Source organism: Euprymna scolopes, chromosome 24 (assembly GCF_053919585.1).
Source record: "Euprymna scolopes isolate OS-2025 chromosome 24, ASM5391958v1, whole genome shotgun sequence".
NCBI classification, from domain to species: domain Eukaryota; kingdom Metazoa; phylum Mollusca; class Cephalopoda; order Sepiida; family Sepiolidae; genus Euprymna; species Euprymna scolopes.
This window is the reverse complement of record NC_136505.1, coordinates 66,388,533-66,460,621: the sequence shown is the minus strand read 5'-3', so window position 1 is coordinate 66,460,621 and position 72,089 is coordinate 66,388,533. Positions and strand designations below refer to the sequence as shown.

Genomic DNA, 72,089 nt, shown 5'->3' with positions numbered 1-72,089 from the left:
TACTGCATGTGGGATTAGCCATGTTTGTATTTATGCTATCCCGGGGGGATAAGTGGCCCGGGCAGAATTGCACATCAACAGAGGGCTACGCTGTCAGCAAGAGCCGGGAAGAAAAAGAGAGAGAGTTTGTTGCCAGTTTCATGTTTTATATACTCAGTCACGTGACTGAGAGCTGACTTCTCATTGGACAAACCAGGAAGAAAGTTGATTCAAAATATCCAGCCACGAGAATTCACTCTTGTTTCTGTTTGTTGCAATTTTCATCTTCTACACAGTTTTCAATGACTGATCTCATCTCATTCTGACTAATCCTAAATATACTATGTCCATTACTTACAAATTTAGCATTTGGATTATCGGTGAATAAAATACGATATCCATTCGCTTTAAACGAATATCAGTGTCTGTCATTCTTCTTTGCTAATGCCGTTATCCTTTTTGTCCTTTGTGTCTACTTTGTAAACCTGTGTATCGCTTTATTGAAGATCGATATTTTTTTAATTCGGAATTTTCCATGAAATGCAGAGAAGTGAAATTTGGTATAACACTGGAAGAGCATAACAAGGTGCCTTATTTCGCTGATTTTTGTGGAATTTGAACAAATATTTTGAAAATTATGTCAATTTTTCTATTTTCTGGTAATTTTAAGTGTGTATCTCTTTATTGCAGATCTCCCAAAATGCATAGAAAGTGTCGATTGACAGCTAGTGAAATGGAACATGTTGTTGCAGGTTTATTTATCATAGATCTAGCCAAGGAGCTTGGAAGAAATCGAAGAACATTGTCTTCATTCGCTAAAAATCCAAACATCAAACCAAGGAAGGAGAAGAAATTCAGTTTTTGCTTGTAATGTTAGAAAAATTCGCTGTCAACTTATCAAGCAGCCGGGCAGCAACAGTACTGCTATATTTGACAAGGCTGGAATACCTTCCTTGTCCAGAAAGACACATTGGAGTGTCTTAAACGAAATTGCAACAAACAATACGCCCCTAGCAAGACCTGTTTTAAACCAAACTCATAAGGATTGGCTTGGGCTCAGAAATACATGAAAACCAGCTTGAAAAATGTTTTTTTCACCGATGAGGCAAGAGCAACGCTTGATGGACCAGATGGGTGGGCCAAAGTTAGGCGTCCTCTTGAATTCCCTACCTCTCATCGATTCCGTCGTCAACAGAGAAGTGGAGGTGTCATGTTTTGAGCTGGAATAATCTCCAATGAATTAATTGGACCATTTCGAATGTCAGAAGGTGTCAAACTGACAAGTTAGTCTTAGATTTTATTTTAAATGAGCATTTGTCACCATGGCCCGATGAGCTTCCATTGGCGCGTCACTGCAAATTGAATTTTTATGCACGAGAATGTGCCATCCCACTCAGCGAAGCTTACTACATCCTACCTTAAATCATTAGAAATTTGTAGAGAAAATTGGATCACATGGCAACCTTGTTCTTCAGATATAAACCCAATTGAACAGCTCTAGTCAATAATAAAGATGAAAGTTTATGAAAGAGGTGTCTACTTTTCGTTGAAGTATGAATTTTGGAGGAATATTTTGGAAGTTTCCTATAGCATCACATCATCTCAAATCCGCTGGTTGATGTCATCAGTTGACAAGAGGCTATTCAAACCGATTTTGAAGAACGGGAGTTATGTTGATAAATAAATATTTCTTTAAACAAAATAATGTGAAATTCGTTCTGGTTTTTGGTTAATATTGTTAATGGTTATGTTCTTTATTTCATATAAATAGAAAGATGAAGTTAGAATATTGTTTTATTAACGAAAATATACATTTTTAGACACTTGCAATATATTGATAGCAATTGATATTTTATAGCAATTTCAAAATTTAAAAAATTGACCGGCAATAAAGCGATACACAGGGTTTAGTTGTACTGTCGATTGGCACCTTCACACCATTCAACCCGTTACAGCATTCTCTTTAAGAACAGTAAAACAAAATATGAACCCTCGAACAACCAGTAATGCAATGCATTAATAGAAAATAACAAGTAATGAATTTAGTTTATTTACTTTCCCTGTCACATATCGAAAAGGTTTGTATGAACAACATGATTTGTGCTTAAGTGCTCGTTTCTCTATTGCCATTGTTACTGTAAAGCTCGAGAGTTAAATAGAATGGTTAGTGTTATTTAACACAGTGTTTCTTCAAAATATAGGCAGTTTCAATTACAAACGGAAATATATCGAATAATAAGGAGAAACGAATGAACGAGTAGGTAAGAATTAAAGGGGGATAACTATATAAAAGAAGTTATTTCCCTTGTATTTAAAATGTAACGCGTTTAATTTTATTTACTTTTCCATGAGGAAAAAGATGTTTGGTGCAGATAACGATTTTGTCAATTTTTACGTTTTAAGCTACATTAAATGAAGAACCTTTATTTACTTGAAGGTGACAAATTGTCATATAAAGAACTAACTTAACTTCACTTTTTTTTTTAAATCTTTTTCAACATTTGATTTTGATAAAGATTTTCCGTATTTCTTCTAACGTTTATTTTTCAACAAGTGATTTTATTTGTTAAAACAGAATATTTTTTGGATTTGCTGTAAGATCGAATTTTTTAATTTAATTATTTTTCTATGTTCCTGTTTTTAAATTTTAAAAATTTTGTTTAATTTTTCAAGATTATATAAAAAAAAAATGTTACGCTGAAGATTACATATTCATTAAGGCAAGGGAAATATTAAGATCTTGCATATAAAAATTATGCTAAAAATGTAATCTTACAAAAAAACAGGAATTTTTTTTTTTGCAATTATAATTTTTGTGTGTGTGAAAATATTAAATAAACAATGCTTAATTCAATGATTATATCCGTAGTTGAAGAAATTGATTTTTCTTTGAGTTATCTCGAATTCGTTAATACGGAGTTTAGAGGCTTTTTTAGTAATTTTCCTGAAAAAAAATAATTTTTCTTTTTTATTGTTACAATTTACGATGCTTTATTTTCATTTTAAAAAAATTTTTTAAAAGCAAAAATAAATTTATTCATTTTTTTTTTATTTTTACTATTGAAATCCTTAACTTTACGAAAGATTTTTTTTTTAACAAAATAATGCATTTCCACTAAGATTCATATACAAATAATGGATTCATTATATTCCATGATACTTATTTGATAAATACTCAAACTTTCACTAAAAATGGTTAATTCCCTGATTTTTGGTGAATTTTTAAGTAAAGGGGGCCAAAATGTCTAAACATTTTGAGCATCGGCATTCATTTTGCACGTACATATTTTAAAATCAGATTTCGTTAAATATATGACAGGAAATATTTTTGGTGGTGTCTCCACACCCACCTATATTTCATGCTACGAAAATGAAACAAAATAAATTTAGATTGATAAAAATTGCACAATTTCATAAAGCTAAAACGTTGAAACTTTTTAAACACACACATTATATATATATATATATATATATATATATATATATATATATATATATATATATATATATATATATATACACACACTAGTAAAAGTACCCGTCGTTGACTGGGTTCAAAAACAGCCTACAGAAAATGGACTCTGATTTATGAAAGTATCATAGGTTATGAAAAGGAAGGGTTGTAAATTTGGGTTAAATGTGGGGGTATCAAAACCAAAGCAAAATATGATGAAAGTAAAAATAAAATAGATAAACCCCGTAATTTATTATACCATACCTGTTCACACTGGTGAAACACTTATCACAATATTCTGTGGATCTATATTAAAAAAAAAAACCTTGTTAAACTTTGTGACATATTTCCATTTATTGAGGTCAGGTGCGAACGAACACCCCATAATTTTATTATACCATATTTCTTCAAACTGAAACATAATTATCCAAGTATACTTACGCAGATATGAAAAGTCTTTATTAAAGTTTGTGCCTATTTCCATTCTATGGAGGCCAGGCGCGAACGAAGACCCCACAATTTTATTATAACTAAAACATACTTATCAAAGTATTCTTATGTACATCTATATCAAAAACACTTGTAAACGTTTTTTTAAATTTTTAATGTTGCCTGGTCGTGACCAGGCACACACACACAGACATTCAGCTTTATATTTATATATATATATATATATATATATATATATATATATATATATATGAGAGAGAGAGAGAGAGAAATTTTAATTTTAATTTAAACTCTTCAGCTTTATAAAATGTTGCAATTTTTCTCAATGTAAATTTATTTTGTCTAGTTGTCATTTTAAGCAAAAGTAATAACACGTACTTAATTTTCATGCTGAAAATAGTAATATATCCAAAAATTACGAAAATTCATCGAGTTGAAAGTTTTTATAGTTAAAAGTATTTTTTACAGAAAATTGGGTAAGATCGCATTTTTCTTAGATGTTATAAAGTAGACAGTAACAATCTTAGACACAGGGAACATAACCCGGAACGAATATTTTAGATTACTTATTCATGGCTGCAATATTTGTTGTTCATAGTGATGGACATTTTTTTACTAAAAACACAATAGCATTTGTTCTACTTGATGAATTTTCGTAATTTTTGGATGTATTATCTTCGACATGGCAATTAAATACATATCAATACGTAGCACTAGCAGTGCGGCACTGCGGCGGTGCACATATTTAGCCTGGAGATCTCTTCAGATTTGAAATCAGCATGAAAAATACTCCTAGAAACACTTGAAATTTTCTCATATGAATAAAATGTCTACTAACTCAAAAACTAAGCCCTTTTTTAGCCTCTGGCCCATAGTCTAGCAATCTTGTTTTTGCTTAAAACGACATATTTTAAAAATCTATTTGTCGACTATCTTAACAAGCACCGTGTTTTCTTTATTTCTTCCAATGGAAGTTGTTTTTCTATAACTAGCCAATAAAAATGTTTTCTTCCTTTCAATTTCTACACAAAGTTATAAAAAAAAAAAAAAAAAAAAAAAAACCTTTGCTGTTTTTTGTAAATACAAAATTGTTTACAAATAGATTAAAAAATAAGTTGATATGAATTATCTCCCTTGAGATGACAAGTTATGACTAGTAGAGTTCACAAAAGAGGCCGAATAATGTATTCGATCGTACAGCAGTTTTAAAATTGTTTTTGCATGATTTTTATTTTTATTTTTTTTTATATGGGGAGGGTATGTCAACTCAAGGGACAAAAAGTATGTTTTCAATTTCAATTATGATTTTTAATCTGAAAGCATTTTTTTTTTCTCTTTCTCTCCCCAAACAAGACATATTGCCACATGGACGTTATGATAATATCTCTGGGGAATTTCCACACATAGGTGTTGCCCCTGGCAGATTGAAAGAAAATCAATCAGAATTAAAACAGGCTCACTTTTTAAACGTCATCGTCAATTTTATTAAAGCAAAAAGATCTAAGTTGTAAAAGATGCGTCATCTTCAGCTATTTGCCATAATGGGCGAATAATACCCTAAAGGGGTAATAGTTCATCTTCGTTAAAAGCTGGGTTCAAAATCCGCCAACGAAGAATGCTGCACGGGTTGAAGAGTTGAGTGATATCTTCCAAGATGATTACTGCAAGTTGGGTAGCCTCGAATTGATAACTGTCCAATAACGGACAAATGACAGGTCAAACTGTAAATCTTAATTATGTCTCTAACAGACATTACATTGTAATGATGAAAGGCAATTGAGTCACTGAGCACAACAGCATGCAATAATATAATAATTCGCCCAACATAAGGGCATTGGTGCTTGCAAAGGATAATAATATTTCGCCCCACATTAGAGCATTAAAACGTCTCAATGAGACAAAGTGATTTGGGGCCTCGAGTGAGAATTCGATCGTCCATTCCAACCATGTCTGCCTCGAATCTGATCTGAAAGGATAAATTTGGTGCCAAGCACATCCTTAGCAATTAGTAAATAACAAGCGATCTGAATGGTTCAAACAAAATCGTGGGCAGACAAACCAACCAATGAGGAGCCTGCTTATTTCTGCAGAATTTCTTACATATCTAACAGAACAGTGAGATGCCTGTTCACATTACATTTAAAATTCTGCATGTTAGTAGTCAGGGAACCAGGAAACAGGGAGAGAATTCCAAAATCTAGCAGTCCAAAGGAATAAACTATTAAAGTAGAAGGCTTTCCGAGATTTAGGAACCTCAATAGTGAAGAGGTGGGATTTTGCTATAGGTAGAGTTAGTCGAGAACATGCACATTGAGCATATTCCATTTATTGAAATGCGCAAAATTAGTTTAGGAAAAGTTTAGGAAATTAGTCAAATCCTGTTTTGGTTAATCTACGTATTTGTGACCTATTTGCGTTAAAACAAAAAGTGTAATATTTAATATAAAATAAAAGTATGTTCCTATTTACTTGCCTCCCCACGAGGGCAGAATTAGACACAAGGTCGGTTTTTAATGTGGGGAAAATCCAGTTTCTCAAAAAGAGGTACTCTGGACAGGAAAAAAAATGAAAATTGTCTCAGCCATGAAGGAATTCTCCTTAACTGACGAGGACAGAAAAGGTGAAGTGTAGTATTAGAACAGATACTACACTTTGTTCCTAGCTAAAAAGCCAGGTAGTCAGTGGCAGCCATCTTTCTTTTAAAAAATTAAGGTTCAAGACTGGACCAGAAATGAGGGCTGAAGACTACCTCAATTCAAGCTATTAAACAAAAGTGAATTCTTTTATATTAGGGAGAGGTGCTTTAAAATAATTTATGTTAATAATATATCAGTTATAAATTATTCCTTATCATAATTAAATAAGGAATATTTATTCATATGTTTAGGAATTTTTTAAGATGAGGATTGATAATTTGGATTATTTGCAACATTTAGTTTGTTATATTCACACTGTTTTGAACAATGTATCCGTCAAATTTTTGCAAGAACATCTTTTCAAATTTGGGAACCGAATAGTTTAACCTGGGAATCATTTTATTTGTTTGTTTGTTTTTTGTTCTTTTTAGAAGTCAAAACCATTTTATAGAAAGTATTTGAGGTCTTTTTATTGAAAAAGTTCCTAAAAGTTTTTCACAGATGATGGACAATCCTTTGAAGAGAGACGTTTACTGAGATTTGAAAATATTTTATCCCTTTTAAAAAAAAAATAAAAGGTTACAAAAAAAAAAAAAAAAAGAAAGAAAGAAACAATTGTTTTTAACCAAAGAAAATTAAGATTAAAAAAATCCCAGAAAAATGAAGAATTGTCTTCAAGAGATTTTTCAAAAAGAAATCCTTTTTAGAATAAAAACAATGTTTTTTATTATTGAAGTTTTGGGTGAGAAAATTAAAGAATTTCTAATCCTTGAAACGTTTTGTATAAAAAAAAAAAAAAAAAAAAATTCGATCCAAAGCAAGCTATTTTTAAGAAAAAACGATATTGGAGAGAGAAAAACTCAAAAGGATACATTTAAAGAATTGGACAATTTTTTATTGTATGTTTATTGCATGTTGCTTTTTTTTTATTAATAAGTCTGTCTTTTTATTTTGGTGGCAAAGTGAGACTAGTTCTCATTTTTTTTCTCCTTGTCGTTTTAGACGATTATATTTACTTGTATAACTATTGTTAAAACTTTTCGCTCAAAGTGAAAATCGTTTTAAAAAGAATAGTTTATGTAGTGACACATTTTTTTAATATATTCTTTTGTGCTCAAACTGCTTTAATATTTTATTGAGTTTTATGTTTTCTACTGTTACTTTTGGTTGATGCTTGAGGATAAAAAACGATACAAACAATCTTACCTCAAAAAAACAGAATGTGTACTCTCTCTGCTACCAGCACATGGAAACCAGAAGACGCAAAAAGTGTGACTTGTTTTATGGAGAGGAATGTGATAAGCCCACATGAAGTGGTAAGATTTAATGAGTAATACAAAAACCAAATTTGAAGGAGAAAAAAAATATTTGGCTTATGTTTGATTAGTGAACATGCATCAGTTCATTTGCATGTATGGAAACTTGACTGCCGTCTGATAGGTTGATTCCACTTCAATAAAAATTCTAAACCCTACTGAACAAGCTATCTCGGTTAACAAATAATCAAATGCAAGTGGCAGACAAAGTATTTGACTGATTCATGAATTTCACAGCATCTCACTCGATCACACAGTGTCCAAATGGTTGGAGTTGGTGTGCAAAATGTGTAGTGCTGACAACGTTGAGTGTGTTCTACTACTCGGGTTGAGAGGCAGGGCTCTGTCAGTATACTGACAGTTAACCCATGACCAGAAGGGGGATGTATAGCAGGTGAAACAAGTCCTCCTCTTGGCTTTTGTGCCAGACTTTTGTTGCATTTGAAAAGTTTGTTTCTGGTCGTTTGCACCCCACAGAAAACTGGACAAGACCGGACACGTCTAATCGAAGAAAACCTTTCTGACCGATGGCTCAGTTACACTTTCGTGATAGGACTTCGCAGTTTGATTAAACAGCAATTGCATGGGTCCTCAGGGATGAAACACATGACCCTAGAACAGATTCTTGTTCAGGCTCAAGCTTTCATAATAGAGGTAGAGGTGGATGAACTTGCTGCAGTGGCTAGGCGATGCAGAAATCTTTCTCTGAACCCATCTTCAATCCCCAACTAGCAGGACGCAGTCACAGTGCAACAAATGTGGTGGTTCCAATTACTTTGCCAGAGACTGCCAGCAGATCTGGGGCAAAGTAAGAACACTTCTGAAGACACACTGTGCCAGCAAAAAGACATGTTACATCAAAGTGTCCAGGAAATGGTGCAAGAGATGAGAGGCCAGCACTACTTTCTCCCCACATAAACAAGAAGTGCTCCTTGTAATAAAGATAAAAATCAATGGGCTCGATCGACCAGTGTTGGTGGATTCTGATTGCTCTTCATTCATTAAGGGTGGGTCGTTATATCAACCCAAAGTATGGAAAAATACTGCAATTCTGATGGCAGGTAGGAAATGCCTTCTAAGCCACAGTGTTGGCAGCATAACTTTAACAGTGGTCAAAAGGAATTCTGCTTGAAAATAAGTTTTTTTGATAAAAATAATAGGTGCCAGTGCAGCCACGCATGAAAAAAATGGTGCATCAGGAAATTGGACGTTCCAAGTTCAAGATGGATACTCCATTTACAACTTTTATTCTATCAACATCAAATGGTTGAACTGAAGCAGGTTCTTTACCATTACCAGGATCTCAATCACACCTGCATGTTCCTTTAGCAGTCAAAGGCTAACAAACTCAATTTCACATGCCTACATTTCCCCACTAACACTAACCTTGATGGCTTGCTATCGCCACATCCAGTAGACCTTTTGTATATTATGATGCAAGACCACCTAGAATCAATTAGTAAAGTGCATTCTCTCCACACTCACAGATAATCTTACAGTTGGCAGTGAAAAGTTAACATCTTGCCACCATCTAGTCCTAACACAGACAATCCAAAAGTGCGGCCTACTTCTTCCCATCAGAAGCAAAATGCACTACTTCACGTAGCTAAGGGTTCTGAGCTCTGTCACTCCAAGCAATTCATTCAGAACACCTTATCCGGTTCTTTCTTTGGGGTTTTCTTAGCCTGCACGGGCACTATGGCTGCCATAATTAACGCAGCTCCATAAGTTTTCTTTCAATATAGGTGTTGCTTGAGCAAGAAGCCAAGAAATGCTCGTTTCCTTCATTCAAGAAACTCATTGGACAAAGGCTGCTTTGAGATCTTAATCTATTATAATATCAACTGGCACAGAAAGGTCTATCAGAAAAACATCTATGGGTGTATGGAGTGTGCTACAAAATGCATGTACACTGCATAGAAGTTCAGAGTGAACACTAAACAAAGCTTTCTTTATAAAGGCATAAATCACACCTACTCCACACACACTCAATTGCTGGTCGATCAGAAAAGCAGCTTTGTCAGATGCTTGGAGATTATACATTCTATTTTCTTCACAGAGAACAACAAACACAAGCTCAGTTTTCTTATTGACATTAATAATGGATAAACTGGGGTTCAATATTAGCTTCATTTCAATCCATATGTATTTACACTCTTTGAAAGTAAATACACATGTATGAACTTTTAGATTGATTTCTTACATATAATTTTAATGCCAATGAGAGAGAGAGAAAATATGTATCAATTGGAATTTAATAAACCTAAAGGATTAATTAAATTCTCATAGGAAGTTGAATAAAAAAATAAATTTATATACAAATTTGTCATTTTTCAAGTCATTAATTTAATATTTTCCAGGCTATTTTTGATCAAGCTATTTCTTTGTTTTAGAATAATTTTGTTGGCATCTTGTCCAAATGTTGGATCAAATCAAGAATTGATTTGAAATGTTAAATAAAAATTCATATTTACGATATAATGTACATAACTGAACATTTTTTTATTCCAAATTTTTACTTTTAGTGAAGAAAAATGTTAAAATTACAAGGCATACAAAGAAAAGTGAATCACTTACAATTAAATCTGCTTTAAACTTTTGTATACAAAAAAGTAAATATTAAAGCACCTCCCAATTCTTATAATTTTACCAATCAAAAATATCAATGAGTATCAAATATAAAATCTGAGTGGAAGTAGTTATTTTTTGAAGAACACATTATGTTCATTATAGTGAAATGCGATCTACATGTGCAGTCAAACTGTGACACATATAGATGACATTGCACTGTATTAAATGGAGCTTCTGCTATCTGTGTGATATGTTGATGGTTGACTACTTGCTATCCCTTCAGGATTCGAGGCAACTCTAATAAAAAGCGTGTACAAAAGTATTATGATTGTTTGGAGCCGTTTCAAAGCAATATTTAGTTAAGTAAAATCTGGTTGACTCCTGAAATTCCAAGAGGTCCGAGTGATTTCTAAAGTCATGAATTCATAAACAAGTTTAGTTGAAATGTAAAATAATTAACAACAAGAGGTTTTTTGTTTTTAAGTTTTCACATTTTATTTTGTCATTACAATTAATTCACAAACATTTTTCTATGATAATGAAAGGAAAAGAAAGAAAATGTCAAAATGTAGACGTTAGAAATGATTAAAAAATATACATTTTTGAATGTGTTTCATATGAATAATGATTATGCTTATGGGACATGAGGGGGTGTAAGAGAGAAGAAACAACATACAGCACCCAGGGTGCAAAAAAAAAAAAAAAAATCTATGAATCAACAATTTTTTTCTGTAGATAAAATAAATAAATGAAACTATACCATGGCTAAGAGAAGAAAAGAAACAATTAAAAAGTAATTTATTAAGTTGTCTTTTTAAATCACATTTTACAGTTGCACATATATTCCTTTAGAAAAGAAAAAGAATATGCTTATAAAAAAAAAAAAACGTCGCCTTTTAATATTAAAATAAAATCAATGTTTAAGTTTAAAGAAATTACCATTTGCAATATGTGTAAAAAAAAAAAAAAAAAAAAAAAAGAAAACTATTCAATTCAGCTAACACCATTTTTACTAAACCTGTTCCCATCACACATACAAACTTCACATATCACAAAAATAAACAAAAAGTTTGATAGATTTTGCTTTTGTCTTTTTGAAGGAAGTTCTGCAATATTCTTTATAAACACACAACCACGGAAAAAAAAAGTTGGTGCTTGTGCAGAATTATTTCTATATTAAAAAACAAAAATAAAGAAAAATCTGTATGATGTATACAAAATAAAAATATCATACACCAAAAGTCACGTAAATTAATCAAGTAATTTTATTCTTAAGACAATATCACAATACCATCTTAAAAACAAGAGAAATAACTCCAAATACATCAAAATTGCAAGATTTTAGAAAGCTATTTTTAATATGGGAACATTGGAAAAACTCAAATTCACTTAAAAAATGATTTTTTTTATATAAAAATAAAACTACCTGATCAATTTAGATGATTTTTGAAATCCAATATTTTCTATGAGTCACAGGTAATTACATCATACAGATTTTTCTTTATTTTTGCTTTTTGATATACGTGGAATTCTGGACAAGCACCAAAGAATTATTTGGAATTGTGAACAGTCAAAGACATTGCAGAAAAGATTCCATTGTTTTTCTCCTCGTTTTCATCTTTGTTTTATTCCGGTTCAACTAAAGTTCAGTTGTTTAATGAGATTGGCTACAACGCAGCCAAATGTGCTCATGACAGTAGGTAGTTCCTCACCTTCCATCCAAACCTCTTGACCTTTCTCCTCCTGCAACCAACACAAACCCGCCATCCAACTTTTGTCATCCTCTCCACCAACAGTCAGTACTTTACCATCATAACTTACACAACCTGCATAGAAAAAAGTAAAAAAATTTTATCAAAAATATATTAAAAAAAAAAAAAATTTTTTTAAATGCATGAAAAGTTCTTGTCACTTGATCACTGATTTCTTTTTTTTTTTTTTTTTGATGACATTTACGTCTATTAAGGCATATCAGCACTTGGACGTAAGGGGCTAGTATTTGGGACCATGCCTAGGAAAGATTAACAAGATGTTAAATTATGTTACATTTAAACTTCTGCATATCAGTAGTCAGATAAGCAGGTAGCAGGAAGTGAATTCCAAAATCTAACTGTTCGAGGGAAGAAACTATTAGAGTAGAAAGCTTTCTGGCATTTAGGGACTTCAAAAGTGAAGGCTTGAGATTTTGTTGTTAAGCAAGTTTGTTAGGGATATGTATGTTAAGAGCGCACAAATGCAACAAGTTCATCAGAGCACATTCTATTAAAATACTTGTAAAACAGACAGAGATGCAACATTGTCAAGATTATGATTGAAATGACATGTTCAGTGGTGCATTATAATCCATTGAAAAAAAAAACTTGATTACTTACTAGACACCATCTATAGGTGTCTTCGGTCTCATTGTATTGGGCTATGTCAAAGGATACTTCTTATTTAAAGTAAACCCTGACCATATATATATATATATATATATATATATATATATATATATAAATAAAAATGGTGTGTTGGTCTCCTCAAGCCATCCAGCACATTTTCCGGAGTTAAGGGCATGGGCACCCCTCTATTAAAACAGGACAGCTTTTAATAAAAAAAAAAAAAAATACAAACCCATAGACAATGTGAAACTCATTAACATATGAATAAAAACAAAAAATACATAATGGCAGACCAGCTACCAACATAAAAAGGGCCCCTCAACCTGTTTATACACCAAACAGGATGAGGTAATAGTGGTGTAAATCTTCTTATCTCTGGAAGTGGCATTCCAGTCATGACAAAGACCAACTAGGTTTAGTCATCAGGTCTTCATGAAAAAAGTCCTGGCCTCCTATTTATACAATTTGTACCAAGAAAAAAAAAAAAAAAAAAAAAAAAAACAGAAAAATAAGAGGCTTAAAAATCTCAAAAATGAAGTGGCTTAGTCAGAATTTTCAAAATTTCATTGTTTTCCTTTGATTTCAGGTAATTTTGAGCTGTTCTTTAAATAATTATCCTAGTGGAAAACAAAAATTTTGTCCATTAATGCGGCAACCAAAAGGAATTGCACGCTTTATAGTTGGAAAAATGCAATTTTCATTCATTTATTCAGAAGTTTATCTGACAAACACTCTTCGTTTGCTTCCAAATAGTTCAAATTTTGATTCATCTGTCCATAACACTTTTTCCAATCATCTAAGGTTCATTCCTTGTGCTGTTCTTCCCAGTGTAATCGTTTCAACTTCTCCTTTAATAGTTGTTTCTAAACTGCTACACAACCTTTAAGTAGCAATACCACACCATTTTTTCTTTACATCGAATAAATTCAAATCAAGCATTATTGAAAAGAGCATAAAAAACAAAGAAATATTATCTTTAGTTTTTTTTAAATCAACCCATTAGAACTGGAGTTATGACCATTCAAAGTATTAAAAAATGCATGGTTCACTGGACATTTTGCCTTAAACCAGTGCTATCCAAATGCATATAAACTTGTGATAGAAAATTTGTGATGGTAGGAAATTTACACAATTTACAGACTAATCCATCTTTAAAAAGCTGTATGTTCAGATTTTTTTTACTATAATGAAATTTTGAATATATTATAATACCATGAAGGTTTGTTGGGTGTATTTACAACCATCTCACTCGGTAACTTCCGGACTAATTAGCATACTTAATTAACATATTTCAGTTTCATTTTAACGGCTTTAAGTAGAAACATCATAAAAACAGCTAAGAAAAATGGTAACTTTTTATCATCATAGGAAGTATTATTCTGACAGACATTATCGTTTGTCATTTATCACAGCATGAAAAATCCAAGATGGCAACTATGAAATCTATGATGGCCACTACAACAGAGAAATTAACAAAATATGGCTTGTAGCATTTCAAATTAAAGGAAATTTTGTACAAATTAGAATTATGTTTTCAAGTACATTAAACTAAATGGTATAATTAAGTTCCATTTTAATGGGTTTGAGTAGAAACATCACAAAAACAGTTAAATAAATGGGAGGTAATGCTTTATCATTATGCAAAATATTATTCTGATGGACATTATCATTTGTCATCGTTACATCGTGAAAAATCCAAGATGGTGACCAGGAAATTCAAGATGGCAACCAGGAAATCCAAAATGGCTACCACAGCATGATTTCAAAAAAATTAACAAAATATAGCTTGTAGCATATCAAATGGAAGGAAATTTTGTACAGATTACAATTATGTTTTTAAGCACATTAAACTAATTAGAATAATTAAGTGTCATTTTACTAGCAATACACACGGACGATAAAATGCTTTGAATAATTACGGATTTCAAGAGGGTTCTACTAAAATCATCAGATTTTAAAAACCAAAGCATCTTATGTCCTCAAAATACCACCATTTTGTTCGAAAATGAATATACTTTCAAATAAATTAATAAATAATAATGTACATTATATATTTTAAGAGTTTTAAGTAAATAAAGTGCTAAAAATGTTATCATAAAAAGGCATTTTCGGTAAGATTTTGTAATGACACCCCCTGATTTGTAAATAGTCGTACCGCGTACCTCTTAAGAATTTTGTCATGAAATTAGGAAATCAACTAGAAGAGATATCACTTTTAATAGATTCGGTTGTCCGAAATTCTTTTGATAGCTCATTTTTTTTTTGTTGCGTTACAAAAAAAGACTTTAACATGACGAGTTTGGAAAATTTTGAAAAAAAATTTCTTCGGACCCCACTGTTAAATAAATCAATCTTTTTACTACATTTATCCGTTAAAAATAAAAATTTAACCGGATTTCTCTTGTGGTACTGAGCAATTTAAAATGATGATATCTGAAAAAAATCGTTCTACTTTTAAAAAGTATCTAAAAACAATCTGTAGAAGCAGCAGCAGCTACTATCACTGATATTAATTACTTTACTGTAAAACTTTTTTTGTTTTGTTTTTTTTTTATTCCAGAACGAATTAAGAATTTTAAAAAAAATGAAGGTACTTCTACACTTTCTTGCCGAAACTGGAGACACCATTTTATTTCACGCACCTGTCGATAAAATCCAAGGGAGAAATCAGTATTTTAAACTATGGCTGAAGCTTGAAATAAATACCAACAATTTAAACTAGAGAATGACTGATTTTTTAATGACTTTTTCATTTTCTGTTTTTAATAAATAAACAAAAAAATTTAAAAAAAAAAAAAAAAGGAGAATCAGTATTTTAAGCTATGGCTGAAGTTAGAGATAAATAAAAAAAATTTAAACTAGATAAACTTTCGGAAAGAACTATGAAAAAAATTGAAGAAAGTGAAAGAGAATATATATATCTAGAATTGTTTAATTGTAAATGTTTTGATTTAATTAATGAAAATGGTCAAGTTTTTCATGAAACATTTTTTTTTTTAATTAAAAACAGAAAATGAAAAAGACATTAAAAATCAATCGTTCTCCAGTCTAATTTTTTTGTTATTTATTTCATGCTTTGGCCATAGTTTAAAATACTGATTTCCCCCTTGGATTTTATCGACAGGTGTGCAAAATAAAATGGCGTCTCCAGTTTCGGCGATAAAGTGTAGAAATACCTAAATGAAAATATGAATATAAAAAAAAAAATGTTCTTACATATTTAGTTGGAGCTCATATTATCAGAACATAATTAGCTTAACTAAAACTATTCGGTTATCAGAATATATAATTTTAAAGTAATCCAGCGTTATTTTTGATCAAATTTTAAAAATATAATTGAAAAACAAATATGTAACGTGTGCACTTCTATCCATTATATTAGTTTTTAACGGTGACTTAAACAGTGTTTTGTTAAAAAAAAAAAATTGAAAATGTGAAATATGATTTTTTTTGCGTGTGCAAGCAGTACACCACCACCACTTCCAATATATTTTTTCATCTTTTTTTTTTTTTTTTTACAATTTTTTTCAGTGGATTATAATCGAATGGACACTAATCTACCCAATTATATATATATATATATATATATATATATACAAAATCAATTTTTTAATATTTGTAGGAGGTGCTCAGTTTCTAGTTAAGTTCCTATTTACTTGCCTCCCCACGAGGACAGGGTTAGACACAAGGTCAGTTAATGTGAGGAAAATCCAGCTTCCCAAAAATGGTCAATCTGGATAGAAATAAACATAAAAATTGTCTCAGTCATGAAGGATTTCTCCTTCACTGACAGAGGACAAAAAAGGCGAAGAGTAGCATCAGAATACTACACTGTGATCTTTGCTCGATGTCCAGGTAGAGAAATAAAAAAAAACGTCTTAAACTGGAAAGTTTAACGAAATAATGTGTCACTTGGACAAGAAATGTAATTGAAAATAAAAACCAAATTTGTGAACAATTTGTTAGCTTTAGCAAAAAATGTTTTTTTGATATTTAAGTAAGTGGGTAAAAATACTTAAGTTTTCCAAACGTCACGTTTTCTGTTAGTGACGTCACTCGTTTTAAATGAAATTTATTTTTGTCTATTTGTCATAATTCTTGTTAAGTTTCACACCCCTTAAGAATTACGAATCATTCATATCTTGTCGCTCCATCTCTTCAACCAGCGGCGTGCGATTTCATTACCAACACTGAGGTCTTCGTCCGTGCAGTTGGGCCCCAGTGGGCAAGATGTTAAAATGTGCTCGATGGTCTGAACTTGGGCACCACAGGGGCATTCAGCAGTTATAGAGTAGCCCCACATGAGGAGGTTGTCGCCAGTTTTTGCAACTTTTGCCCTTGCCCTATTCAGAGTGACCCACTCCGAACGGGACAGGTGTGTGCCAGGTGGTAAGGTTTCACTGGGCTCTGGCAGTGCTATATTTGTAGACTGAGGGTCTACCTCTCTCCACATCTGCAGACGGTAAGAGGATGTAGGAGTGTCCAGTAGTTCCTCCACTGTGGCAAAGCTTCGCCGGGACACAAGTCGTCTAGCCACCTCCGAGTAGCCATAGAGAGGGTGTCTGGGGTCTTCGAGTTGTTTAGTATGCTCAACTCTCGTAATTATATCCCGGCGGACTTTAGGTGGTGGTATGCCGCTTAATCGGTATAGGGCTGGTAGAGGTGTGCTTTTTAAGTTTCCGGTTATGATTCGGCAAGCTTTGTGGAGATCTGCGTCAATGCGGTGAGCATGGGCTGAGCGAGACCATACTGCAGCGCCATATTCAGCCGTGGAGTAACATGGGGCTTATGATGTTGTCCTTAGCGTGTGTGGGTCTGCTCCCCAACTCGAGTTATCCAGTATGTTGACTAAGTTAATTCGAGGCGCGATCTTCTTTCGGAGCTTGTCTATGTGTGCCTTGAAGGAGAGAGTTCGGTCCAGTGTGATGCCAAGGTAGTCTGGATATGATTCATTTACTAGCTCCTTACCTTCCCATTGGATCTTCAGCTTCCTGTGGGCTATGTGGTTGTTAAGGTGGAAACTACAAACTTTTGTTTTCCCAGGATTGGGATTGAGGAACCATTTCTTATAGTAGGAAGCTAGGGTTTTTAAGGCACTGGAGATTCTTTTCTCAATTGCTTCAAAGCTCTTGTCTTGTGTCACAAGACACATGTCATCCGCATAGATGAATCTACGGATGTCTGTAAATTCTGGTAGGTCATTTGTATAGATGTTAAACAAGGTCGGCACCAAGATAGAACCCTGGGGCAGACCATTCTTCTGTGACCTCCACCGACTCTGCCTACCATCCATTTCGACAAAGAATCTTCGATTCCGGAGAAGAGATTCTATAATGGAAACCATTTTTCTGTTCTTCAAGGTCTGGCCAACTTTCAGCAGAAGTGCTCGGTGGTTGATGGTGTCATAGGCTGCCGTGAGGTCGATAAATACAGCCCGTGATTTTTTTTCTTTCATACCCATCCTCTATGTACCGAGTCAAGTTCAGAACCTGACCAACACATGAACGCCCCTCCCTGAACCCAGACTGGTCGTCCGTAAGCTGGTCTTCAACTATTGGTGATATCCTGGCCAGAATGAGACGTTCATACAACTTGTACAGTACACAAAACAAGGATGTAGAGCGATAGCTAGATGATAGTTGGGGGTCTTTCCCTGGTTTAAGAAGAGCTATAACTTTTGCCTGTCGCCAGATCTTGGGAATGTTGTATCCAGCAGAACAGGAGTTGAAAGAATTACGATAAACAAACAAAAATAAATTTCATATTTAAAAGTAATTTGATGTCCAAAATCTAAGGCATAACATTTTCAAAAGCCAATAATTATACCCACTAGCCGTAAATATGGGGGTCAAACACCTTAAAAAAAAAAATAAATAAATAAATTAAAAAAAAAGAATTTTAAAAAAAATCCCTTAATCCTACCTCTCACCCTAGGTATGAGTGGCAAGCCTCCTCTTCTTAAAACCTTTAGCCCTAACAATAACGCTAAGTCTAAGTGGCAAGCTCCTCACCAAACACAGTTTCTTGGTAAGCTACATATAAGTGTCTAAAAAAAAAAAAAAAAAAAAAAAATCCTTCCTTAAAGAAAAGTGCATCATTTATCACCCATAAAAAATAAATTAGTCAATTATCCTAAAATGCTAGAATGGTCTCAAAATGGTGAATTATTTTACATTAAATTTTTGTGAAACTAACCCCCACTCTAAATTCTAAAATTGTTTTTGTTTTGTTTCTATCAAGTCTTCAGGGTGTTCACACAATTTTCCTTAGCTTTATCATTAACCCAAAGTCAGAGTGGCAACCTCTCCACCCTCTCATAATTGCACAAAGACCCTCTTAGAACCACACATAAGCGTCTTTAGAAAAGAAAAAGATGCTCAGATTTTATCTCCGATAAAAAAAAAAAAAAAAAATGGTTAACTGCCCTAAAACGCTAGAATAGCTCAAAATGGGGAAACATTTTACATTAAATTCTAAAATAATACTTGTTTATCTTTCATTAAAGTTTTTTAAGGTATCCACATGTAATTGTCTACAAAGGTAAAATCGCATATTTTGGAGAGGTGGTCAGATGGGGTGGGGGTGGGAGGGGTGGGGGTTAACGGAAAGTATTAATCTACAATAATACCGAAGAAATATTGCAATATATTCATTTTTAAACAGTCCTAGATTTCGATTTAAGTTTTTTTACATATAATGCATTACAATAAGTTTTTTACATATAATGCATTACAATAAGTTTTTTACATATAATGCATTACAATTCAGCTTTGAGTTCTTTAATTTCTTTTCTTTTAATGGATACATGGCATTTTTAAGGAATATTTTACTTAACTGGATAAGTGGTTTGTGTGTTTTAACTTATTTAAAAGTGTCTTTTACTTAAATAAATCAAGTGGTGTCGAGTGAAGCCATTTAAATTAAAATTACACAAAAACAATTTTTAACGAAATGAAACAAAACAGTATTTTTGCAATATTATTTTCAAGCTTTACGGTATCATTTTTATTACATTGTTAGGTGAAAGTATAAAAAAAGTTACATACACCCTCCCTTTCCCATGTTAAGAATAGATTTCTAAATAATAAGAGTACAATATAATTATAATTTTTCATTAAATTGTTAGGTGAAAGTACAAAACAGTTACAAAACATCTTATTCCCATGCTAAGAATGATTTTCTAAATAAAGAGTTTGGGGATTCTGTATTAGAGTCGCGACCCCCCCCCCCCACACACACACACACCTACCCACCCCCACTCAAAAATTTACCAAAATTCAGGAAATCATTCAATTTTAATGAAATTTTCAGTATTTATTAATTAGCAGTTACAGGATATAATTTTTATACATATTTATATTATAACATTTTTGGACATCTTATTTGTTGTATTAAACATTCCTACCCCGTTTTAATGTGTTTTTCATTTATTTTTTATATAAAAAAAAAATTTCAGTACTTATGCAGTTATGCTACTGTGCTGAAATATTATTCAGAAATCCATTCATAAAATGAGAGGGAAGGGTGTTTTTTAATTATTCTGTATTTTCCCCTAACGAATTAATAATAATAAAAAAAGATATCGTAAAATTTGAATTTATCTACGGAAAGCATGGGATAAACTCAAAATAGTTAACAGTCAAGAATTTGTAAAACAAAATGTTTTTTAAATAACAAAAATAAAAAAATATTAATACTTTATGTTCGTAAGTCATTTGACAAATGCTTTGTTTACAGGATTTATTTGTGTGTTACAACACACAAAATTCTCATGTTATATGCGTTTGTCACTATTTCTATTGATGCATGCATAAAAAGTTTTTATCCAATTCTTTTCAAATTTTAGGACAAAAGAAATTCATATATTAGCTATTAAATTGCGTTTTAACACAGTTTCTATCTTTACTTAGCTTTGTACTACAAAGCATCAATTTTGAGATATTCTAACTTTTGACTGGAAAGATGCATATGTGTTCAAATTCCATAGCAAAGACAATTCTTTTCTCTGATTAGCTAAAATAACTAGAAACCTCGTTGACAGGTACAACTTCCGCTTCGAATATTTATGTGAACACACCCCAACCGCATATTTGCAAAAAGTGGTCTACCACTAGCAAGCATGCTATGCTGGCATGTTTTGCCGTTAATAGTCAGATTTAAATAGCGATTTCTTGGAATATACAAATCACAACAAAAATATTAAAATACCATTTGAAAGTAAATTTTATTGTGAATCCAGTTATATAAGTTTTATTTTGATGGAGGTAGGAGAAATGTACTTATTACTGATTTAAAGACTATGAGTGTCAAATTAAGTAGCAGTGTGCGCCTTGTCCAGCGCTGAACATTATGGTGTCTGATATTGCTACTTAAGCACAGCAGATGAAGTTGTCTCTTAACAGTAGTAACAGATACTGGATGTTGCCAAGTAGAATGCATTTGAGTTGTTAGTTACAGAGTGGTTTTTCAACTATTCCTCTTGTTAGATGTGAACAAGTGGTTATCCTCTACGATAAATGTTACTCTGAACCTATCAAATCTTTTTCTGTTAATATTTAACTCAGTTTAATGAAATCATTGAAGAATCATTGTGATGAATTAACTAAATAAACCAAGCTGTATTCGTTTAATAAAAATGTTTTCATTGTTGAAAAATAAAAAAATTTTATTTGAACAGTTTTTAAGATTCTTTGAACCATATCCCCCCCTTTTTTTTTTTTTAGTTTATTTCTGTTCACCTTTTAAGATCAATGAAATCAAAATATTCCTCAAAAAAAAAAAAAAAAAAAAAAAAAAAAAAGAGAAGACTGTTATTTGATGTTAATTGGTCATCTTATATCACATGACCTAAATTTTTCAATGCCATAAATTTAGGATCTCTTTCATACACTAGTACCAGCCACTTTAATAGTCCTGCATCCTCTAGCTTTTTTAAAAAAAATTTTTTTATATAATTCTCTTTTATAAATAATTGAAAATTTTTTAGCTCCAATTATTTTCCCTGCTTTCAAGTTTTTGATATAGTTTAATCGGGATGCTTTCTTTTTATAATTCTTATTTTGTTTTTTTCCAAACTTCACAATCTCCGGACTTTGCAGGAAGATAAGTTTTTGTTTTCAACTTGTTTTCTTTTGGCAATCTAAATATTTTGCATTGTTTGTACATCTTATGTATAGTAAAAAATCTATTTCATCTTAATTGTGTTTGAGTTTTTGGCAATTAAAATATTTAATTAGGTTTGATATGCATGTTTCGTGTTTTATTTTCATAAATCCTACTTCAATTTTATTTGAGGCTTTTGAAGAATTAAAATCTATCCAAGTATTTTTACTTATAGTTACTCCATCTTTTTTTTTTTTTAATTTATTCTTTTAATGTTTTTTACAGTTTGCTTTCTTTGTCTTTAGTTCATCTATTGTGCATAATTTGTTAATTTGGAACTCCATCTTTTGTGGCATTTGGAAATCAGTGGAGGTAAGCTTTCATTTTTATATCTTTGAAACTATCCCACTTGAATGTTTCCTCAACTTGAGGTTCATTTTTTTTTTACTTCATTATTGTTCCATTTGTAAGTATTTTTGATACTGCGCTGAAATAACATTATTTCGAAAGTCATTCTTAACATGGGGAGGGTGTTTTGTAAGTATTCTGTGCTTCCACCTGACAAATTAATTAAAAAAAGATATTGTGAAACTTGAATTTAACATGAAAAATCTGTGTAAAAATAGCACAGTACCAAAAATACATAAGCACCATATTTTTTTACTCTATCAAGTTTTTTTTTTTTTAAGAAATGTTCTATTCCAAAGGGTGATAGTTATTAGTTTATCTTCAAATAATTGCATTACAAAAGATGTTGGTGTATTTTGATAATTTCAGCTTTGCTATCTAAGCTTGCGCAAAGAGTTTACTCAGTGAACTTTCATGTGTATTGATTATACATTTTACTTCCATTTCACACTTCCTATTTTATACAATGCTAGAGACAAGCTGCATGGGAAATGCCAGGAGGGAAACACATTTGACTTCATATGTCAGGGCTACGATAGAGGTATACTCTCATCAAGAGGAAACTACAAATAACTGTATTCCATAGGCCTCAATGGTTAAGTCCAGGGACGCCTGGGTATAAGCAACCATGCTGTGGATTTCTTCCAAAATAACTAACTTCTAACATTCATACTTAGTATCTTATTTTATTTCATCTGTTTGGTAAAGCCATTTACCTAAAAATTATATTGACAGATTTTTTGGTTTTATTTCCAGACATGTGTACACAGTATGATGGAGGTCAAATCTGACCAGTGAGGGTTACGGACATGTGCTGCACAGACAGGAGATGACAATACAATGGATATATAATGTGAATCTTGAAGACAGACTGAGTTGCAATAACCTTAGAGATTAAAGCTGGACAGTATAGAAATATGTGTGTAAATGAAGAAACCTCAATTGTATGATCATGTTAAAAGAATTAAGGGTTCGTGGGTTAGTAGATGTAAAACAGTTAAGGCAGCAGATCATGTTCACAGGCAAAATAGGTGATAATGATGAACTTGAGAAAAAGAGGGATAAATAAAAACCTAATCAGAGATAAGTTAATTTGGAAGTTAATTTCTCACGGCCATTCAACATGTAAAATAGACATTAAATCAAATATGCAGATGATTAGGGCTTGTAATGACCCGTTGATTGATCAGATTGGGACTCTGATCCGGTAAGGGTTAAAGTGAAATATTGCAACGACTGGCCTTTCAGTTTCATAGCCATTGGCTGCTAAACCACCAGGTTTCCATTACCAGACATCACTAGTCAGTACCTATGGACAACAAATGGGTTCCATTTAGAGAGGCAGGTGAATGCTTCACGCAGGCAGGGGAACAGTTTGTGAATTCTATAGCCACAGTCAATCTATTAAGACTTACCTGCTCCACACAATGCATTCGGAAGCTCTGGACCAGCAGTCCACGTCTCTGTATCTGGATCAAAGATATCAACAGAACTGACACAATGTTCAGGAATGAATTCACAACGCCATTTCTCACTAACAGCAGCATTCCCACCTGCAACAAGATACATCAAGTGATATAGATATCAGGAAATTACACAAGAAAAAAAGAAAAGAAAACTTCTTTTATTTACAAATTTTTCGCTCTACAGCTTAATATGAACTTAGAATACTAAGATGTTTCTCTTTAAGACTAATATCAAAAGTTAATAAATAAATGTGTATTAACACAAAATAGAATTGCTAAATGTGATGTGTAGAGTTATTCCCCTTGTAAAATTGGTTATTTGGTCAAAACGAATGATCGGTTCTACAAGAGCAATACTGGATTATATTTGTATCATAATGTTGAATACTAGATATCCCTACAAGATGAAAGAATTATTCAAATTCTGTATTATGAAAATAATCACTTAACTATTAAATCTGTTATTTAGCTCATGTACTGTTTACATCCTGTTTACAGTTTAATCTTATTTTACTTTCATTTGCATCTGTACGGTTCTTAACAATCCCATCAGTACATAGACTATAGGCCAACAAAAGATATTCTTATCTAATGTGTAAAGTTCATCAGATTCTTGCCTTCAGACCTATATAGCATTATATTTGACAATTAACTATTTTCTTAGGAATATCACTTCAGACAAGGCATGTAGCCACTTGATGTAAAGAGCTAAATTTTTTTTTTTTATATATATATACTGCTATTCCAAAATTAAAAATCTAGCCATCGGTAAGTGTCGAATGGACAGATTATGATCTAAAAAACAACAATTCTTCCCCCTTTGTCAGAAACATTGCTCATGGAATGTGAGGACTAAAAGACAAAAGAAGATAAACAAGAGTTACGAGACTGCTACAAGTAAACCCAAAGTAATTTACTTTTCCTTTTAACATCTACACATATTAATTAGTGTATTTTTAAGGACACAAGCAACCCAACAGATCATTGTCACCATCTTGCATTCTTTTTTAACTAGTTAAAAATAATTTTTTATCTTCAGATTTCCATAGTATAGTTCCTTTAGTTATTGAAAGATATTCATACCATTTTGAGAATGTTATAGGATTCATACCATTTTGAGAATATTATAGGATTCATACCATTCTGTCCGGTCTTGATATTTGGGATAAGTTTACAACAGCCATATCTGTAGCGTCATACTACATATGAGTGAATGCTGTTCTTTTTAAGGATACAGAGGAACGAGACATAACTATGGTTTGATGGATTTGTGGCATACACCTGATGCCAGTTTCGCTGAAACTAAAGGTGTTCGAACAGGAATTAGGTCTACATTGCAACTGGCTACAGTAGTAAGGACATGTTCCTATTTACTTGCCTCTCCACGAAGGCAGAAGTGGACACAAGGTTAGTTTTTAATGTGGAGAAAATTCAGCTCCACTCAAAGAATCCCAGTTGAAGGTAAGTACGAAAAAAAAACAGACAGAGAAAGACTTAAATGACTGTTCAAAGATGACCTCAAGCAATGGCAACCATCATAAATTGTTATGGAGAAAATCATTTTGTGCCACTAAGACCAATGTGCAACCCACATTTAATGTGGAGGAGAACCGTTAAAGATATCTGACAATAACACTTTTTTATAAACAAATGGTTTCCTATGATAAATAATCTTTAATCTTTTTACAAAATCAGGGTCAACAAATAAATCGAAATGTTTTGGGGCTTTTAAATTCATTTCCCGTAAAATACATTACATTGTCATTTTAAAACTCTTCAGTTAATAAACTTGTTTTATTTTTAAACTTTCTGCATATACTTCTTTTGTTGAATTATGTAACAAAATATTTATTTTCTAAACTTATTTTGAATGTTAGAAATTAAAGGTAAAAAACTCAATTATACATTATTGATTCCCTGTAATTATCTTAAAAAAATCATTTGTTTTCTTAAATTAACTATCACTGGATACTAATACGATTTTAACACTTCATCTTGGTGGGTACTTCTTGCCTCCACATTACTTAGAAACTATTTCCTTGCAGCTATTAATCGATTACTTTTATCCACTGACAAATTTAATAGTGAACAGTATGTAAACAAACTTTTTTCTATCTTCAAATTGTCTTTATAAACAGGTCAGTCATTTTATGCTTATATTTCTCAAGCACCAGCAGATATGCCGAATAGGAATTATAGCACAATTTCTGTTTAAATATACAAACTACAGAACAAAGGAAGACGTCTTTTTCTTTTAGTGATGTGGGGAAGGGGTACTCACCAATAACATAGATTTTATTTTTATGAACAACGCTGCCACAGAGTGCTCTTGGAGTCGACATGGGAGGAAGCTCTGTCCACGTATCTGCTTTGGGACAATACCTGAAGAGCAAAGCATGACTAGTCAGAGAATGATCAAATAAATCTTGACACGTATATAACAATTCAGTTTACATATGATATAGAAGATTCTGTTTTCCCTGGTTAGTGAGACTGGAATTTTATTTATATTCTTTTCATGGCAGAAGATATTATACAAGATGTGGAAAATGAGATTTGAAGAGTCAGTGCTCTAGAGGAAGAGCACTTTGGTCGACAAAACTTTTAAAATGCCTCTGCATTCTTTGATAGGAGCACCTCAGGCAATTAGTCATAAACTTTTCAAAGAATTACAGCCTGAGAGTGTGGACCTCCTAAAACTACACAGGACCACACCTCAGTCTGAGAGAACAAACTACATTGATTCAGGCTTATTTTAAAACAAATTGTAATTTTTTTTATTATTTATATTTTAATTATATAATTAATATTTTAATTATTTAAAATAAATTGCAATTTGTGTTAAATTTTGGTTCTTGATCAGAATTCCTATTAAATTATTAAATTAGAACTATTAAAGAAAAAAAAAAAAAAGAAAAATTTCTATGATGTACATACCCATGATGAAATAAAAATATCATATTCTAAAAATTATATAACTTGATCAAGCAGTTTTTTTTTTAAATAAGAACATCATTTTAAAACAAAGAAATTTTATAGGCATTACAGCATAAATCTAAAAAGCATGACATTGTTTCTGGTAATTTTTTTCAAAATGGTAGGTGAGACAGCCACTTCTAGGATACTAATAAAATTTGATTTTATTTAAATATAAAACCATATGATCAAGTTACATGATTTTTGGAATATATTTGTTTTATCATGGATACATATATCATACAAATTTTTCTTTATTTTTGTTTTTTAACATGGGGGAATTCTAGACAAGAACCAGGTTTTTTAGCAGATATTGCTTAGTAACCTTTTTTATTCATCAAATATGTAAGCTAAAGTACAAAAATGCTTAACAAAATGCAGGTTAGAATTCACTGCAATACAATTACTTTTGTGGGTACAAATCTATCATATAATAGAGTAGAAGGGAGGGAGGGAGACTCACTTATAACATTTGTCACTGATCTGATTGACACTTTCCCCACCAAAGACGTAGAGATTTCCCCGGAAAGCAACTGAGGTCAAACAGCGGAGTGGCTGGGGAAGGCTAGCCACAGATGACCACTCATTGGCCTGAAAATTGTATTGTTCCACACTGCTGAGGACTTCAGTACCGTCATGACCACCAATAGCATACATGTAGCTGAAAACATAGAAAAAAAAACTTAAAATTAAAAATTATCATAAGATATATATTGACCAAGATTGGATTAAAAAATCAGACAGTTTATAAATACGATTATGAGCAATTTTTCTAAGGAAAAATATTTCATAGATCTCCAAGGTTGAAGATGTTAATAACTGTATTTAATTATCGTTAAAAAAAAAGATTAAAAGAATAACAGTGTATTGAAATTAAAATTTGCATTCTTACATTTTAGAAAAAGGTTTTATATCAAATATTTGTTCAAAATTGTTTAAGAAAAAAAAAATTCATAAAGTTATAATTGCATAAGATTAATCTAAATCACATAAAACATTGGTTGTTTAACAGTATATCTTACATATATATATATATATATATATATATATATATATATATATATATTAGTCTGGGTGCCCGGCGTCACCCGGGTGTATGTTGAGAAAAAAAACAAAAAAAAAAAACAAGTGGTAGTAAGCAGCCAGGCTCGAACCCATACCGCAAAGGAGGAAAAGAATGTGAAAAAAAAAAAAAAAGTGACATCTTTATCATCGCATCCATCGTCAAACCGGAAGTGGCGAAGGTTTAAATTAAGGCTAGTCAATCGAAAAGAGGGGGATGACTTTCGAAAATATCGACAAAATAAGCGACCCTACCTTGTAGAAAAGTGTCCGGTTGAAGGTGAAGGAATTAATGTTTTTTGCCAATTTTTCAATATTGGTCAACAGAAGGGTCGAGCTTCAAAACGATAGTGATCTCGTGAAAATCCGTCGCCTCTGTCAAAAGTTTTGAGCAGACATACAAACAGACAGGTGAAATTTATATTATAGAAGGCTTTTGACAAAGTCTGGCATGAATGCTAGTAAAACTAAACTGTTCTCTCTTAACAATTACAAGACGCTTCTCAAACCACTAATATCCATGACAAATAACACCATACTTGAGAATTCTTCCTTCAAACTCCTCAGCCTAACATTCACAATGCATAAATTATTGTTGCCACATATGGGCTGATGCATCTACCACTAGTCTTTCCCTCTTAGATAGGGTTCAAATAAGTTTCCAATCTAATAAGTCCCACTTTATCAACTAAGCTCCAATCCCTGTCCCATCACTACAATGTTGCATCTCTATGCTTGTTTTACAAATATTTTAATAGAATGTGCTCTGATGAACTCGTTGCACTTGTGCCCCCTCAACATACATGTCGTCAACAAACCCACTTAGCAACAAAAACTCACTCTTCACTGTTGAGGTCCCTAAATGCCAGAAAACTTTCTATTCTAATAGTTTCTTCCTTCGGGCAGTTAGATTTTGGAATTCCCTTCCTGCTTTCCTGGCTGTATTGATATGCAAAAGTTTAAATGTAATGTAAACCAACTATTTGGGACCATGCCTAGGAAAGATTAACAAGATGTTGGTTTTCATTACGTTTAAATTTCTTCATATCAGTACAGTCAGGGAAGCAAGTAAAGAATTTGAAAGTTTAGCCGTTCGAGAGAAGAAACTATTAGAATAGAAAGCTTTCTAGCATTTAGGGACCTCAAAAGTGAAGGGGTGTAATTTTGTTGCTAAGCGGGTTGGTCGGGGATATGTATGCCGAGGGGACACAAGTGCAATGAGTTCATTAGAGCACATTCCATTAAAATAATTCTAAAACAGACACAGATGTAACATTGCGGCAATGGGACGGGTTGAAGCTTAGTTGACAAAGTGAGACCTATTAGATTGAAGACTCTTTTTTGGACCCTATCCAAGAGGGAGAAAGATGCACCAGTCCAGATGTCACAACAATATTCCATGCCTGGGTAAATGGTGGCTTTGGAGAGGTACAGGATACTCTCAGGTGTGAGTAGTCTTCTAAGATGATAGAGAGAACCCAACTTCCTTGCAGCAGCCTTTGCAATGTACTCAATGTATTTGTTCCAGTTCATATTGTCTGTGAATGTTAGGCCAAGGAGCTTCAAGGAAGAATTCTCAGGAAGCGTGTTACCACAAAAAGGGGCTAGAAATTTGAAAATCGCCGAACCAAAAATTTTAATATTCCAGGAACCAATTTTTTTTAAGAGCTCAGTCATTCAATAATGTTGTAATTAGAGATGATGCAAAAAAACAATATGTGTTTGTAAACAATTGTTTATTTTAATTAACACAGAATTTTTTTAACTTTGCCAAGGTGAGAGAAAATGTACCCTGATGAACTCGTACCTCCACACTTGTACCTCTTCAACATTCATACCTCCAACAAACCATCTAACAACAAAATCCCACCCCCTCATTGTAGATGTCCCTAGATGCCGGAAAGTCTTCTATTCTATTAGCTTCTTCTCTTGGACTGCTAGAGTTTGGAATTCCCTTCCTGCTTCCCTGATTGTACTAACATGCAGAAGTTTAAATGTAATGTGAACAGACATGTCATTCACTTCCTCACATGGTCTCAAATAGTAGCCTCTTACGTTCAAGTGGCAAGGTGTCTTATTTGGGATGAACAAGACTTAAAAATAAAAAAAAAATTCAATTTAAAAAAAAAAGAAAAAAAAACAAAAACAAAAAAAAACAACAATAATATTAGTGAATAAGTGACCATAATAAATCTGACAGAACTTGAACATGCTGGTTAATTCTATTTACTGAAATGGTATCCAATCTTGCAAGTAGAGAATTTTTTTTCTAAACTTTTTTTTTTTTCTATGTTAGTTCTAGCAACTTACCCATCAACAACAGTTAGACAAAATTGAGAACGTGGGCTTTTCATTCTAGCTTTGACCACCCAGGTAGCACTAACTTGATCAAACATGACCAAATTGCTCGACAGGCCCTCAGGTTGGGAACCTCGGTAATTAACTTTACGTAATGTACCACCAGCTACGTAGATTTGATTATCGCCTGTCACAGCACATCCTGAGGGGGAAAAAAAAGGAAAATTTAGTCATTGAGAGGCAAACAAAAATGTTTTTTCTATTCATACAAAAGTGTATTTATATTGTCTCTTTGTCCATCTTGTCTTTTCATTAATAATCGATTTTACATTTATACCTACAAGCTCACAGAATATAAAATAGGGATATAATAGTGTTAAATGGAATTGGGAATCAGAATGTTTTGTGGTATGGGAAAAATTTGGGTTCTTCTTCATTATTGTAGTGAAATTTGAAAAATTGAATTTCAAGTGAAACCATTGGTATTTACTGAATTGTCATGTCACAGTAATTAACATATCCAAAAATTACAAAAAATGATAAGGTAGAAAATTAATTATTAATGAAAATAGTTTTCAAAGACAATTAGTAAAAATTGAATTTTGAGAAAAAAAAAAAAAAAAAAAAAAAAAACAGTTCTAATTGTAACAAAAGGGAGGTAAATCTTTTCTGAAAACTAAAAATCTTTAGACAATTTAGCAAAACTTAATTTTCGCTAATTGTCTTTAAAAATTGTTTTCATTAATAATTAATTTTCTTTCTTATTGTTTTTCATAATTTTTTAATATTTTCATTACTGCGAGATGACAATTCCGAAGATACAATTAGTATTGCTTGAAATGCAATATTTCAAATTTCACTACAATAATGAAGAACCAAAATTTTAGCCAAAATTCCAATTCCAAAAACAATTCATTTAATTATTTTGATGCCTGTGCAATAAAACTGAATTTCCAAAAAATGCGTTCCAAATAAAAAAAGAAACATTCCATGCAAATGTGTCATGTCGAAATTAGTATAAATTCCAAAAGCTTTGAAAAATGATCTAGATGTGCTAGATCTATTTTTCACCAAAAAAATAAAAATAAAAAATAAACAGATACTAGTGGTTGAAAATTTTCTAGTTTTTTTAAATGGCAGATTTCAAGGGAGATAAATCAGTTTGTCATACAGAATCGGTCGCACAACATTTCCACATTAAAATATACAATCAAACTTGATAATTTCTATTTTTACTTGTAATTATTTTTCTACTGGATCTTTTCAGAATTTTAGAAATTTATACTAATTTTGACATGATATGTAAGTACATAAGTGTTTGTACCTGTTGTACAAGTACCATTTTTTAAAACTGAATTTTAAATTGCTGATAAGGATTCAATAAATTATTGAACTAATAGTAAAAACTAAAATCTATAGTTAATAACATTAAAATACAATGTAGAATACTTTTACTTGTATAAAATATAAAACAATGAAAGTTTGCATAAATTCACTAAGTAATCTTTAAATGTATTCAATTCTGAAAAATGTTTAAAAATTGAATTAAAATTTTTGTCCAGAAAAAATACTGACAATTACCATTGATAATTAAAATAAAATAAAATATGAAAAATGTTTTTTTATTTTTTATATGATGAGATTTTGTCAAGTATCTCAAGATAGGTTATCAAAAAGTATGAAAAAAAATACTTTTAACATTTTCAAAGGCTTGATGCAAATTTTCATGATTGGAAAATAATGCAACAGGCAAGTACATGTAGAAATTTAAACAACTTATGTAGATTAGTCCTAAACAAGAAATTAGAGATTCTAAAATTCAAAAACCTTCAAAATTTTTAAACTGTTTAAATGAAATAGCAAAAAGCTGTATACACAAAATAAATTTTAACTAAGGAAAAATAAAAAAATAATAATGTATTCTAGATACATAAGTTCAAATAGAATCAACTATTAATTTGATAGATAAAAAAAGGCATATCACCTATGCAAAACAGAATAATAGAATCAACTATTAAGCATATCACCTATGCAAAACAGAATAATAGAATCAACTATTAAGCATATCACCTATGCAAAACAGAATAATAGAATCAACTATTAAGCATATCACCTATGCAAAACAGAATAATAGAATCAACTATTAAGCATATCACCTATGCAAAACAGAATAATAGAATCAACTATTAAGCATATCACCTATGCAAAACAGAATAATAGAACAGGAAATAGAAGTAACTGAACCTTGTGCAAATAAATCCCGATGATTGGCTCAATACAAAAGTCTACAGGTAGAGGTAACAATAGATTCAAATGATTGGGTAGTTGAATCCAGTTCCATCCTAAGCTTAAATTTTAGACATTTTTTAGAGTCAAAATCAGAATGAATTTTGATCAAAATTGTAATAAAGATTCTAAACAAAGTTTCATATCAGTATATCTTAATTTTCATTAAAGTGATGCAAAACTCTTCTGTCCATCGAACAGTGTACTGATACTCGATGACTGACTGAGATGGTTTCTGAACAGTTGTATCGAAACTATCCCTATGCTCTATGTTTAAAAAGAACGCATCTGATATAACGTCTGACTTAACTGATTGGTTAATTATTGGCATAGACAGTTACATACCCTCCAAAAACTTTCAACAGAAACTGAACAGCCATCCTTGGTACACTCCTAAATATGCTGCTGCCATTGCATACAGAAACCACTGCTTCCATTGCTTTCAACATAATAGATGTTTTAAAACTAAAATTGCCTATAGAACTGCCAGCAATCACTTCAAAAGAGTGTTGGGTGCTTAGTCTATCAAGTCATAAGTAGAACAGAAGTTTGGTTCTCACAAGTTTTGGTGAATAACAAAGGTTTTAAATAGATGTGCGTCCTCTATCCTGACTATTATCAATGAGCCTGAGGTGATTTCAATAGCATCTGACAAAGCCAAAAACTTTGCAGCAAATTAAACCCTATGCAATTATGGTCTCCTACCTCCCAAATTTCCTCCCAAGATTGAAAATAATCTGAGTGATATCCACATATCTGTTCATGAAATTGCCATGTTCATCAAGAACCTTGATGCCAGCAAAGCTACTGGCCCTGAAAATATTTCAGTTATAGTACTCAAAAAGCTGCAACCGGAACTAGCACCCATTCTTGCAAAGTTGTTCAATTGATGCATAAATGAGAACTGCTTCCCAATACTTTGGAAAACCTCATTAGTTTTCCCAATATTTAAAAATAGTGGTGGAGATCTGTCTTTTGCATCTCAGTACAGACCAATTAGTCTTCTGCATCTCAGTACAGACCAACTAGTCTTCTGTGTGTCAGGAGCAAGTTGCTCAAATAGAGAAATTGTCAACCACCTCAGCAAAAACAACCTACTCAGCAACAAGCAATATGGTTTCTGTCCAGTGAAATCTACAGCTGATCTACTGACTAACTTCACATAGAATTAGTCAATCTATTGACAGGGGTTTCATCTCAAGAGCAATAGATCTTGACATATCAAAGGCATTTGATAGGGTTTGGCATAAAGGTCTATTTCATAAGATTTCCAGCTATGGAATATCTGGAAATATCTTCTCTCCGATAGGTTCATACAAGTAGTCGCCAATAGGCAAAAGTCTGAAACTCAAAGCATCAATACTGGCATGCCTCAGCGATCGATCCTGGGCCAAACTCTCTTCCTTATCAGTGATCTCCCAAATCACATTTTAATTTCATTTATCAACATATATTAAGATGACACTACGATCTATGGCAAAATTTCAAAGGCTAACAACAACCAAGATCTCTGCGTTTCTCTCCTCAGACGTTGAGCATGTAGTGCAACAGGTGGTTAATTTTAACACATCCAAAATCAAGGGTTTATCTTTTCACCATAAACACTGATCCTCACTTGGCCCAAATTGATATGAATGGCCCTTGTCTAAAAAAGGCTGCCTGTTTTGACAAACTTCTGGGTCTGAAATTTACTTCTGACCTGAAATGGAAGACTTGCATCAAATCTGTTGCCAAGATGGCTGAAAAAAATGGTTGTGTCATTTTACTGCTCCAGAAGGTATTTAACTCCCGATGCAATCCGCTACCTGTACAAGAGCCTGAGATGTCATAAAATAGAGTATTGTTGCCATACCTTGGCGGAAGTCGCTCGGAGCAACCTATCCTGCCTTAACAAAGGTCAAAACCGGCTTCAAAACCCAATAGGTGATGCATTTTTTTCTTCTTCCCTGCAACCTCTTTACCACAGAAGAGATGTTGTCAGCTGCTCTATCGTTATTTTCATGGCAGTGCTTGTCTGAGCTTAATCTATGATACCCCCTTGCCAAACTTTCACAAAAAACACTTTTCTAACTTGTCTAGCTACAACGATCATCAACAGTTTCCCCCCACTCTCTATCCGTGCCTAAATCTAAATGCAAATTCCATCAATAAAGCTTGTTTTCTAGAATTACCCACCTGTTGAACTCTGTTGCACTGGCCTGCTTTCCAGGGTCATCTTCAAGTCCAATGTAAACGAGTTCTTGTTAAGCCCACTCCCACCCCTAAATAATCCACTTCTACACAATTTTCACCACTGTTGTCTCAGTGACTACTGAACACTCATTAATCCTTATCCTCAAGTGGCCTTTAAGTGGTGACTAGCAAGTAAAAAAAAAAAAAGAAAAAGGGAATCAATCTCTCTTGAAATGCGTATTATAGTGTATGTATCATTCAAACACGGTAAGGTTTGAATATATGATAAAGTGGCAGTTTTAGTCATTTAGAACTGCTTTAAAGCTTCACCGCTCACTCATTTTTCAACCAAATTTCAAACAATAATTACAGTTCATAGATCACCTTTTCAGCTATATTGTGAAAAAAAAATTTCAATTTTTTGTTCAATTAAACCAAAGTTATGAATTTACAGGTGTTCAAAATCGTAAAAATTCGTAAGGAGGTGATGACTGGTTTCTATAGTATCCACGTTGCTTCAGCAATTAGTGTTGCTCTAATTCACTGCTTTCGCGAAACGAGAAATAACAAGTGAAATAGAGAGAATGAAAGCAGACGAATGCCATACATTTTTATTACATATGTGTATATTATGTTTATGGGGCGAAAAAATAAGACTGAAATTAAACAAAGAACAAGTGAATTTACTGGAAGCCTGGAAAAATGGATTACAATAGAAAAATGCGAGCATCAAAAATAATATGGTGAAGCTTAAACATGGAAAAGAAAAGGACAAGATATTCTAGTAAAAAATATAATAAATTTATAACTTAAAATATTGCAGCATTAAGAATTTTTGTTGATTTCAATTTAACATTATATAATCAATTCTTAATGCTTCAATATTTTAAGTTATAAATTTATTATATTTTTTACTAGAATATCTTGTCCTTTTCTTTTCCATGTTTAAGCTTAACCATATTACTTTTCATGCCTGTATTTTTCTATTGTAATATACGAGTGGGACATAAAAGGTCTCCTATCTTTGGAGTCAACACTAAATCGAATTGATGCTAGAAGAGCGGGTTTGGTTATCATTTCATTATCAATCCTCATCGTGTTGAGGAAAATGTCTCTTGAGCATTTGATTCATTTAAGGAAGAAAGTGAAGCAGCGGTCAAGGCCAGATTTAAGTTCTTGTGATATTTTTGAGCATATTTGAAAGAAAACGTTTTATGACATCTTCAAAAAAAAAAGATGACACGAAGTGTCTTGATGACTTCCAGGAATGATTCTATCAATGTATTGCTAACAATGGTCAGTATTTGGCTGTTATAACTTTTTAAACTTATTAAAACCAACTGGACATTTATTACAATAACCAACAAAACAAAAGTGAGTGAAAATAAAATAAATATTACCAAAAACAAGATACCTAGATAAATTTTGTGTTGTAACTTATTTTAATGCATTTAGTTGGAAACAAAACTAGTGCCACATCTATTAAGTTAGAATTAGAACAAAAGAAAATTACAGCTATTTACACCCTCAATCACTCAAAAATCAAATATTAACATTAAACAAAATACTGGTAAGAACATTACATTTTCACACAATTGGTGACATTTATTGGATAGGTTTCTATTAGTATTTTGTTTAATTTTCGATTTTTGAGCAATTATCGAGGGTCAAAATGACTATATAACGAAACAGCCATTTTTAAAAAATCATAATTCAACAGACTTGACACTACTTTTTTTCAAAGTAATTAAGTACATCAAAATAACTTATAAACACAAAAAATCATATCCAGGTAGGTAAAAGAGTAACTTATCTTGCCTTTGGTAAAACACAAAAATCATATCCAGGTAGGTAAAAGAGTAACTTATCTTGCCTTTGGTAACATTTTTTTCATCTTTTTTTTTTTTTTTTGGTTTTATTGGCTATTGTAAAAATGGCCAACCAAACTAAGAAATTTAATGAGACTTTTTTTCTTTTAAAATGCAAGTTTATTCTTTTTTTTAGATCCACTTATGTGGCGAATCTTTATGCCTTACCTTGTAAACTTCGCATTTACTAAAAAATAGTTTACTTACCAGGTGTACAAAGAGCCTGAGGTAATTTACATACATAACGAACACAGCCAGTTTTAGGGGACAAGATCTCCATAGCTCCATATTTGCGCTGCGCATCTTCTGCATACGGGTTGGCTATGATAATAATGCCTCGTTTGAAGTTCATGCCGGTGCGTGGCATTAGATTAAGACCCAACTCTAAATGCCGATTCTTCAGCATGTAGTAAAGCCGCACATTGCGCAGTGTGTTTTGAACGTTGTCGTAACTCAGCAGAGTCTTGTCAGAGTCAATTTTATCACAGAAATAATACGAGTCAATATTGGCAAAACGAACATGATTCAAGATGATGTCCAGAGAGCTGATCCGATCGGTGAGATTGTGCTTCAGCCAGGCCATGCACGCCTCGTAAACGGTCTCCTCCTGGATGATGCACAGGTTGTCGTCGCTAATGATTTCCACAACTTTGTCGGCCGGCAGAGAGAGGAACTCACTCTCATGATACAGGGTGGAGAATTGCTGGTTGATGAGGTCCTTGGCAACGTTTGCTAGCGAGATGCAGCCATGTGCAAGGGCAAAGAAATAGACACCAATGCAATTGCTGATATGCACATGGTGCATCATAAACGACGCACAGCCATTCTTCAATGACACCAGCTGAAATATGTTGGCTGCCGATAGCAACTCCTGGACCGTCTCCTTTGACAGCACAACGGTACCTGTATAGATGTAGTCAAGCACTAGCTGGGCCGTCTGAGAGTCAATCGAACGCAAGGTTATCTTCTCCTGGTTCTTTTCAGCCATGTCGTTGGTGAACATGGCCATGAAATATGGACTGGAGATGGCCAGCACATTCTTATGACATGGAAACTCTCGCCGCCCGGCACACAAGATGACATCTGTGAAGAGGTTCTTTTCATAGAGGCGGGCGAAGCCATTGAGCATAGTTTTGGAGCGATCAGCCTCATCGCAAAACTTCCTTACAACCTGAGCTTCATCTTTGTCACCTATATCGACACTGGCTTCGGCGACAGCAGCAGTGGAAGTAACAGCAGTAGAAGTGGCAACAGTAGCAGAATCAGTTTCATAATTAAAAAGCATCCTGAAATTAAAAAAATAATAATCAAAAGATGAAACACAAATTATGTAATAAGAAATAGGATGGCATTTTTTTTTTCTATTGTTATAAAATGAATATTAAAATTTGAAATCTGAAAGGCTTTTACACAATTCGCATTCTGGCAGTTCACTTGTTTCATACAGCGTCAGAGGAAAACGAAGACCAAAGTTAAATTAACTTTCACTCTTTGAGGATAATGTGCTTGCCACACACTATTGCTGCAGTTGGTTTTGTGGCAATCCACTGGTTTCAATTGGAGGAAGATAAAGAATCTGTTAGATTAACTGCAGACATTGGTGAGTATGCAACAACAGATAGAAACAAAGATGGTATGGTAGTCATGAAACAGCAGCAGAAATAGTAATCGTGAAAAATTTTGTAGTTAAACGTCGCCATTTACCAAGAAGATGCATTTCTATTGACAGATACCCAAACAACTTTCACATCTTGCAGAAATACTTCGCTGACCAGCTGCATAACAAAGTGGTTCTTCAACTGGTACTCGCAATATACATGGATGACAGATTTCAATGGGGCTTCTGCTAAAATAGTCATATTTTACAAACCAAAGCACTTTAAATCATCAAAATACTACCATTTTGTTTGAAAATGAATATACTTCCAAATGAATTAATAAATAAAAATGTACACTATATATTTTTAGAGTTTTAAGTAAATTAAGTGATGCAAACCTGAACATCATAAAATGGCATTTTCTGTAAGGTTTTATAAAGCTCATACCACATTTGTATTAAGAATTTTGTCATGAAATTCGGGAACTAACCAGAAAAGATGTCACTTTAATAGTTTGGGGTGTCTAAAATACTTTTGACCACTCGTTTTTTTTGATGTGTTAAATAAAAGACTTCAACATGAGTATTGAAAATTTTGAAAAAAAAAAAAAAAATTTCTTTGGACACCCACTGTTAAATAAAACAATCTTTTTACTGTTTTTACCCATTAAAAGTATAATTGTATGTTGTTTTCTCTTGTATGAGCTAGTAATTTAAAATCATGACATCTGGAAAAAAATCGTTTTGAGTTTGGGTGTAGACCGTCTTGTAGTATTAGAAATAGCATCAGCAGCAGCAATAGCACGGCTCTAAACAGACACTTTTTTTTGCTGTTGATTTTTATTCTAGATCGAATATTTTTTTTAAATTGAAAATCTGATTATAAAAAAATTTTCTTACATTTTTAGAGCTATCTTGTTATCAACCATATAAATATTTTAAAAATTTGACCACTTTTTGACCACATTTTTAAAATTTGGTTCATGTGTATGAGCGGTACATACCGATCTCTATTTTTTTACTTTCTGTCTTTTTTATAAGGTTTTCAGCAGATTATTATTGAATGGAAACTAATCTAGCCAATTATATAAAAAAAAAAAAGAAAAAATGCAAAATCGATCTTTAAATATTTGGTAACGGTGCAGCATCTTTCTATCCTCAAAAACTTCTTTAAAACTACCACTATTGTAGGTTTCCGAGAGTGCTGAAAACGAAAATGTTTAAAACTCCAGGAAACAAGTAGTTTCCAAGATATGAAGAAATTTTAGTTTCAAAAGTGGGGGATCACTTTTCTATATTTTAACATAAAATGAGCCGCCATTTTATGGCCTCTTTTTTTTGGGGGGGGCGGGGGGTCAACGTAAAATGGGTAATTGTATCCTGGTAGATCAACACAAAACATACCCTAAACAACTTGTTTTCTAGGGTGTGCTGAAAAACGAATAAATTAAATTTTCTGCAAATAAGTAGTTGTCCAGATATTAAGCAATGCAATTCTTAATGTTATAAGTGGTGGCAAAAATATGCGCTCTTGCACGTACAACAATGGCCACCACTTATAACAAAGAATTACATTGCTTAATATCCGAAAAACTAATTATTTGCAGAAAATTTAAATGCAATATTCGTTTTCAGTACACCCTAGAAAACAAGTTTTTAAAGGTAGGTTTTGTGTTGGTCTACCAGAACACAATTACCAATTTTATATTGACCCCTCCCCCTCCCCGAACCAAAAAAAGGAGGCCATAAAGTGGGTGCTCATTTTATGTTAAATTAATATAGAAAAGTGATTCCACAATTTTTTAAACTATAATTTCTTCATATCTTGGAAACTACTTGTTTCCTGCAATTTTAAATGATTATAAAGTAGTAAAAGACATGAAATGTAATTAAAAATAAAATAAAATTCATTCAAAATTTGTGAACAATTTGTCAGCTTTAGAAAAAGCTTTTTTCTTATGTTTAAATAGGTGGGCAAAAAATGTGATACTATTCCAAACGTCATGTTTTCTGTTAGAGCGACATCACTTGTTTTAAATAACATTAATTTTTGTCTGTTTATCGTAATTCTTGTAAAGTTTCCCAATGGGTGAAAGCAAAACAAAAAAAAAAAACTGCCTTAATCCTATCTCTAACCCTAGGTATGAGTGGAAAACCTTCTTTAGCCCTAACAATAATGCTAAGTCCGAGTGGCAAGCTCCACACCTAACAAAATTCCTCAGCCAAGCTATATATAAGCATCAAATAAAAAATTAAAAAAAGATTTTTCCTTAAAGAAAAGTTCACAAGATTTATCTCCCACAAAAAAAAATAAAATAAATTGATCAACTGTCCTAAAAATTTAGAATGGTCTCGAAATTATGAATTATTCATATTAAATTTATGTGAAACCAACCCCCACTCTAAATTCTAAAATTGTTTTTGTTTTGTTTCTATCAAGTCTTCAGGATGTTCACACAATTTCCCTTAGCCCTACCATTAACCCAAAGTTAGAGTGGTAACCTTCCCACCCTCTCATAATTGCACTAACACCCTCTTAAAACCACAAATAATCGCCTTTTAGAAAGAAAGAAAAAGAAAAAAAAACGCCCAGGATGCATTTCACATAAAAAAATTTAAAAAATGGTTAACTGCCTTAAAATACTGGAATGGTTCAAAACAGCAAATCATTTTACATTAAATTCTAAAATAATTTTTGTTTATCTTTCATTAAAGTTTTTCAAGGTGTTCACACATATTTTGGATAGGTGGTCAGATGGCGGGGAAGGTAACTGAAGGTATTAATCTACAATAATACCAAAGAAATATTGCAATATATCCATTTTTAAACAGTTCTAGATTTCGATTTCAGTTTTTTGTGCATAGAATGTAGACAATTCAGCTTGGAGTTCTGCAATTTCTTTTCTTTTAATGGATACATGGCATTTTTAAGTAATTGCAGCATATTTATCTGCATTTACTGCAAATTAGTTGGAAACCATTTATTTTTTTTTAGATTTTCAGTAGTATATTCTGATTCCTTGCACAAAAATACACTTTAAATTTAATTTAATTTGGTAAATTTAATTGTTTAATCTTGTGTTTTAACAAAGATATAACATTTTTACTGAAAAAGTAGTGTAAAAAAAATGTAACAAAATGCATACGTATTAATTTATTTATTGCAGACTATTATCCTCATCTTTCTTGGTTGCTGTTTCACGTTTCGGCCAACTAAGAAAGATGAGGATAATGGTCCGCAATAAATAAATTAATGAATAATACTCATCTCAATAATGAATTCCAATTAAATAATATATATAAAATGCATATGGTCTCAAAGAGGGAAAAATATCCAAACGTGGACGGCACAAAAAGTCATAACTTAATTTTAAGTGGATTTTAAAAATTTAAAAAGATTCTTTCTTAGTTTATCAAGCTCTTTCTATGTATGCAATTATTGAAATATATTAAGCCATTTCAATTTTTTCATATATATTGCTACTTGGTTAACATTGCCTGGTCAACCTATCATGCCTTTAAAGTTATTGTTATGATACTGAAGATGCTGGTATATATTTTTTATCAAAGGCAAAATTCTAGTATCCTATACTACAAACGATTTTTCTTGCATAAATTCCAGAGAAGGCGCCTAACTATAAACCTATACCGGATGCACCTCGTTGTTGAGTTGAGTGCACTCTACTGCCTGGTTGGCAATGACATGTATTAAGCATGTTTTGATGATGTGATCGACTGACCAACTTCTTTCCACCCTTGTTTGTTGCTAGTTTTTTGTGTAAGAATAGCTTGGCACCCAACATGTCAACTCTGTCATTTAATGTTAATCCAAGTTGGTTGATAGAAGTTTCTCTGCTCAAAATAAAGTTCCACATAAAATTTTCCATGCTTCTCAATAGCTGCAAATAATTATGGTGTACATTTCAGTGTACAATTAATTGCAATATTCAAATCCTATTTATATGCTTTCATCATGTGAATTTTATTTGTACGATTTTAATTTTTAATATTGGCAAACAACCGGTGAGAAGGAAAGTAATAAAAAATTTAAAAAAACAAAGAATAAAATAACTGTCTGCCAGACAGTGTCCGGTCTCCGTCTAAAACGAATGGTTACTGTCAATAAATATCAGTTTGGCATATCCGATACAAAAAATTAATTTAAATGGTAACAATATTTTAAAAAATGATAAATGAGGTCTGCCCTTTAAAAATTTATGAACTCAAGTAATCTTTGGCTTTATTCTCAACTAGTTTATAAAAATGGCGACTATATTTTCCGGTCAATTGCTGTTATTATTTCGGCGTTTCATGTGTACGATAAAATTTGATATAACAAAATGTTTTTTGTTTTGTTTTTTTTTCCTAAATAATAAGCAGTTCCAATAAATTAAGTCAACATTATTATAGACTTTCAAAATAAACGTCAACACAAAGAACCTCATTTACTCTGTGAATCCATAAATCGATTTTCAGCAGATCATGTGATTGCAATTTGATTTTGCAAGGAACGCCAACTCGAGTTTCCTTGAACAGCATAGAATGGCGGTGTTGCCCGGGGTGTTTTTTTTTTCTTCTCTTTCTAAATTAGTTTAGTTTATTTTTAATTATCAAGCACTTCGATGGAAATTGAAGTTAAAAGTACACAATAGTTATTAAAGCCCCCGCCCCCTTTGGAATTTATTCGGATTAAAAACGAAAATAGAAAGTTGCAAAATTGAATTTTCCATTTTGCCTATACGTAACATGATACGGTGATTCTACAGAATTTGATTCGAGCCAAATCAAATTTTGTCAAGCTAAGTTTAAAATTCAAGTTAGGATAATAAAATATAAATAAAAAGGTGTTTGTGCAGATTAGTAATGTCTTAAACCAACCCATTTCATGTGAAAACATTACGTAATTACGTGTGATGTCGAAATTAGTATAAGTTCCAAAAATTACGGAAAATCAACCAGTAGAAAAATAATTACAAGTAAAAAAAAAAAAAAAAAGAATTATGGAATTTTATTTTAGGTTTTATTGTGGAAGAGTTGTGCAACCAATTTTATATGAAAACTGACTTATTTCCCTTGATTTTAATTTCAGATCTACCAAAAAAAAAAAAAAAAAAAATGTCAGAACGTAATTGTGGAGGATTTATTTTTATTTTATTTTTTTTTTTTTAAATAGGTTATTTCCAAATTTTTTCACCTCGTGTTTATAAAGGCTTTTGTGCAGAGTCGTTGGCTGCAAAATGAATAGTTTGTTTTTTTTTAATTTTATTTTTTGCTTTTTCTCGATACTGCACGCTTTTTTCCGTAAAGCTCTAGCACATCTACTTTTTCATAATTTTTGGAATCTATACTAATTTCGACATGACATAATAATGACATGACGATTTGACGTTATGCTTTTTCCTAAAATGTCTGTTCGAAAATACACGATTAGGTCGGACGACACACTATAGTAAAGTTGAAACATTCATAAAAATGAATAAACGGATATTCTTATTATACGGGGGGGGGGCCTAACTCGTGGCACTTTCTTCAGCAGGGACGTAAAATCCGCCGAAACCATCTACTTCCTGTCTATCACTCAGTTAATATGCGTGATTGCTGTTTAGTATTAATCGAATATTTATTGAAAAAAAAGAAGGTATATAATAAAAAAAAATATATAACATAAGGGAACTGAAACGATTTTTTTAAGCTTATTTAAAATTAAATTGGGTACATGAAGTTGACGGACTGTGTTATTTTTAGGTAGAAGTTTTCATCACAAACAAGACATATTGCCACTTGGACGTAAGAGGCTACTTATTGTTTAGAGTAGCGAGATGTTTACATCATATTTTAACTTCTGCATATCAGTCAGTACAGTCGAGGAAGCAAGTAACTGAGAGGAAATCCTAAGGTTGCGAGAAAAATTAAAACAATTCCCTTGACTAGAGAGGTGGAGGTGAAAGGGTCGGAATCTCTTTTGACTTTGCAACACCTGGTGACGTTTTGGCTCTAGTTGATACTTGCTGCTGGCTAGAAATGATTTACATGCGTAAACAGTTGGTTGTTATTTAAGAGCATTGCTTGCTTCCAGCGGCGATCTTTGAGTGGGTCCGTTTGGGGCGTCTTGTCCGCCTGAAAATAACGGTGTACTTCTGACACCGAGCTATTTGAGGGGTGGGTAAGGTGCTCCTTCTGTGGCTCTTTGAAAAGTTCTAATGACGGTTACTTCTAGAGAACCTCAATTTGTTACCTGCACTAAGGTTCGGACGCAAAGGTTTCTGATTTATAGTCTTGTGCTTCTTGACTCCTGACAGACTTGGGGGGAGGGGATTTAGGAATATTTCGCAACCTTAACACCAGACCCAATTCTGATTTTATCCACTACTTTGGTAGGGGTGTCAGAAATTTCGTGAAAATAGTGAATAATTCCACCCCATCTTTCCAAGCTTATAACTCATCGAAAAATGTAATTCAAGTCCTAATTTTTTTTTTTCAATTAAAGGAGCAAGGACCAAGGTTTCATTAAAAAAAAAAAAAAAAACGTTTTTTTTTTTTTAAGGTTTTAAACTTCGGACTTTACAGGTAAATTTCTATAAAAAAAAATTTAAAAAAAAAAAACTACTTTTGTTTTAAATTTGAATATATTATTTATTGACCTTTTCTCTTCAATTTGTGATATATAAGACTTTGGTACATAAATTAATTATTTACTTTTTAATAGATATTTCAAAATGGGAGGCGTGAATTATTCGACCCCCTGTCTTTCCAAGCTTATAACTCATCGAAAAATGTAATTCAAGCCCTAATTTTTTTCAATTAAAGGAGCAAAGACCAAGGTTCCATTTTTTTTTTTTTTTTTTAAGTGGTTTAAAAAAAAAGTTTTAAACTTCAAACTTTACAGGTAAAATTCTAAAAACACTACGTTTTTTTTGTTTTAAATTTGAATATATTATTTGACCTTTTCTCTTCAATTTGTGAGTAAATTAATTATTTACTTTTCGGTGAGTAAATTAATTATTTACTTTTTAATAGACACTTGAAAATAGGGGGGGGCGTGAATTAAAAAAAACGTTTGTCTAAAATATTATATTTGGTTTATTGGAAAGAACATAAAATGTCACATTGACCCTGAAAATATCGTAAAAATAGAATTAATAGAAAAATTTTGATAGATTTTTAAAGTTTAAAAATTGAAAAATATCGAGTTCGGAAAATTCATTACTGTTTAAAAAAAAAATTCTATTGCTTTAAAAACAACTTTAATAGTTTATTTTGGAAGTATAATCCATAAAGAAAATAAACAACCCACTTTTAACAGAAATTACGAGATTTTTATATTTTATTCGCAGTTTCGTGTTAGGGGTGTCAAAAATTCCTACAAAAATTCTGATACACCTACTACTTTGGTGTTAAAGAATTTTCGACAACATCTAACAGTCCGAGGGAAGAAACTGTTAGAGTAGAAGGCTTTTCAGCATCTAGGGACCACTACCTTCACTGTAGAGACAGTAGCCTCACCACTACTGAGAAGGGGGGCGATTTTGTTGCTAAACAGGTTTTTCGGGGTTAGGACGTCAAGGGGACACAAGTGTGATGAGCACATTCCATTAAAATATTTGTAAAACAAAGGAATGCAACATCGTGGTTAATGGGGTAGGGGTTGGAACTTCGTTGGCAGTGCAGGAAGACCCTTCTTTGGACTATCCAAGAGGGAGAGACTAGTGGTAGATGCACCAGCATATACGTAGCAACAATATTCCATGTATGGCCGAATGACATACGGCATACTCTCACATGCGAGTATTTTTTTTTTTTTTGTGGCAGAAGGAACCTACTTTCTTTGTGGCAGCCTTTGCAATATCCTTGATGTATTTGTTTGTTCATGTTGCTTGTGGATGTTAAAACTAGGAATTTGAAGAGCTCTCAGGTAGGGTGTTATTAGCCATGGTTATCGGTGGTTGAGAAGACTTGTGATAATTGTTAAAGGAAAGCAGTCTTAGTAGCATTTGTTACCATCCATTTACAGACCCATTCCACTACGGACTGGAGATAGTTTTCTAAAGATTCTGTCATACATCCACTTTTCACTCATGCTTATTATAGAGCGTTGTATCATCAGTAAATATACCCATCTCAGACACAATGTTATCAGGGAGGTCGTTTATGAATATGAGGAATAATAGAGCCTCAACCCATGAGGCATTCCCGCATTAATATTATGCTGTTTGGATGTACGTCCCTCAAGGACAACCTGGATTTTCCTCTTGTCTAAGGATCTAATTGCATTTAGCATTCGCCCAGTAATACTGTAGGATTTAATTTTCATTAGGAACCCTTCATGCCATACTTTGGATATATCAAGGCTACAGCAGTCTTATCCAGTGAATGGTATATGCAGTCAGAGACAAGTTAAAATATCTGCAGTAGAAGAGTATTGCTTTAATCCACACTGTCGGTCAGAGAAAAGATGAGCTTTTGTAAGGTGGTGGAGTCCACCACCTTACAAAAGCTGGTGGACTAATTGATTAATGAATGACTCAAAGATTTTAGTGGAGAGGAGGAGACTGACAGAGCGATAATTGAGCAGGTCAGTTCTTTCACCATAATTCTTGTACACAGAAGCAAAACTAGCTCAGTTGAGCATTTCTTAATTAGTATAACACGCCCACACGATGAATAAGTTATTCTACCTACCTGTATGCCACGGGAACATTTATGGAGTGGGTTTCTATCGGTATTTTGTTTTATTTTCAAGTTTTCAGCGATTATCGAAACTCTAAAGATGACAGCCTCATATCCAGCATCTTTTTGTTGGGTTATCTTAAGCGTTCAACACTACTTGCGTTTCAAACACTTTAAAATAAATTTAAAACCGTAAACACTATAAACTTATTAAGTAGAAGAGTAACTTATCCTGCCTTTGGTAACATTTGTTATATATTCGTTTTTTTACCATTTTTTTTTTTCGATTTGTCTACAGTAAAAAAAAAAAAATGCCCCAAATGTTAAATTATGGATACAGTTTGATATCAGGAACTAAGTTTGACTAAACACCGTTTGCTGATAATTGAGCAATTCTAAATTTACGTGACTGAAACAGGAATTAACTGAAAACTTTGCAATAATTTTTTAGTAATTTCTTAGTTTAAATCCAGGGTACTCATGCAGAGACTGATTCGTGCTGAAATAATAACGTTATTATTTAAAAAGCCATTCTTCATATGTGAAGGGAAGGGTGTTTTGTACCTATTCTGTACTTTAACCTTACAATTGAATAAAAAAAAAAAAAATTAATTAAACGTGGAAATACGATTTAAAAAATAGCGCGGATCACTCTCTGCATTAGCACCAAATCCAGAGATGTTATTAAACTTGGGAAGCGATAAAACAACTTTAACAACATATCCGGGATGCATACTTGTAAATTAGGAAATTGACATTTTTTTGTTATCCCTTGGCAGACCTGTACCTGTACGAGAGTGCCCAACTGACCAACCCCTTAAAAATGCGTGTTTTCCACTTTTTTTTTTCCGACGATTATCATAGATTACAGGCTTAAATATCATATTAGCAGAAAAAATTTTGAAATTTAATGACTTAAGGGTGTTTCATTTTCTCGTTATAACGTTCTAATCGCGTGACACGTCGTTAAAGAAATGGACAGCAAGTCAGGTAGCAATGAAGTAGAACGTTATAACGAGAAAGTGAACCCCCTTCTTAAAAGTCATTAAATTTATTTTTTATCAATTTTTTTTTCTGCTAATATGATACTTAAGTTTGTAATCTATGATAATCGTCGGGGGGGGGGGGAAACGCCTATCCCTTTTATCAGTCAATATTTAGTGGGGGGGGGGGCTTATGCACTTTTGTTACCGCGCTATTTTTAAAATAGTATTTTCAAGTTAAATTCAAGTTTTATAATATTATTTATATTAACTTAAGTGAAAGTACAGTAGGCACCACTAAAGCTGTGTGTAAAATGCCAGCGTTTTACACAACAGCAACGTCATCATTTCGTGTGTTTACTATTTTCTGAGTCAATTTCTTTGGATGAGCATTAGCGCTGTGTTAATGGAAATAACTTTTTTTTTTCGCTATCGGATTTTCATATTTACATTGTAAAACAAATAGATTTTTTTTAACGAACTACAGACGAGGGTTAATAAAATTAATTTTAACGTCTTCTGTTGACACTTATGTATCTAAACTGTTGCTTACAGGCCTACTTACTTCTTTGGAAAAAAAACGCCAGGAAATAAAGATCACCTATCATTTTAAATAATTAAATCCAAACGAATTTTTAGGTCGATTTTGTATTTGCAACTTTTATCATATTAAGTGTCGTATATTCTATTATATGAATATATTTTTTTATTATTGGAAACCTGTTATAAAAAACATCTTTGTTTAAGCTTCATCTCGCATAATACTTGAATTTAATATCATTTAAAGCTTTAAAATAATTATTTTTTACAATTATGTTTTTTTGTAGTAATTCAAATAATTATATTACTGAGAAAAAAAATTATCAAGAAAGTGTTTTTTATTTTTCTTTTTTAAGATGATTTTATGTCCAATTTTATTTACAACTTTAAGGCAAGTGAAATAAATAACGGGATGTTATAAATATATGAAAATAACTAGTTTTTAATTATTTGATCTTTTCAGCTTTATATGTTGAAATTTTTATCGACCTACATTTATTTTGCTTAGCTTTCGTAACATGAATGGGGGGGAGGGGGTTAGAACACCTTTAAAAATTTTCTCTAATATATTTCACGAAACCTAGTTTTATTATGTAAGTTTATTTAATAATGAATAAATATCGAAAATTTCAGGAAAATATGACGATTATTTGATTTTTGCTAGATTTTTAAAACATGGGTATGTTTACGGCTTCAAAAACGTCACTACATAGAACGTTGTTTTTAAAGTGTCAATAATGTAAACACGATTTTGTTTCGCATATTCATTATATTTGTATGCTATAAATTTTTTTTAAATATTAGCAGTTTATTTGAAGCTTCTTTTAAATGGTAAAAAAGTTAGGATGATAAATTAATTAGTTACACCCCCATGTTAAGAATGGCTTTCTAAATAACATTATTTCAGCACGGTAACAAAAGTGCATAAGTACCCCGTTTTGGCAGGGAGGGTTGTATTATTTGTCGGACTACTGTTCACATCTTGAATGTCATTTTCACGACGTTTTCGATCGATGTAACTTCCGATTTCCTTAAGCTGTATCTTGTTGAACTTAGGACGGAATTTCGAACGGAACCCTTTAATTTATTTACTTCACGGGAGTAACATGCTCTCATTCCGAGAGACATGACTGGATAAACAGGATCTGTATCCAGTCGCGTCAAAAATATGCGCGCGCTTGCGCTTACAAAAATGGCCACAAGTAATAACATAAGGAATTACATTGCTTAATATGTGGAAAAACTACTTGTTTGCGGCAAATTTAAATGTGATATTCGTTTTCAGCATATCCCAAAACGGTACTCTTGCATAATTTGGTCCGAATTCTCGTGAATTCCCGTCAAGCATGGATCGGGCGAGACCGGCAATTATCGGTGTCAGCCGAGTGTTGTTCAAATGTTGAAACGCTAACTCGACTTTTTATTTTATGTATTTAGTTTTTTTTGGGGGGGAGGGGTCTGATGATTTTAGCAATTTTTAAGGTGATATTAAGGGGGCTGGGTGACTATTTTCTGATTAGTTATTTTTTTTTTTATTTTAATTGAATTTTTGGGAGTTTGATTATCCAATAAAAAAAAAACCCTATCTAAATGGAAGCAGACGACATTCGAATTGGAAGAAAGCGACTAAATCAAAAAAAAAAAAGCTGATAAACAAATATTTTCAAACTCGCCAAACAGAAAAATGACAGGTAATAAAATAAGTCTACACATTAGGTATGGGCAAAAATAAACTAATAAGGATAGGGGGGCATAGTTTTGAAGCCGATTTATCATAATTTTTTGTAGGTTTCCAAATACATTTTGATTGTATTTGAATGATTAAGGATTAAACTTAATGTCCCACGAAAAAGAAAAAATACTTGTACACGTGAAAAAAAAAAAAGTTATGAAAAATGTTTTCACGGCGAGCTAACCAATTCAGCTAAATTTTTTAAGTTAAATAAATTCATTGTAAAAATCCTTTTAGAGATAAATATTAGTTTTCTGTGTCTATTTCAAAGATAATTAATAAAGTAAAATCCTAAGATATTGAATTAAATTTAAAAAAAAAAAAAAAAAAAAAAACCTTGTTTGCACAAAAAATAGCTGATAGACACAAAACCGAGTGTGTTTGCCGTTCACAAAACCACAACAAACTATACTTTTGGAAATACGGAATATACGGAGACCCAAAATCTGAGAGTCGAAAAGCTGTCTGAGAATATAGTATACATGTTAGAAAAAGAAATGAAAACATCGATGCAGACAATTTCATATCGTCAGGAGAAGAAATTGCTGTCCCAAAAAATTACGTGTGTAAAGGATGGTTTCTCATAGAAATGTATAAATCGACAGTGCCACCAAAAAAGAACTTGACTGAACAAAAGTCTACGGTTACAAAAAAGAAAAAAAAAAAAAAACTTGTAATTACACCTAACAATTATACAGTTAAAAAATCTTTTCTTGGAGAAAAAAAAAACAAAAAAACTGCTGATAAATATTTTGCAAAAAATCTTTTTAAATAAAAAAAGGTAAATATCCAGATCCGCTACAACAGAACACTGACCACTCTAATTTGTTTTATATAAGTAATTAAGGTCGCTGACAACGAATCTGATAGTCAAACTTGGGGCAAATTTTGCGTTTGCATGGTATTAACCCCTGAACCTACGAACTACTTTCCACCATTTTGCAGCTTCCGTTTACACTACGCGCGTGCTCGCTGTAGCATAAACGACGGCTTCACCAAGCAAACTACGTGGGGGGGGGGGATTTTTTTTTTTTTTTTTTCCAGAACATAGAATTTTATAATTTTCAAAACTACATTCTAGCATTTTTTGGGTGGAAAATTTAAAATTAGCTGAAAAAAAAAAATAGTAGCTGAGCAGCGGCTTGGTTCCCACCAGTTTTGGCAAATAGCAAACAGAATCCTGAACAGAAGCGTGTGCTCCATCCCAACTATTATCAATGGACCTGAGGTAATCTCGTCAGCATCAGACAAAGCCAAACTCTTTGTCAAGAACTTTGCAGCTAATTCTACCCTTTGCGACCAAGACCGCCAACCCCCAATATTTCCTCCTGTATCAGAAAACACGCTATGTGATATACGTATATCTGTACGTGATGTTGCCAAGCTAATCAAAAACCTTGATTCCAGTAAAGCAACTGGCCCTGATGGTATTCCAATTATAGTACTCAAAAAACTTCAACCTGAACTAGCGCCCATACTTACAAAACTGTTTAAACGTTGTCTTAAGGAGAATAGTTTCCCATCTCCCTGGAAAATCTCATCAGTATGCCCTGTATTTAAGAATTCAGGTGATCGCTCATCCCCCTCTCAGTACAGGCCAATAAGTCTCCTGTGCGTCATGAGTAAGTTGCTAGAATCTGTGTTAAATACAGAAGTAATCAAACATCTCAACAAAAATAACCTTCTTAGTGACACTCAATATGGTTTCCGTTCTGCTAGATCTACAGCAGATGTCCTTACAGTTATATCGCATAGGATTAGCAAATCTCTCGACGGTGGCAATCTTTCTAGGGCAATTGCTCTTGACATATCTAAAGCCTTTGATAGGGTATGGCATAAAGGTTTACTTCATAAGATCGCTAGCTATGGTATAGCTGGAAAAGTCTTCTCAATTATTAAATCATTTCTTTCTGATAGGTTCATAAGAGTAGTAGTTGAGGGGCAAAAATCAGAAGCTCTCAGTATTAATGCCGGTGTCCCTCAGGGATCCATCCTGGGCCCAACTCTTTTCCTGATCTACATTAATGATCTTCCAAATCATATCCTTACATCATTTGTAGACATTTATGCTGACGACACTACCATTTATGGTACCACATCTAAGACAGTAAACGAGCAAGTACTCTCCAATTCTCTCTCCTCTGATCTTGAGCATGTAGTACAATGGGGAAAGGAGTGGCTGGTTACTTTTAATGCATCTAAAACCAAGCTTCTCTCTTTACATCATCAACATTTTAATCCACATTTGTCATCAATTGAAATGAATGGCTCTCGTCTTCAGGAGGCCTCAAGTTTTGACAAGCTTCTGGGCTTGACCATTACTCCTGATCTTAAATGGAACACGTATATCAAATCTGTTGCCAAGGCCGCTGGAAAAATGGTGGGATCTTTCTATCGATCCAGTAGATATCTCACTGCTGATGCTATTCTCTATCTATATAAGAGCCAGGTACGTCCAAGGATGGAATACTGTTGCCACATCTGGGCAGGAGCTGCTAGAAAGGACTTGTCCTGCCTTGATAGAGTTCAAAATAGACTTCGTAGCCTCGTAGGAGATGTCCTTTTCTCCTCCTTACAACCTCTATCTCACAGAAGAGATGTTGCGAGTTTGTCTCTGATGTATCGTTATTTTCATGGAAAGTGTTCAACTGAGCTTCAATCTATGGTCCCCCCTCGCCAAACTTTCACAAGAAACACTCGTCTAGCTGTAAACACTATCAATAATTTCCCCCACTCTTTATCTGTGCCTAAACCTAAACATAGATTCCATGAACAAAGCTTCTTTCTTAGAACTGCACGCCTGTGGAATTGTCTTCCGTTTTCCTGCTTTCCGGCTGACTACAATATGGTTGTGTTCAAGTCTAAGGTAAATAAGTTCTTGATGAGCCGTTCCATATAAGTTATTAAATTTACCAAATTTTCATTACTAATGATTACTATATTGACCAACTTCTACTGTACACTCTTTAACCCTTATCCTTGAGTGGCCTCTGGGCCTTGATAATGTGGTGATGCCTTTGTAAAAAAAAAAAAAAAAAAAAAAAAAAAAAAAAGAAATAAAATAAAAAGAAAGCACTCCAAGTTGGGGAGAGGGGGGGTTAAGTTATCTGGGGGGGGGGTCCTGGAACATAGAATTTTCAAAAAGTAACGCACCGACATTTACCAATTAGAACACCATTTAACATTTTTCGAAGATTTTACTGTTTACATTGGGGGCGCGAGCGGGGGGGGGGACTACTGTTCTCATTGAGCGTTGTTATTTCAGATATCCCAAACTAATCTAGTATAGGATGCGAAAACTGGTAAATAAAGTTCAATTTCCCTTAACTTCAACATGCGATATCTCGTTTATTTTTTAGGTTATTGAGGTCATACACTTATTGATCCGTGCTGAAATAATAACGTTATTATTTTAAAAGCCATTTTTAACATGGGGAGGGTGTTCGTACCTATTCTGTAATTTCACCTTACAATTGAATAAATAAAAATAAAAAAAATCATTCAACTTTAATTAAACTTGGAAATACGATTTAAAACAATAGCACGGATCAGTAAGTGCATTCATTGCATGAGCACCTTAATTTTTAAATTAAATACTAAAATGAAATAAACATTTTAATTTTTCAAGGTAGTTTTTTTTTTGTTGTTGTTGCCATTTTTGATTATTTGCATTTGTATTTTTCCGGTGTGTTTGTTTTGTTTTTTCATTAGTCTGCGTCTGTTACGACGCTCGGTTGATACCGATAATTGCCGGTCTCGCCCGATCCATGCTTGACGGAAATTCACGAGAATTCGGGTCAAATTATGTAAGAGTACCCCAGAAAAACTGTAAAAGTCGTCATTTAAGGTGAAAAGTAAGTAAACTTTACCGGATCTTGAAAGCTAATTCGCTTGGTGACTAGAGTATCAATTTAAGCAAATTGTTTTAAAACTATTAAAATTGTAATTTTTATTGGCCACAAACAAGGCATATAGTCACCGAGATGTAAGGGGTTATTGTGATAAGTTCCTACTTACAATGCCTCCCCACGGGACAGTTAGATACCAGGGTCATTTTTAAACGTGTACAAAGGCACAAAAATAAACATTGTCTCAGTCGTGAAGGATTTCTCCTCTACTGAGAGAGAGAACAAGAAATTGAAGTGTCAGCACTACACTTTGATCTTGGCTAGTTGTGCTTGTGCGGCAAGACGTTTGTTGGCATTACATTTAAATTTCCGCATACTGGGATAGTCAGAGAAACAAAGAACGAATTTAAAGAAACGACAAGAGTAGAAAATCTACTTATAGAAAGAAAAGGGGTAGCAGTGCAGTCACTACTGCAGTATATAAGTTTGTTGAAGCACATGAAAGAATTAGGGACTGGAGCTTGGTAGAGAGTGGGTAAATTTATACAAACACCGTGACAGCGAATTAACCCTAACCCTAAACCCTAACCCTAACGCTGTCACGGTGTTTGTATAATAATACCAGAGAGTGTGGGATCTAAACATTGAGGAGGGGCTGTTCCAGAGGGAGAGTATAACGATTGGTACCAGTCAAGCTCACAAGCTGTGGAAACAATATTTCATTCATGGATGAAATACTTTGGGGTTTTTTTTTGGGGGGGGTAGCGAGATTAGGGATACTAGCAGAAATAAGACTGTTTTCATGGTAGGTACCAGAAGGAGCTCCAATCTTTGTCCTTTCTCCCAACTTGTAAGATATTCACAGCAAAAACTCGTCTAACAACCACTGTCAATTTCCATGTTCTCCTCTGTGTACCTAAAATTACTTGGAGCTTCCATGAGCAAAATTTCTTTTCAAGAACCACCCGCTTGTGGAACGCAATACCAAAGGGTTGCATAATGCATTGCATCTCAGCTGATTAAAACAATGTAAAATTCTTATTGTGTAGTTTAACATTACAAGCAAATTTTGAAAGCCATGCTTAACATGAAGCAGGGGAGTTTTGTTAATTCTTACATTACACGGATGAAACTCTCCTAAAATGAAAATTTGTTTGTGGATGTTAAACTGCAACTGCACTAGTGCCAGCCATCGTCTTCGGTGATCAATTCTGTTTAGTTTCAACTACCCGCTCCAATCTTCAACGTGTCCACCCTTATACTTTTTAGTGCTAGTGTACTTACTGATCCGTGCTATTTTTTAAATCGTATTTCCAAGTTTAAAGTTTTATATGTTTTTTTTATTCAATTGTAAGGTTAAAGTATAGAATAGGTACAAAACACCCTCGCCATGTTAAGAATGGCTTTTTTAAATAATAACGTTATTATTTCAGCATGGATCAATAAGTGCACTAATACCTACTTTTTAATAAGTGGGTGGCAAATATGATTAGTATCTATGTATTTATTTAAATTTATATTGACAGTGAATGTTAGGCCAAGGACTGTGAACTCTGGACTCTTGGGAAGAAATGCTCAAGCCATGTCTTATAATTGTTAACGGAGATGAACTTTGTGCGTTTCGACAAAATTTAAACCAAGCCAAACCGATTTTTGCCGAACTAAACCTAAAATTTAAATTATGGTTAAGATTTTAAAAAAAATATAACACGGTTCGGTTCAAATTCTGTAGAACTACCGAGCTTAGTCTTAATAGCATTGGCTGCAAGTTAACTATAAATAATTTTATGAAGGCAATATTGTTTTAAACTCCATTCTATTGGATGTAAATACAGTCCAAAACTTGCGATCTTTGGTACTTACTTTACCGAGTGTGCTGAAATGAATAATATTATCCATTCTTCAAGGGGCGGGGGTCTTTAACTATTCTGTATTTTCATCTTAATAATCTAATTGAGCAAAAGATAGCGTAAAAATTGAATTTAACTTGAAAATTTAATCTAAAAAAATAAAATAGAACGATTCGTCTGAATAAGTGGCTTGACTAACAATCTAAAGCCTGTTTAAACGACTTTCTATTCGACAGTTTAAAGGCTTCCCAAATTCTTATCAAATTTCCAAGCGGAATTTTTTTTTTTTTTTTTTTTTTTGTTATACTTATGCCTTTATTGAACCGTGCTGAAATAATAACGTTATTTCTAATGTCAATAAATAAATGAGTGATAGTAAATAAAAAAATAATAATATGCAAGTCAAGTAGATACGAGAAACAAGCACATACATGAGTAAAGTGATCACTCAATTTTATTAATATATAAAGTGCACTGACTTACCTTGACAAGTGTGGTGGTCAACTGCTACTAAGAGTAGCAAGTTGACCAACACACACCCATGGAGACTTCAATCAGGGTATATCCAATTTATAAGTTGGCCAGTAAAATAAGGAAAAAGAATAGAATTTACAATAATCTGTAGAAATGTTACGTTTTAAGCGTTAAGTTGACAATAGAAGTCGCCATAGCGTCCGCCTTATTCTCAACGGAGATTTCCACCTCCGTAAACTAAAGAGTTCCGCATATGTTTTTGACTCATGTGAGCAGGGAGAGATTTAAAATTTATGGTGCTTGTATAGATCAATACCTAGGGCTACTAAGCTTGATTCCGTTAAATCCAGTACGGAGTTGCGACAAAAGCCGAAATGCAAGCGCCCAAAATTAGACCAACTAATGATGGAAAATAGAAAAAAAAACATTTTTCTACTGATATACTTACTTGGTTGCATTATATTTTTTGTAAATTGTTGCTTCAATTTTTTTTTTTTTTTTTGTAATTATTGTTAACTTATATTATTTTTAGCTATGTGCAACTTTCGTTCTTGATATTCAGTTCCCAATCGCTATTTCTTAGATGGGACGACAGTGACAATGCAAAAAGTGTTCCCCATTATAATTCACATAAGAAAATCAAACGTTTTTTATTGAATTTTGTGGTTTCGTTTTATTAAACTTGTTAAGTGAAAGTATAGAATAGTAAACAACCTCCTCTTCTATGTTAAGAATGGCTGTCTACGTAACATTGTTATTTCAACATGGTCCATAATCTGCAGAAGTGTATCTTTTTTTTTTTTTTTTTTTTTTTTTACAAATGCTCATACATTTAAGTTAAATGTTAAGGAACGCACAGACGGATGCTATAGTTTGACATGCATCAAGAAGAAAGACAGGTCTCTCTGAATATGCATTTATCCGCAGAAACTTAATGCCAGCCTCAAGAGATATCTACATAAAATACACGCAGTGGAAGAACCAAACCTGGCCTTTGCAAAAGCCAAAGTGTTTAGTAACCTTGTCTCCACTGGTTGGTTCACCAAGATAAAGATACACAACTGTTGAAAACATACAGGATGCTATTTGGACGAGTATGCTGGGAGCGTCTACCATTTGATCTCAATATCTTGCAAGATAACTGCTATATCCTGTTTCAACGGTATGTAATAATATGACAAAATATACCAAGTGGGATGCGTAACAAAAAGAAGGTTTATTAGTGCTTCGCAATAATACAAATACAAAATGGCTACTTGCTTTTGAAGTTAGATAAATGTAAATGAAGGTAAAGAGAAAGGAACTTAGCGTGTGAGAGCTGAAAGCTCGTCCCTGGGAAGCTTGGTTAACCGGAGTACACTTGTAGAGACGCAAGGCTGCAAGGCAAGACTGCAAGACTAAAATGTAAGACTAGACTGCAAACAAGACAAGACGCCCCTACCTTAAAATGGTAGCTCTTTTATATTCTGTTTCGTATCCGGTTCGATACGTGGTTATGTTCCTTATAACACCTCCTCCTAAAGCTGAAATCTTCCCGATTTTAGCTTTAATACCGCTTCCATTTAGGATCAGGGCTTAAACACCTGACGACTTTCCTTTTACGTGTGCTTTTCCTTTTGGTCAGAGTTTCCTGCGATAAAGAATTCTGTCCAGCTCAGAGGATACATTCATGGGTCCATGTATACACACTGGTCTTGGAATGTCAAATGTGTCACAACGTTTCCATTGGAATTTCCTCTGTATTTTCCGAAATTCTGGAACGGATTTGATTAATATGTCTTTTACAGACAAAACATGGGCCTTGAATAGTATAGACCATGTTCCCAATTCTTTTCTTAATGATACCGTCCACCAAATGATTTTTCCCATTTTGAAAATTTTTAAAACAAACTTTATCTCTTGGGTAATAGCACTTTACATTAAAGTTTTCTTTTCTAGCAACTTTCTTTTTATCCAGTAGGAGTCTATCAAAACTGGATCTAATTTTTCTAGCGAACATAAGTTCTGCAGGCGATGAATTTACATCATTGTTTGGATTTGGGGTTTCTCTGTAGATCGCTAGAAATGTTTGTATCTATGCCAATGTTTATGTTTCATGCCCGCTTAAACGTGTCCATAAATTTCTCTGCTAACCCATTCGACCTAGGATGGTAAATAGGCGTCGTGATGTGCTGCATATCCAGTGAGTTGCAGAATTCTTTAAATTCGTAACCTGTGAATGCTGTACCATTGTCATTCACTATGGTCTTTGTTCGCTTTTTGTGTAAGTCTGTAAAAGGCTGGTTTCTGAGGCCTTCTTGGGGGAGGGGGGGCTCATTCTTAAAACTTTTTATATCACGTCTAAAGGATAATATCTATGAAATAACAACAGCGGTCACCTTTCTATTTAATTTGCCCGACTTTTAAAAGCGAAAAGCGGGGGAAACAGTAACTGGAGCGCATAACTAAGTCACACCACTTCCTCGCATCTGTATATTTTACTTTCTGAACCTTATTTTAACACACTTATCAATTCCTCTTCCCTCGTGGCCAAGGTGGTTAGGTGTCTAGCTATTTTCCCCTTTCATTTCCACCTTCGCGTCAAGGCTTCAGGGTTCAATCCTTCCTTCCTACTAAAACCTTTTTTTCTTTTACACCTCCAAACGCCCAGCCAACGTTATTTTTTAACACACACCTCCAAACACCCAGCTAGTCTAATATATAAGTCTCACCTGTCTGTTTAAATGTATGTATGTATGTATAAAACATTTGTCAGAGGCGACGGATTTAACGAGATTGGTATCGTTTTGAAGCTCAACCCTTTGGTTGACAAATATCGAATATTTGGCTAAAAACATTGATTCCTTCACCCTCAACTGGGCACTTTTCTACAGAGAGGAGTCGCTTTTTTTACCAATATTTTCGAAAGTCATCACTTCTTTTCGATTGACTAGCCTTAATTTAAACCTACATCACTTCCGGTTCTGCGATGGACGCAACAGCTAACGCGTCACGTTTTTTTTTTTGCACATTCTTTTCCTCCTTCACGATACGGGTTCAAGCCTGCCTGCCGACTACCACTTTTTTTTTTTTGCTCAACACATGAGCAACCAGGTTAGTATGCTTTAAATCAAAGATAAAATATACAACAAATGCACACACACAACTAAACAAGGCAGATGTTATAGTACAGCAAATAATATTCATCTCTGTTTGGCTGAGAGCAGATATAACGATTACAGGCTTGGCACTCTTCTGAATAAGTCGCTGTCTCATTCGCCCCATCGTTCAGTTCTCTGCTTTCTTACTAAATGCTAACAAATATCACTTTCATATTGAGCTGATTAGATATTCGTAGTATTCTGGGCGACTGATTTTAATTCATATGCTCCAGCTTATATTAAATATCATTATTTAATTAATTAATTTGTGTTGTTCTCATGCTTTGGCTCCAGATTATTATTTCTTTATTGTTATATATATATATATATATATATATATATATATATATATATATATATATATATATATATATATGCATATATATATATATATATATATATATATATATGCATATATATATATATATATATATATATATATGCATATATATATATATATATATATATATGCATATATATATATATATATATATATATGCATATATATATATATATATATATATGCATATATATATATATATATATATATATGCATATATATATGCATATATATATATATATATATATATATATATATGCATATATATATATATATGCATATATATATATATATATATATATATGCATATATATATATATATATGCATATATATATATATGCATATATATATATATGCATATATATATATATATGCATATATATATATATATATATATATGCATATATATATATATATATGCATATATATATATATATATATATATATGCATATATATATATATATATATATGCATATATATATATATATATATATATGCATATATATATATATATATGCATATATGTATATATATATATATATATATGCATATATATATGCATATATATATATATATATATATATGCATATATATATATATATATGCATATATATATATATATATATGCATATATATATATATATATATATATATGCATATATATATATATATATATGCATATATATATATATATATATGCATATATATATATATATATGCATATATATATATATATATATATATATATGCATATATATATATATGCATATATATATATATATATGCATATATATATATATGCATATATATATATATGCATATATATATATATATATGCATATATATATATATGCATATATATATATATATATATATGCATATATATATATATATATATATATGCATATATATATATATATATGCATATATATATATATATATATGCATATATATATATATATATATATATGCATATATATATATGCATATATATATATATATATATGCATATATATATATATATATGCATATATATATATATATATATGCATATATATATATATATATATGCATATATATATATATATATGCATATATATATATATATATATATGCATATATATATATATATATGCATATATATATATATATGCATATATATATATATATATATGCATATATATATATATATATATGCATATATATATATATATATGCATATATATATATATATATATATATGCATATATATATATATATATATATATATGCATATATATATATATATATATGCATATATATATATATATATATATATATATATGCATATATATATATATATATATATATATGCATATATATATATATATATATGCATATATATATATATATATATGCATATATATATATATATATGCATATATATATATATATATGCATATATATATATATATGCATATATATATATATATATATGCATATATATATATATATATATGCATATATATATATATATATGCATATATATATATATATATATGCATATATATATATATATATGCATATATATATATATATATATATGCATATATATATATATATGCATATATATATATATATATGCATATATATATATATATATATATATATATGCATATATATATATATATATATATGCATATATATATATATATATATATATATGCATATATATATATATATATATATATATGCATATATATATATATATATATGCATATATATATATATATATATATGCATATATATATATATATATATATATATATATGCATATATATATATATATATATATATGCATATATATATATGCATATATATATATATATATATATATGCATATATATATATATATATATATATATATGCATATATATATATATATATGCATATATATATATATGCATATATATATATATATGCATATATATATATATATATGCATATATATATATATATGCATATATATATATATATATGCATATATATATATATATGCATATATATATATATATATATATATATATATGCATATATATATATATATATATATATATGCATATATATATATATATATATATACATGCATATATATATATATATATATATATATATGCATATATATATATATATATATATGCATATATATATATATATATGCATATATATATATATATATATATGCATATATATATATATATATGCATATATATATATATATATATATGCATATATATATATATATATATATGCATATATATATATATATATGCATATATATATATATATATATATGCATATATATATATATATATATATGCATATATATATATATATATATATGCATATATATATATATATATGCATATATATATATATATATATATGCATATATATATATATATATATATGCATATATATATATATATATATATATATGCATATATATATATATATATATGCATATATATATATATATATGCATATATATATATATATATGCATATATATATATATATATATATATGCATATATATGCATATATATATATATATGCATATATATGCATATATATATATATATATATATATATATATATATGCATATATATATATATATATATATATATGCATATATATATATATATGCATATATATGCATATATATATATATATATATATATATATATGCATATATATATATATATATATATATGCATATATATATATATGCATATATATGCATATATATATATATATATATATGCATATATATATATATATATATATGCATATATATATATATATATATATATGCATATATATATATATATATATATGCATATATATATATATATATATATATGCATATATATATATATATATATGCATATATATATATATATATATATATATATGCATATATATATATATATATATATATATGCATATATATATATATATATATAATACTTGTTTATTGTTATATAAACATGCTCACATCCCGCTGCTACAAATAGCCACTTGTTTCAATCAAACAACAGATATCATCAGGCAGCGACTTGACTATTCAAAAGTTCAATGAATAATGGATTTTTATTTTAGGTAAGAACTCTTTAGAAGTTGGAGTTAAAAAACTTAAAACACAGGACTTTAATTAAATAAAAAAGTAAAAAGGGAGAGGCAATTTAAATAAAGTTAAAAGATTACAATGGGGAGAGAGTGATTGAGAAGAGAAAAAAAAGGAATAGAGACAGAAATAGAGAAAGAAAATATAGAGAAAACAAAATAGAGAGAAAAAGAAGAGAGAAAATATATATATATATATATATACATATACACACATACATACATATATATATATATATATATATATATACACATATACACATACATATATATATATATGATATGGAGAAGAAAAGAAAAAAGAAATAAATGGTTATAATAAAGAGAATAAGAACTAGAAGGAAAAGGAAAGAATAATGAGATCTAGTTAAATAGAGAAAGAGAGAAAGTAAGAATTTGACAGTATATAGAAAAAGAAAAAGAAAAAAGAAAAGAAAAAATCTGCGTGTCAACCAATTTATGAACAATTATACAATTCAGTAATGAAACATATTATTACAAATACAAACAGAAGATACAATCCAAGCGTCAGAAATGAACGTGTCAAAAAAGGCAGTGAATGTATTCGGCTGGCATATTTATCCTCTTACATACGTCCACGAGTAAAATCAACGCAATTCAAACATACGTCTACCATTAATTAGGCCCTTTATGCTAAATGATATAAGTTTAAAGTTTTCGCGTTTTTATTAGATAAATATATGAATAAAAGAAGAAAATAATGATAAAACAATATTAAAATTATTATTAATAACAATAAACATAATAGTAATGATAATAATAATAATAATAATAATAATAATAATAAAAACAGAATAAAATTAATATTTATTATCTTTTTAATATAACATATTTAGCCATAAGAGGGGATTAAATAAATTAAATAGGTCCAATAATTATAAATAAAAAACTACTAATATTTATGTATATAAAAAGAATACAATACAAATATATATATATATACACACACACACATATATATACCCAAATATACACACACATACACACACATATATATATATACATATATATATATATATATATATATACATATACATGCACATAAGTAAAGGTGTAACTATACTATTAAGTTTGAAGTTTAAGCTATTTAAGTATAGATATAAAGTCATATTAAATCACAAAATAATACATTCAATACCAGATTACTAATAACACAGATACAAGTACACTTACCTATAAATATATTCAGGCAAAAGAAGTAATTAAATCAACGAAATACTTCAAAAATAGCGACGCACAGGTAGATATTACCCAAATTAAAAATGGATTCCAACGGCCCTAAATGTGAAAGAACCAAAAAGATTATCTTAAATGAATTCCGTAGAATTAAATTAAAAGTGGATATTATATCAGATGTTAAAACTGTAAATTTTTTGGATGTGAACTTTGATTTGAGGAAAGGCATCTACCAACCATATAGGAAGGAAAACTCAAACCCAATTTATGTACACCCCCTATCAAATCACCCAAAATCTATCATTAGGCATATCCCCAAATCCATTAGTAAAAGAATCAGTGACAATTCTTCCAATCTTGAAACATTTAATAAACATAAATATTTCTATAACAGGGCCCTTAAGGATAGTGGATACAAAAACACCCAAATTGAGTTCATAGAACCAACACACCCAAACACAAATACAAATAGAAACCGTAAGAGAAAAATCCTGTGGTACAATCCCCCTTTTAATCTGAAACTTAAAACAAATCTAGGAATGAAATTCTTAAACTTAATTAAAAAGCACTTCCCTATTAATAACATACTACATAAAATTTTCAATAAAAATACAATAAAACTTAGTTATAGCTGTAATGAAAACCTTGAAAAAATAATTAAAAAACATAATAACAAAATATTAAACAAAAATAGCACACCCATTGCTACCGAAAGTTGTAACTGTAGAATTAAATCAAAATGCCCTCTTAAAGGAAATTGTCAAATTACTTCTGTAGTGTACCAAGCAACTATTTCTACTAAGGAAAATCCGAATGAAAAAAAATATTACATAGGAATGACAAATAACAATTTTAAAGAAAGATTTACCGGTCACAAGTGCTCTTTTGAAAATAATGAGTACAAAAATAGAACTTCCTTGTCTAAATATTACAATGAACTAGTAGTGCTCTGAATTGTGCTGACATCAATTACACCGGCTTTGTAAACGTTCAACAGATGCTGGCGAATGGTGATCATTTTAATTTTTTCTGCATGGAGAAATTTAATGACGCATCTCTGCTTCTGGCACACGTTCATGACAGGGGTTGCTCTCTTAGAGTCTCAAACCATCAATATCTGCAGCAGAGATATCAGACTTTCATTTTGCGAATGCATAAATTCAGTCATCATAACGATGCCATTTACAATCCCCTCTGATACATTCGGGCGGATTAACAAATAAGAGGCGTTACTTTTTGGGCATCTCTGGAAAAAATCATCGCACAGTGGCAACAAAACCTTGGTTCTCTATTCCAATGAATTAGAGGGACCTACCTGTTACTATTTCAGATAAAACTCAAATATCATTTTCCCTTTTGTCACCGATGCTGGATACATCTAAGCAAACACACTTTTCTTTCTTTGTAAATTGCAGGTCGACCACACATACATACGCACAAATACCTATATGTGGTAAAGAGATGGATCAATTCTCAACTTACACACACGCATGCAAATACATACACGTATGCACTCTAACACAAAGCAGCAAGTTCTCACTGTTAAGAGACATATTATTTAAACAGTGAAAGACAAATTTTATTAAAAAAAACGAGTGAAGTATGCATGGTCCCCCGTGAGTACACAGTGAACGAGGCATAAAAATATGACCAAATTCAGCATTTGCCTGCACCCCCTCCCCATTTAGCCTTAAAAATTCCCAAAGGACGTCAAATCCTGGTGAAAATGAACAAACGGTGCAGTTTTAGGCCTTAACATATATAAATTTGAGTTCTCCACCATGCAAAAAAACGAAATGATGAAGTCTATCATTTGCACCCCTCCCCCCAATTTAGCTCCAAAAGTTAATATTTTTAATAAGCACAAAAGTGTCAATTTTAGCCATTTTAACCAAAAGGGCACCCTAGGGGGGAGGGGGGCAACTGGTGTTTTCCCGGAAAATCCGTTCTGTTACTTTTTTTACTCATATCCTGTATAATGTTAGTGCAAATTTTCAAAAAATTCCAAGGCGCAGTTATTGAGAAAAGTGCGGACAGACGAACGGACAAACGGACAAGGGTGAATTTACAGGTTCATCCTCCTTTTGCCGCGGGGGAGGGGGGGACCAAAACCTGGAAGAGACTATTGTTTAGTAATCATACAAATATTCATGTTGATAATTAATAAATCGTTTATTGTTAATACAACTGTTTGGGGGGGGGATGGGTTTTTATCTTCTTATTGTGTTGTATTCTGACATTTTTTCTTTTATGTTTTACAAAAATTAAATTTGCTAATATCTCCACAAATTAACAAAAAGAAAGCCGACATTATGTTGAATAAATTAAGCCACGCTGGTAGGACAATAAATGAATAGGAATGAATAAACGATGATAGTCAAATTATTCCATTTCAACAGAAGGTATATTATCAGCTAAAGCCTAAATAGAACAAGTGAAGTATGCATGGTCCACCGTAAGTTCACAGTGAAAGAGGGATAAAAAAAAAGGCTCAGTATTTGTCTCCTCCCCCCATTTAGCCCCAGAAGTTCCCAGGGGATGTCAAATCCTGGTGAAAATGAACAAACGGTGCGGTTTTAGGCCTTAACATATGTAAATTTGAGTTCTGCATATGCAAAAAAAAAAAAAGAAATGACTAAGTCCATTATTTGCCCTCCTCAATTTGGCCCCAAAAGTCCTCAAAGCTTTTACATATTTAAATTTGAGTTCAGCACCATGCAAAACTGCTAAAGAGACATACACAGAAAATTTTGGACAAATATGGTAAAATAGTCCCCAAAATGGAGTGTTTTGATTAGCCCTAAAAGAGTCCCTGGGCACACCTAAGAGTTATCGTGAAGTATGGACAAACAAAATTATATGGAAATCAGTTAGTGTTATGATCGTCTTGGTTGTATAAACGAAAAGTTATTTCGTTTTGAAATGGATTCGAGACACTTATTGTTTATAATGCAGATGTGTTTATTTACAATTTACACTTCAAATGTAACACTGATAACTATCATCATCAGATTAGGATGAGGGTGGGTCGCAGAATTCTGTCTCAATTTGTATTTTTGCTTTGTGTCTGCTCGACTCTGTTTTCTCTCTGCTCTTTTTATTTATATCACTTTGATCTGTTGACCTTTTTCTCGCCAGCTTGTTTTATTGTTTTGCAACTCTCTGGGTCATAGTTCCTGCTGATTGACCTGTTTACCTTATTTTCGCTAGCTTTTGTTTATTGTACTTTTTGCTGCTTTTGGTCTGACCCATTTAATATCGGTTAGCTTTCCTGGCTGATTGACATCATGGATATAGGTCATTTTAAATCCCGGGATTTCCCATTGTGTTCTTTTGATCACCCGGATACAGCTCCATAACACTATTATAGGTCATCTTCCCTGAGATTGACTTATTGTGTTCTTTGACCGCCCGGACACAACTCCATAACACTATTATAAGTCACCTTTTCTGAGATTGACTTATTGTATTCTTTTTTTTTTTTTTACACAGTGATCACCACTTATCAAGGCCCGGAAGCCACTCAGGGATAAGGGTTATTGCAAGTACATTATGTTAGTGTGGAGATTTGATGAAGTGTTTACTTAAGGGGGCGGTTCATTAGAAATTTGTTAACGTTGGACTTGAACACATCCAAGTTGTAGTCTGGTGGGAAGCAGGCAGACGGAACAGAGTTCCACAGGCGTGCAGTTCATCTTTAATTTTTTTTTTTGATCATCGATTTTCGATAATTATCGGAGGCATTCTGGTACAAAACCTATCTAAGAACACTCCCAAACACAAAGTTTTTGATCGACCAGACACCTCTCCCTAACACAACTTTTCAGAAAGTTTTATAAAAACTCAAGGCATCAATTTTTTTTTTTTAATAAGCACAAAAGTGTCAATTTTAGCCATTTTAACCCAAAGGCGGACAACCGGAGTTTGCTTGGAATATCCGTTCTGTTACTTTTTTATTCATATCATGTTTAATATTTGTGCAAAATTTTAAAAAATTCCAACGCGTAGTTATTGAGAAAAGTGCAGACAGACAAACGGACGAATGGACGAGTGTGAATTTACAGGTCCACCCTCGTTTTGTTGGGGATCACAAAATACTAATAATATCTATAAGTACAAATAAAGTGAACTAGATTTTTGGGGGGTGGAGGAGGTCAATAAATTTTTATAGGTGATATTTATCAAATATGCAAACCTGACTGAACCGTTTTCAAAACTTACTAGATTAAAATTAATGATGACAAAGTAATCAATTGTGAACATTTTTTATTGCAAGTTACATTAACTAAAGAAGTAATTTGATATCTGGAATATTATCACAAAGAAGAGCATACGTTGATGCATTTATCCAGAAGATTAACAAATACTGAATTGAATTATTCAAGAATAAAGAAGGAAATAAAGACAGAGAGAAGTAAATAAGAAAAAAAATGGAAAGTTAAAATACTGAAAAATTAGAGGAAGCAATGAAAGTAATACCAAAAGTGAACGTATCAGAAACTATTAAGTGCATACATAAAATAGAAAGACAAACTTTTATTTGTTTAAAACAACTTTAGTAAATCATCTTTGTTGGTCCCTACTATTATATAAAACGAACTTTGTCTGTGAGTTCGTTGTCTGTGGACTCCAAAATAGCTGGGCCTATTTTTTTTTTAATTTCACACTTTATGTATTTGGGAGTGTTCTTAGATAGGTTTTGTGCCAGAATGCATCCGATAATTATCGAAAATCGATAATCAAAAAAAAAAAAAATTAAAGATGGATCAGCCGATTTGGACCAAAGTTACCACTTTTACACAGTCTAATATCACAAGGGCATTTAAAAAGTTTTATCACCACAGAAAAAAATGTGTCCGGTATATAAAATCAACAGTAGGTTCTTTTATTTTACAGGGGTGAATTCGAAGTGAATGTTTCTGTTTAGAGCACAATTGAAGCATTGACTTTTGCATTTTAAACTTTGATTCTAGCCATTATGTATCAAAATAATTTTATAAAATCAATAGTAAGTTCTCTACAGTGCAATATATTATGGAATAAGTCAGTGTGAGAAGGAATGTGAAGCTTCCTCCCGGTGCACCGTGATGGGTCCCCAAGTGGAGATAGCAATCATCGATTTGAATGAAAAATTGGCGATTTCACCAATTTCGATGACAATAAAATATGTGAGTATGAAACATTCGTTGATCCTTATTAAATCCTGGGAAACGTCAGGTCTCCCTGATAGTTTGTGAATGCAAACGGGATGAAAAAGAATTGTGTTATTAAATGAATACTTTCATGAGTATGGATAAAGCTAAAAGGTTAGAAAGTTTAGGTAAATAGGGAAGAAAAAAGACTACATTTATGAAGGATAGGATGAATGTCCTGTTTGTAAGGAAAAGAAGAGAGTTCATACATAAGAATGTGTTTATGCACATAGCTGCTGAAGTTGTACCTTATATGTGTGTGTGTATGTAGGCATGTGTGTGTGTGTATGTGGCATGTGTGTTAAGTTCACGTGTGTGTGGTTGAAGCTATATTGGATTCTGGTGGTATTGTCAACTACACAGTTCATAGACTCAGCAGTAAGATTGCAAAGCAAGAGAGATGTTTGAGGGTTGAAAGAAACGCTGCTGATTGATAAGTCAGTTTGCTCTATGGTCTCCTGGCCGGAAATGAGAAATAAAATAATGGGCGCTCGCTATTATCAACTTTGCTTGTGTACTCAGCTTGCCTGTGAGATGTCCTCTGATTGGGCAAGCCAGAAAGGAAGTTGAATGTTTGCACCAATCAAAACTGAGTTTAGAGATTAAGCATGGATTCAAAATCATTAACCCCCGACTAGTCACCACTGCTGCTGTTGCTATTAGGCATCATTCATTTTATACGAATCAGATGATTATTGTTGACATTCGTTTCCTTGATATCTTTCTAGGAAGAATTCTTTCTAGAGAGACATTAGGTACTTATGAGAGGAACCAATTGAAGGTTGCCAACATTCCTAAGTGAAAGTGTTTATCTGGAATGATCTGAATTCGAACTTGGCACACTCAGGTTTTCAGTTCACGTTGTTAATCACTCAGCCATCATCACCTACATGCCATTGCTTCTGCTTGTAATACTACGGTTACATATAAAACGTTTATGTTTCAAGAAGATGGCTATTCAGTATGCCAAATTAGCATGAGTAGAAAACAGGAAAACAGAGTGTATATATATATATATATATATATATATATATATATATATATATATATATATATTAGCTGAGAGATCCGACGTTGCCTGGCATTGAATTAGGATAAACGAATATGCCACACTTCCAATGCTTTTTATTGTCATCGAAATTGGTGAAATCGTCCATTTCTCAATCAAACTGATTGATAGCCCGCTCTAATAGAGGATCCACCACGATCCACCAGAAGAAAGTTTCACATGCTTCCCTGCAGTGACTTAACACACAATGCATTGTAATCTACATTGTCCTGTAAAGAACCTAACATTGATTTTCTAAAATTATATTTTGAATTCAGGTTAAAAATGTGAAAGTCAAATATCATGGTTAAATTGTGCTCTAAGCAGAAACATTAATTTTGAATGTGCTCCTGTCTTATTAAAGAACCTACTGTTGATTTTATATAGCGGGCCTTTCTGCTTATGTGGTTATAAAATTTCTAAAATGCACTTGTGATATTAAGCTGTATCAGTGTTAATTTTGGTCAAAATCGGACAGTTTCTTCTTTAATTGGATTTTTTCGATTATTGATTTTTTTTATACTTATCTAAAACATTCTGATAAAAATCTAACTCCGAACACATAAAGAACATTGGTGTGAAATCCGTTTCCCAATCCATAGGGAACAAGCTTTTTTTTTTTTTTTTACACACACACACACACACACACACACACACACACACACACAGTCACAGTGCCTTTTTTATGTAATTATATATATATATATAATTCTCTCTATGAAAAGAACAATTAGAAGCTTGACTTGCTACTAACGAGGTTAACTTTATACTTCACACAAACAGACTTTGTCATCCTTCTATTTGATAATGTTATATTTCCAACACCTTTTAGTAAACATTCTTTATGTACACCGTAACGTAACGTAACATGTGACTGTAGCCGAGATTGGACTCTCTACATGAGTCTCATCCGTAACTGAATACTTGATGCTTCGCCAGGGCTATCAAGGGTATTTTATCATGATGCCATCACTAGATGGGTTGCCTACCATGGCTTAAGAGAGACCCATCTACCCTCGAGAGGAGGATAGACTGTACCAGTTTCCTAACCTGGTATTTTACCTTGTGGTACATACAGTGCCTCGCTTTCCCAAATGGTTACCCATCTGGTATTGGCCAAACTCAATATTGCTTAACTTCGGTGATCTGGCAAGAACCAGTGTGTCAATGTGATTATGTATACCAGCAGGTGACCTATTGGTAAAATTTTGTACATATTCGAACCATGTTAAAAACTTGTGACAAAACAAAAAATGAAGGCAACAAAAAGCACAACATTATCAAGTTACTTGAGATTTTTACATATTTTAGGGATCATTGGAAGACAATTTCACAACTGTTGTATTTTATATGACTTCTTAATCTAAATGTTATTTCTAATATTAATACTAACCCTAACTCTGTATTTCACAAACAATCTTTCTTTTCTTACTATTGTGTCACCACTTATAAAGGTTAAAAGCCATTCGAGGATAAGATTATCAACACAGGAACATGACATAAAGCAAGTTGGTTCGACTGACAAAAAATGATTGAATTCTGGTCTTTGGTTTCATCTAAATAATGACAAGCGGCAAGTCAGCAAATTAAAACTCTTCATAAACCAAAAACCAAGCTTGACGCCTTTTAGCACCACTGCTTGGATCCTCATCTTTGCTGCAATTGAAATGAATGGTTCTCTCCTTAATGAAGCCTCCTCCTCCTCCTCCTCCTCCTCCTCCTCGCTTTGATTAGCTACTGAAACAGACCTTCCCTTCAGACTTGAAATGGAAAATTTATATAAAATTTTTTGCTAATATTACTGGAAAAATAGTCGGATGATTTTACTGGTTCAGAAAGTATCTCAATCCTCTTTGTGCACAAGAGTCAGATATTGCCCACGATGGA

At 32.0% G+C, this 72,089-nt stretch overlaps 1 protein-coding gene across 1 annotated transcript; it reads right to left on the bottom strand.

Annotated features, from left to right (window-relative positions):
• Positions 1 to 12,017: 12,017 nt before the first annotated feature.
• On the bottom strand, positions 12,018 to 56,355 carry LOC145246761 (kelch-like protein 6). Its single transcript, XM_080108533.1, has 7 exons — positions 56,126 to 56,355; positions 36,633 to 37,711; positions 30,112 to 30,301; positions 27,203 to 27,400; positions 26,045 to 26,145; positions 23,713 to 23,850; positions 12,018 to 12,232 (listed from the first exon to the last, which is right to left on the bottom strand). Exons 2-7 carry the CDS (start codon positions 37,708 to 37,710, stop codon positions 12,042 to 12,044), a joined length of 1,896 nt encoding a protein of 631 aa, XP_079964659.1. The 5' UTR covers position 37,711; positions 56,126 to 56,355; the 3' UTR covers positions 12,018 to 12,041.
• Between the last annotated feature and the right edge of the window lie 15,734 nt (positions 56,356 to 72,089).

Coding starts and splice junctions, on each gene's coding strand:
- LOC145246761 (XM_080108533.1), bottom strand. CDS start 37,710: ATGCTTTTTAATTATGAAACTGATTCTGCTACTGTTGCCACTTCTACT. Junction 30,302..36,632: donor TCAGGCTCTTTGTACACCTG/GTAAGTAAACTA, acceptor TTTCCCCCTCAG/GATGTGCTGTGACAGGCGAT. Junction 26,146..27,202: donor ATCAGTGACAAATGTTATAA/GTGAGTCTCCCT, acceptor TTTGCTCTTCAG/GTATTGTCCCAAAGCAGATA.